General features: G+C 41.1%; 1 non-coding gene across 1 annotated transcript; it reads left to right on the top strand.

Annotated features, from left to right (window-relative positions):
* Positions 1 to 23,747: 23,747 nt before the first annotated feature.
* Positions 23,748 to 23,834, top strand: TRNASTOP-UCA (transfer RNA opal suppressor (anticodon UCA)). Its single transcript has one exon. It is a non-coding gene; the product is annotated as a tRNA-Sec (tRNA).
* Positions 23,835 to 72,089: the final 48,255 nt, after the last annotated feature.

Raw genomic sequence — 72,089 nt, forward strand, 5'->3', positions numbered from 1 at the left:
CTCTTAAGGCTATCTCAATGAGTCGCTCGTCCAGCAGAAATGACGTCATAAGTATGTAATTAATTACATTGGAACGAACATTTATTCTGGAATCAGAGCTAACTCATTGACCCCGACTTTGTAAGTGTCTGTTCAAATGCAATTATAGAAAATAATTCGTATTTTCTATTACCAATCTAAAACACGAGTGTCAAACGTTGCCCGCCGTAAGCGCAGTGCCCGTGCTAGAAATATCTGCGCAGGAGTGCGCAAGTCGCTTCCCTTCAGTCGGCTTGTACTACCCCACGTTGCTGACTCAGGCTGTGCACGCCCAGTGGTGATAGGTTCAAGTTATCTGTTTTGGTCTACAGTTGAAAAATGAAAATCGTGTTTCAGTCATTCGACCGGGTCAGGAATGGAATGAATGAAGCCCCAGCTACCGGCGAGGATAGGAACTGTGCCGGCTGCCGAAGCCTGTCGCATTTCTCTGATGCAATGATTAATGACAGATGAAATGAAGTAAAATTGGAGAGTGTCGCTGGAATGGAAGTTGACAGGGGGGAAAAAACGGAGTACCCGGACAAAAACCTGTCCCGCCTCCGCTTTCTCCAGCACAAATCTCACAGGGAGCGACCGCGATTTGAACCACGGAACCCAGCGGTGAGAGGCTGGCGCGCTGCCGCCTGAGCCACGGAGACTCCTCCGCTTTACAAGTAATGGTTGAATCATTCAGCTGCATAAGCTGTGGCATATTTCTTGTAATATTTTCTTTCCATGGAACTGCTTGTTGTACTTTCGTTGTTGTTATTGTGTAATTACATTTTACTTTACTTTATTATCACACTGCTGTAAGTGACCATTGCCACCGAAATATTTCCCAATTGCGTTATTTGTAAATAATAATAATAATCATAATAATAATAATAATAATAATAATAATAATAATAATAATAATAGAGACACTAGTCATGGGGAGGAAAGGGAAAATGGAGAAATTGGAAATCAAGGAGAGGAAAATATTGAGGAAGATCATGGGTCCCCAATTCCAAAATAACAAACAAGTTTTTATAGAAACGAATCCCTCTACGTAAAGTCGGAGAGACTCTCGCATACCATGAGGAAAAGTAGGATTGATTTCTATGGACACATATTCCCAATAAATCCTGATAGATTAACTAAACAGATCTTTGACTTCTTTTATTAAAAAAAAAAAACTAAACCCAATTGGTTTAAGGAAGTTGAAAAGGATCTGAGAGATCTTAAGATTACCGAACTCATGCTAAAGAATGGTACAGCCAAAACCGTGACCAAAGACTAAACTAAGAGATTCCAAGTTAAGAACAACACCAGAAAACCGATTCAGATATCAGAGGAGGAGATCAGTTAGAATGAAGAACTATTGGGAGAAGAAAAGAGCACAAGCATCTAAGAAGTGATTGATCTGACGTACCCCAAAGATGGGTGATTCGAAATGAAGAAGAAGAAGAAGAATGTCCGCCTCTGTGGTGTAGTGGTTAGTGTGATTAGCTGCCATCCCCGGAGGCCCGAGTTCGATTCCCGGCTCAGCCACGAAATTTGTAAAATGGTACGAGGGCTGGAACGGGGTCCACTGAGCCTCAGGAGGTCAACTGTGTAGAGGAGGGTTCGATTCCCACCTTAGCCATCCTCGAAGTGGTTTTCCGTGGTTTCCCAATTCTCCTCCAGGTAAACGTCGGGATGGTACCTAACTTAAGGCCACGGACGCTTCCTTCCCCGTTCCTTGCCCACCCCTTCCAATATTCCTATCCCCCACAAGGCCCCTATTCAGCATAGCAGGTGAGGCCGCCTGAGGGGGTACTGGTCCTCCTTCCCAGTTATATCCCCCGACCAAATGTCTCGCGCTCCAGGACACTACCCTTGAGACGTTAGAGGTGGGATCCCTCGCTGAGTCCGAGGGAAAAGCCAACCCTGGAGGGTAAACAGATTGAGAAAGAAAGAAAGAAAGAAAGAAAGAAAGAAAGAAAGAAAGAAAGAAATAATAATAATAATGATAATAATAATAATAATAATAATAATAATAATAATAATAATAATAATAATAATAATAATTGGCACAATAATTTTTTGTGTACTTCTGTATCAACATGGTTGCTTGAAGAGATGCTTCTTTCATCATTGCCTATTTTCTTTTGTTCCTTCCCACTCCTAGCCCTTTCCAGTCCCATCGTCGCCGTAAAACCTATCTGTGTCGGCGCGGTGTAAAGCAACTTGTAAAAGAAAAACACTGTGTTTACATCGGTCTGTTTTCAGACCAACTTTGATTTACGAAAGTGAAAGCTGGTTGAACACAATATATCTTATTCATAAGTTAGAAGTAACAGACATGAAAGTAGCGAGAATGATTGCGGGTATAAACTGGTGGGAACAAAGGCAGGAGGATACTCGGAATGAGGAGGTAAGGGCTAAATTAGGAATGAACTCGATGGATGAAGCTGTACGCATAAACCGGCTTCGGTGGTGGAGTCATGTGAGGCGAATGGAAGAGGATAGGTTACCTAGGAGAGTAATGGACTCTGTTATGGAGAGTAAGAGAAGTACTGTAGAGGGAGATCAAGACGACGATGATTGCACTCAGTTTCTAACGATTCAAAAGAGGTATAGAACTGAATGAGGCCACAGAACTAGTTGCAAATAGAGGATTGTGGCGACGTTTAGTAAATTGACAGAGGCTTGCAGACTGATCATTGAAAAGCATAACGGTCTATGATGACGATAGATGTATGTTATGATACTCTTCAGTCTCACTTGAGCAAGCGGTGAGAGTGGACGTGTTGTGTAGTACGTGCCGTGAAGCATGGTGGGAGTGGAACAGTACCGGGCCGCGATTGGGAGGTGGCAGGGGAAGAATTAAAAGAATGGTTTGGAGAATAAAGAAGAGCTGGGAAAGATGGGTGAGGCGGTACTGGTAGCAGCAGTGATAGCTGTGCTTCTGGTCTGTATTTGTATCATAGAAGAGGATATTTATTTCTATAGAAAGTACCTAAATTGGCTTTTCTTGCAAAGAAAAGATGAAATAAACAGGCCAACTGTGTTTTAGTTGCATCTTTTTGTACCTTTCCGCAATGTCTGCAACTCATCATCAACAGTCTTTTGCACTCCTTCCTTTTTTCTCTCGTTTACCACGTTTTATTTCAATATGAATCAAACAAGGAAAACGGAACGTGCGCGACCTTAGTCTACTTTCTTTCCTGTTAATTTTTTTTTACAAATGGACAAATATACTTTTTGAATGCCTATTAAAATGACTGCTTTCAGAGTGGAACCACATTGCTTTTGCTAAGTGTAGTTATGTTAGACGAAAGCTTTCAAAATAGTTTTCACCCCAGTCAACTCCCGTTAGGCAGAAAGTCCATAAATTAGTTTGGGATTCATCGCACAACACTTAGGTGAAAGCTTTGCAATAGGAAGAAAAATCCCTTCAGGCAAACAACCCAACGTTGAAAACATGGAATTTGGTTTGGTTTTATGAGAATTTATTTATTTATTTATTTATTTATTTATTTATTTATTTATTCCTAAAAATTGTAATCCTTTTCTTAATCATCGTTATCCGGTCGATTAGATTACCAGCTTGCCTTTTTCTACCACTACGAGCGCTAATGTGAGTCAATGCAAAGTTTCACTTAAGCTCTTCGGTGTGGACATTTTTCAAAAAATTACAGAAACTCCTGAGGATATTGAACCAAGGAACACATTACGGTATGTAAATAAGTTAATTTGGCTAGGATTTGAATCAAAAATAAAATGAGTAATAATAATAATAATAATAATAATAATGTTATTTTGCTGTACGTCCTACTAGCTACTCTCACGGTTTTCGGAGACGCCGAGGTGCCGAAATTTAGTCCCACATGAGTTCTTTTATGTGCCAGTAAATTTACCGATACGAAGCTGACGTATTTGAGCACCTTCAAATACCACCGGACTGGGCCATGATCGAACCTGCCAAGTTGGGGTCAGAAGGCCAGCGCCTCAACCGACTGAGCCACTCACACCAGCAAAAGAAAACCAGTAAAGAAACAAGTGATTTTAGGCTGTTTTCCCGGAACTGCACTTAGGCCAGGAGTGATTTTCGGAATTTTCTTTTTTAGTTCGATAGAGCTATCCTAGACTCACAATTTGAAACACATTCGGGCCCTAGCCCTTCAACTTCGGAACATTGTGGAAATGGCTTAATTTTACTTTTTTCGTAGTATGGAGACCCCTACTTTGTCTGCTAAGAAATGTTTACAACATTAAAAGAAGGAGGAAAAATCAAACTGAGCTATTAGCAATCCCGCCAATCACTATTGTTGATTACTGGAGTGGAGAGCAAATTTGAACCGTTGTCATATTTCAGTTCAGAGTATGCTTTGACTACTGCATGGTGTCTTTGGAATCCTCTTATTTTCTTTTAATGATAAAAGTGTCGGCAATAATGGAAGAGGTCCCGAAGGAAGTAGTGATAATAGAAATAATATAATATGGATATTATTCGGCTCCATGGCTAAATGGTTAGCTTGCTGGCCTTTGGTCACAGGGGCTTCGGGTTCGATTCCAGGCAGAGTCGGGAATTTTAACCATCATTGCTTAATTTCGCTGCCACGGGGGCTGGGTATGTGTTGTCTTCATCATCATTTCATTCTCATCACGACACGCAGGTCCCCTACGGGTGTCAAATCAAAAGACCTGCATCTGGTGAGCGGAAGTTGTTCTCGGATACTCCCGGCACTAAAAGCCATACACCATTTCATTTTTTTCGATATGGATATCAATCGCGCGGTTCAGGCTTTGTAAGGCGTACCCTTCCGATGAGGGAGGCTGGCGTCCGGTTTATACAGGAAACTGTGTTATGTGTGAGTTGTAATAACAAACCCCAGTCCCCAAGACAAACGAATTAACCGTACAGATCAAAATCCCATGACCCTGTAAAAATTCGAACCAGGACCCCGAGGCTGGAATGCAAGACAATGGCCATTCACCCTCGCTGTTGGACAAGAAGGGAGGCTTCGCAAAGCCTAATACCATCAGAGTACTTTCATATTTTCAAAATTGTAATAAATAATAATGTTATTGGTTCTAAGTCCCACTAACTACTTTTACGGTTTTCGGAGACGCCGATGTGCCGGAATTTAGTCCCGCTGGAGTTCTTTTGCGTGCCAGTAAATCTACCGACACGAGGCTGACGTATTTTAGCACCTTCAAATACCAGCGGACTGAGCAAGGATTGAACTTGCCAAGTTGGGGTCAGAAGGCTACGCCTCAACCGTCTGAGCCACTTATAGTAGCTCGTCTTTCAAACTAATCTTGTCTCCCGACCCCGATGTTACTAGGTTTCGGTGGCATAGAGAATCTAGTTTTCACTCACTTCGTGACCCCTTGTTTTCTTTTACCGATACCTGCATTTTTCGACGTGTTCGAACTTATTCTTACATTAGCGTTGGGTTGACCTAGTTATACTTCGCCTTTAAAAAGTAATCGCCACCATCAGAGTCGTTTCCTTTAAAGATCCAGGTTAATTACAAAATGGAGCACTGAAACGTGCACATAAAATTACTACTACTATTCCCCTTTCTTTCACTGGTTGTTAGTCAGGTTGTGCCCAGCCTGTGCAGTTGCTATAACATTTAAGCGTGGGCACAATAAAGCAGTAATTGGAATGTAGAAATGAATCTCCAACTTCGATATTCGATACAGAACTGTTTTTATTGCACATGTTCAAACGACCCTAATAATATGAGCAATAAATTGAAGCAGTGAAAGGAAATTGGAAAAGGATAAAAGCAAATAGAAAAAATACTCCGCACTGCTTGGCTGCTCCAGACAGTATGTTGCATCAGCATCACCAAACAAGAGCGTATTAAACTTCATTGGCAGCATATTTAAAAATGTTGGTTCGGCAAGGGATTTTTCCCCTTGGAGAGAAAAGGCTCTATATTTCTAGTCTAAAAGAAGCTGTTTATAAGCAAAATATTTAGACCTACACTAAACCGGACAAAAATTGGCCATCGAAGGAGATGACTTTCTTTCAAAGTTCTCCTTGTTTGAAATAAGAAGAGCATATTGTGCAGGTGGTAAGATTCGAAGTCTCATCTCTATGGCCACCGGCTGTCCACAGTTACGAACATCCTCGCGTTTCGAGAATAATAATAATAATAATAATAATAATAATAATAATAATAATAATAATAATAATAATAAATTTTGACAGTTTTCGGATGTGCCGAGGTGCCGGAACTTTGTCTCGCAGGAGTTCTCTTACGTGCCAGGAAATCTACCAACACGAGGCTGACGTATTCGAGCACCTTCAAATACCACCGGACTGAGCCAGGATCGAACTTGCCGAGTTGGTGTTAGAAGGCCAGCACCTCAACCGTCTGAGCCACTCAGCCCGACCGTTTCGAGAATGTTTAAATCAAAATTAAAATTAAATACTGTTTGTCTTTGCCGGCTAATTTCTGTCTGGTTGATAGTACATATACAGTAGCTAGGCCTACATGTATTTAAAAATAGTCCAGATACTGTATGTGCATGTACACATACGAGTATTTATATTTTCTTAAAATATAGTCAAATATGGAGAGAGAGAGAGAGAGAGTCCACTGCCCTAATACTACGAAAACCACAAAGGTTCAACTTACTGATTAATCCGTAAGGACAATAAGAAAATAAAACATATTTAATTTTCATCCGATGTTTAAAATATAGGTACAGCCAGCAATCACCGCCTTTATGTCCGACTCGTTAGCTGAACGGTCAGCGTACTGACCTTCGGTTAACCTTAACCTTAATTGGATAATTCCATACGCCATTTCCAATTCCAATGTGTTGTCTTCATCATCATTTCATCCTCATCACGACGCGCAGGTCGCCTACGGGAGTCATATAGAAAGACCTGCATCTGGCGAGCCGAACCCGTCCTGGGATATCCCGGCACTAAAAGCCATACGCCATTTCATACCGCCTTTATCTTACTTTTTAGTATCTACCAAACCAACCCCATGGCGCAACAATTCCGAAAGACCATGGCCTTCCAAGTGACCGCTGCTCAGTACGGTGGCCTGCAGATTACGAGGTGCATGGGGTCTGCATGACTAACTCTACCACCTTATTCTCGGCTTTCTAGACCAGATTTTAGTATCTACAGAAATGCATTAAAAACTAGTGAATCCATCATTTAACTAATTAATTAGTTATTATTCCTTTTTTTCATGAAACTTTCGCTTTCTCTCAAAGCCAAGGATGAGACTGAGAAGGGTCAATAAAAGTAACAAATTTGTACTAGCCCATATTAGAAGACTTAGCGCCCTGAATGAAATGAAATGAAATGAAATGGCGTATGGCTTTTAGTGCCGGAAGTGTCCGAGGACAAGTTCGGCTCGCCATGTGCAGGTCTTTTGATTTGACTCCCGTAGGCGACCTGCGCGTCGAGATGAGGATGAAATGATGATGAAGACGACACATACACCCAGTGTCAGCGGAATTGACCAATTATGGTTAAAATTCCCGACCCTGCTGGGAATCGAACCCAGGACCCCTTTGACCAAAGGCCAGCACGCTAACTATTTAGCCATGGAGCCGGACATAGCGCCCTTAAACACTAGGTCTCGCCAGCTAAGGCATTCTTGACGCAGCGTAGACCTAAATGTAGCTTTCACCGAAGTATCGGTCTCTTTTTATAGTTGTTCCATTATGGAGGTAGCTGAAGTATGGGTGGTACTGAGTAATGACATTCAGAGAGCGGCTAGTGAGTCCGGATATTATGGAACGATTCAACGAACCTCCTGGCTGATCGTTTAGATAGATAGATAGATAGATAGATAGATAGATAGATAGATAGATAGATAGATAGATAGATAGATAGATAGATAGATAGATAGATAGATAGATTTGGAGCGTATTCTATCTAGTGTTAAGTCCAGTTATGATAAAGTAATCGTCGTTTGCTTTGTTCTCCCAGTGTAAGGGATTGATGATGCTGAACGATAAAATTATTGCAACTTATTGCATTGTATTTCTTATTGTATCAATAAATACGGTACTTTGAAAACATCCATAAAGCCTTATTTTGAAAATAATTATGTAAACCAGCTTTAAACAGTTTGGAGACAAAAGTAGTTTATATTCATATTTGTATTTCAGATCTTTTCAGATTTTGGCTAACTTTTTTCATGCTTTTTTCACGTCTCTAAGACAAAGGGATAACGAGGGAACACAGCATCCTACCTCTACAGTCCTACAGCCCTACAGCACGTACGAATTTATCACAAGGTACCTGAACAGCCTTAATTTCTTATTCGAGCAGAACACAAAGCTGTTGAGATCGTTCTTTCGCAACAAACAATTTGAAATTGTTTAGTCGCATCCAGCGCAAAGAAATTGGCAACAATTTTTACACACTGAGGACTAACGAAATTGATTTTATCAAATATGGTATGATCAAGTATTTTGGTAAATATTAAAATCATACTTATTTTTTTTTTGCTAGGGGCTTTACGTCGCACCGACACAGATAGGTCTTATGGCGACGATGGGATAGGAAAGGCCTAGGAGTTGGAAGGAAGCAGCCGTGGCCTTAATTAAGGTACAGCCCCAGCATTTGCCTGGTGTGAAAATGGGAAACCACGGAAAACCATCTTCAGGGCTGCCGATAGTGGGATTCGAACCTACTATCTCCCGGATGCAAGCTCACAGCCGCGCGCCTCTACACGCACGGCCAACTCGCCCGGTACTTTAATTTTAAAGATTTGCAGCAATAGGCTAGAATATTAAAAAAAATCATATCTCTATGTGGCCTGATAATATTAACATTTAATTTAGAATGAAATGCCTTGGTCCGCCTCTGTGGTGTAGTGGTTAGCGTGATTAGCTGCCACCCCCGGAGGTCCGGGTTCGATTCCCGGCTCTGCCACGAAATTTGAAACGTGGTACGAGGGCTGGAACGGGGTCCACTCAGCCTCGGGAGGTCAACTGAGTAGAGGTGGGTTCGATTCCCACCTCAGCCATCCTGGAAGTGGTTTTCCGTGGTTTCCCACTTCTCCTCCAGGCAAATGCCTATTCCTTGCCTATCCCTTCCAATCTTCTCATCCCCCTACAAGGCCACTGTTCACCATAGCAGGTGAGGCCGCCTGGGCGAGGTACTGGTCATACTCCCCAGTTGTTTCCCCCGACCAAGAGTCTGAAGCTCCAGGACACTGCCCTTGAGGCGGTAGAGGTGGGATCCCTCGCTGAGTCCGAGGGAAAAGCCGAACCTGGAGGGTAAACAGATGATGATGATGATGATGAAATGCCTTGAAAGTATTTTAAATTCTCCACGTTTGCGGAGAGATTACGCAGAATCACTTTTATGTGAGTGCTAAATAATCGCTGAAACAGCTGACTTCAGTGGGTCAACAAGACATGAAATCTTCAACAAACGAAGTATCGATCAAGGATCAAGGTAAGTTTTCCTGTTTGTTTTGAATTTGCTTTACGTCGCACCGACACAGATAGGTCTTACGGCGATGATGGGATAGGAAAGACCTAGGAGTGGGAAGGAAGCGGCCGTGGCCTTAATTAAGGTACAGCCCCAGCAATTGCCTGGTGTGAAAATGGGAAACCACGGAAAACCATCTTCAGGGCTGCCGTCAGTGGGGTTCGAACCCACTATCTCTCGGATGCAAGCTGCTCACAGCTGCCGCCCCTAACCGCGCGGCCAACTCGCCCGGTGTCAAGGTAAGTAAGTCCAAACATTGAACGCAGCCAAATATCACACTCTGACTGTTTGTCCTTACAGAATGTCAATAGTCCTATAGTTCTTGTGTTTTTCGAAACTAAGCTTGCCATAAATGAAATCGACACCCATTGACAGCTGCCATTGATCATACAATTGCTACAACAGTATGGAAACCTCGTTCAAAATCAACGACCATAGTTTTTGAATCTCGAACCCCAACTTAACTTTCCAAAACCTGCTGCCACAACGTGCCAACTTAAGTTTCGCACTCTAGGACGATGAAATAGAGAAAGTATACACACTATAGATTTCTTCTCTTTTCGTAGAATCGTTATGAATGTTGTCTGTGCTCTACTAAAATGATATCGATGTAAGCTCAAATACATACTGTACGTATTTCTGAGCATTGCGCTCAGTTCACATCATCCCCAGCCTTACCATTTTTCTGCTTCATCCCGTCTGTTCCGCTGAGAATGAATTGTCGATCGCTGCAGCCGGAGTTCCAATAACGGAACCTGTTGGTAGGGAGTATTAGCCGAAGGCGACCTTGAACTTCTCGTCTGCCTTGTGTCTGAATTATCAACAGTAACTCGCTCCGCCGCATAGCACCACGGAGAGCTCGTACAGTGAAATGAAAAACTGGGGAAAGTAATATAGTATTTGAATATACATTAGATCAACCACTACATGTTACCCTAATATGCAAACTTAACTTCGTACTCCGCTTTTTTATCTGAGGACAGGATTCCTTGCAATTCTGATGAAGTAAACTTACTGCTTGGAGCCAAGAAAATGAATGCATGGAAAGTACGCTAGTATCTTACAGAAAATACGACCAGTAGCGGCGATTGGGAATTTGAAGTGGGAGACGGGGGAAAAAAATGTAGACAGCAAACACTACTCGGGTTTGTAGGATATAACGTGCGGCGTTGGGGGTATATAGGCCTATATCAGAACTGAAAGAAAAAAGGCTACAGAGTGGTCATTTTTTATGCTCCTTGAGTGAATTTCGACAGGGAGGTAAAGGTTGACAGTTTTCCCAACGTAACTGTGGTAATAATAGATTTTTGAGATTTTGATTCAATACTATACAATAAAACCTTCACCAAAGGAACAATATTACACATGTAATACAAATAATCATTCAGTATTTGACTACGCACTAAGACACTAAAGAGCCTGCATCAGTGACGAATGCGCGCGGCAAGCGGGTGGATTGTACCTCAGTGTCCACGATCTTGGCAAAAGAATATGCCCCTGATAAGTGTTGCCAACTTAACGGATTTTCCGATAAATTTGGCGGAATTAGAAGACTGCCGGCGGAGAAATATATCATTTAGCGGACAGCGGATTTTTTAGCGGAATTTAGTGTTTTATCCATTTTACGTTTTTTAAAAAATGTACTCCAGTCTGTCTCCAAGCTATTCCGTATTTTTTTATCAGGAGCTAGCAATCACATGAGGAAAACATGTTATTTGGATTTGATGTTATGAGATCATGTTGTCATAAATTTGTAATGCGTGGGGAAAGGGTACTTATCTCTTAGTTAACGAATTACGACAGATAATGAAACACTGAGAGAGTAGCATTTATATTTATGCTATGAAGGAAGACCGTCTAATGAACTGGCCTGTTTCGTGTGTGGCCCTTGAGGTAGGGGATTCACCTAGTTTGCACCCGGCACTAAGCCTACAAGTTTTAGCTCGCCGGCTCGCAGGCAGGGGGTTAATCCCAGTGAAACTCACAGATCAGGTGAGTGCAGACATTTATTATTATTATTAATAATAATAATGTTATTTGTTTTACATCCCACTAACTACTTTTTAAGGTCTTCGGAGACGCCGAGGTGCCGGAATTCAGTCCCGCAGGAGTTCTTTTACGTGCCAGTAAATCTACCGACACGGGGCTGTCGTATTTGAGCACCTTCAAATACCACCGGACTGAGCCAGGATCGAACCTGCCAAGTTGGGGTTAGAAGGCCAGCGCCTTAACCATCTGAGCCACTCAGCCCGGCTATTATTATTATTATTATTATTATTATTATTATTATTATTATTATTATTATTATTATTATTATTACCGGTATGTTTCTTGGCTCTACCGCAGCCATGAACATAAGATATTAGACTGCTACTTTTTTTTACAAGTTGCTTTATGTCGCACCGACATACATAATGTAGGTTCTATGGTGGCGATGGGATAGGAAAGGCCTAGGACTGGGAAGGAAGAGCCCGTGGCCTTAATTAAGGCACAGCCCCAGCATTTGCCTGGTGCGAAAATGGGGAAACCACGGAAAACCATCTTCAGAGCTATCGACAGTGCGGTTCGAACCCACCATTTCCCGAATGCAAGTTATACTTAGTAAGTGTTGCTAGTTTGGTAAATCTCTATTTTTAGGCTGTTCACAAAGCATATACCGGTAATACAGTATATGCGGTTCTACTAGGACCATAATTCATCTTTTATAATGTATAAATCAGCTGTGTAGCGCTGTTGGCTGGGCATCCGCCTTCTATGTTCAAGGTTGCAGCGTAGAATTCTGTCACGATTGATCGACATTTAAGTGAGCCTTTGGCAGCCGGTGTAGTTCAAGGGATAAGGCATTAGTGTCCTAACAGACGTAATCTGTCGTTATTAATTGAAGCATCCAATATGAAAAGGTGCCAACTTCATAGCACACACTTTTTATGAAGGAAGTATGTTTAGGAGTATAATGTGAACGATAGATGAAGGATGTAATGTAGGGGTACTTACCTTTGAAGGGCAGTGTACAGGACGCTACTTGTGGACATATTCACTTATTAGAGAAACCGGTACAGGATGTAAATGACTCAGGAGTTGAATTGTTTTGACAGGGGTTTTCATTTCAATAACTTCCCGGCTTCTTGGCCAAACGGTTAGCATGCCGGCCTTTGGTCCATTCCGGGTTCTATTCCCAGCCGGGTCGGGGGATTTTAACCTTCATTGGTTAATTCCTATGGATCGGCGGCTGGGTGTGTGTTCCGTCTTCAACATTAGAATTCTTCATCGGTAGTGCCCCATCCTCATAGACGCGCAGGTCGCCTATCAGGCGTCAACTCGAAAGACATGCACCAGGCCTCTCCGGAGGCCACACGCTATTATTTGTTTCAATAACTATTTGGCTTTCTCGAAACTCCTGCTTCATACGATACAAAATTAAAATCGTTGTCAAATAACTATAGCTAGCCCCTGTACTGAGTAGCTATGTACTAAATTTATTTCATTACGACAGATTTCACCTTTTTGTTCTATTACAGAACCTGCGGCAGCTTGGGACTCTACTGATAGATAGATAGATAGATAGATAGATAGATAGATAGATAGATAGATAGATAGATAGATAGATAGATAGATAGATAGATATAAAGTTTCTCCCAGAATCCTATAACCGAGATAACCTAGTAAATCTACTAATGCCTGGGGTAGTTTCTTTGTTAGCTGTTGCTGCCATCATGCTAGTAAGCTGACAAGATTAGGGGATATCTCATCAATCTCAGTGTTACAACTAAGGTACAGAACTGAGCCTTGGAGGTGGCCTCAAGATGTTAACTAGTGTGCTTGGTTTTGGTCTGCGAGAGATATTTTATTTCCCTCAGATTATTTGGACAAGTCCCGCGAGACGCTTATTATTATTATTATTATTATTATTATTATTATTATTATTATTATTATTATTATTATTATTATTTATACATCGAGTTGAGCCTCTATGGACTGCATGGTAACAACCAACTTCATTTTAGTGTCTAGGTCTTGTTCTTGTTCCGGCTTTGACTTCCTGCCATTATCTTCTGAGCCCAGCGACGAGTGCCTGTTTATGCTCTTCAAAGGTCCTTTCCGTCTTCTGGAAGTTGATGGCATTTTGAAACCTTGATACTTGTTCACCAATCTTCTGAATGAGTTCCTGTCATGAATTTCTTGGTCTGAAATACCAATCTGACTCGGATCTTTCTCGCATTCCTGGAACCATCTCGGCCTTGTCGCCTTAGATTGAATAAAATTCCATATTCTTTTCGTTAGTCGATTATCAGTCATCCTCAAGAGATGACCGTAAAATAGTAGCCGTCTCTTCTTGATTGACACTGTGAGAGGTTCTGTCTTGCTGTACAAATCCTCATTTGGTCTCATTCGCCACTGTCCACCAATCCACCTGTTACCTAGGATTTTTCTTAGTATCCTGCGCTCTCTTTTTTCCAGCCGGTCAGCTTGACCTTTACTACTTAAGGTCAAAGTTTCAGACGCATATTATTATTATTATTATTATTATTATTATTATTATTATTATTATTATTATTATTATTATTATTATTATTATTATTATTATTTGCGCATAGACTTTGTTGATTCACGCAGTGCTTTTATGATTCGTCCTTCATTTTTTCTTCGTGGGCTCCCTTCCTTTCTTCAGTCCACATGGTTCTTGGTCTCCTTGCAACTTCATTCTCTGGCTGTACTACCCATTCGTTTACTTTTTTACGGAACAGATTTCTGTCTAATATTTCTGGGCTTTCTCCAGATCCTTTTTGACTTCTTGGATCCATGTTAAACTCTTCAATTTTCTGCTGTATGTCATGATCTTGTGTGTAAGCCTTGTTGTTGGGAGTATTTGAACGTGTCCATAAAATTTCAATCTTCGTTTTCTAATATTTGCTGCAGGGTTGGTCAGTTTCTCTGTTGCTCTTCGGGATCCCAATCTGTATCCGTCTTCAGTTTTTTCTGGACCAAGAAGTTTCCTCATGACCTTTCGTTCTTCCTTCAAAATGTTGTCTAAATCCCTTTTTCTATTGAGTACCAACGTTTCGCTCGCGTATAGAACTTCAGGTTTGATAACAGTATTGTAGTACCTGATCATTGTGTGTGTGTGTGTGTGTGTGTGTGTGTGTGTGTGTGTGTGTGTGTGTGTGTGTGTGTGTGTGGACATGCAGTTTTGTTGTTGTTGTTGTTGTTGTTGTTGTTGTTGTTGTTGTTGTTGTTGTTGTTGTTGTTGTTGTTGTTGTTGTTGTAAATGTCGCATGTCCTCCAGTACACTCTCTTCCATAGGCGAACTTTCTGTGCTTTCGTTTCTAACCCTGTTGGTTCTACAATTTCACCAAGGTATTTGAAGTATGGAACTCGTTTTATCTTTCCGTATTATTATTATTATTATTATTATTATTATTATTATTATTATTATTATTATTATTATTATTATAGATTAAAACTTTCTTCAGCTGAGCAATTCATGCTCATATGTTGGTTTTGGCTGGAGTTTGAGGTTGGACAATTTGGCAATGAACCCAAATTCGACTGGGATTCAAACCTCAGCCTTCCGAATGGAAAGCGAGCAATTAATCCATTGAGGTAATCACGGATAGAAAATATTCATATGTTAATATTATTCTGTAAGTGAATATAAATATTACGTCTGAAGTTGGCAGGGCGGTATGTTCTCCACCACTTACCTACTCCATGGAAGTTTGAACTAAATTTCTAAATTGCTCTACATCGTTATATGATTATACTGACAACACCAATTCTAGTTTATATGGATTAAATAATGGTTTAAGCTTACAATGTGTAGTGTTAATAAATAAATAGGGCATTAAAAAAGATAGGGAAAGTTGTCAAGGGGATTTCTGAACCCCCTGGACATCCTATTCTAAATACGCCATTGTCCTCTGTCATATCATGATCGGAGACCTCAGATGTCTATAAGACCATCACTGAAATCTTCTTCGAGTTCTTGTGGCACCGCCTTATTCAGTAGCGGCGATTAGGGGGGTGTGATGATGATGATAATAATAATAATAATAATAATAATAATACCCACCTCTGTGGGGTAGTGGTTAGTGTGATTAGGTGCCACTCCCGGTGGCCCGGGTTCGATTCCCGGCTCTGCCAAGAAATTTGAAAAGTGGTACGAGGGCTGTAACGAGGTCCACTCAGCCTCGGGAGGTCAACCGAGTAGAGGGGGGATCGATTCCCACCTCCGCCATCCTCGAAGTGGTTCTCCGTGGTTTCCCACTTCTCCTCCAGGCAAATGCCGGGATGGTACATAACTTAAGGCCACGGCCGCTTCCTTCCCTCTTCCTTGTCTATCCCTTCCAATCTTCCCATCCGTTCACAAGGCCCCTGTTCAGCATAGCAGGTGAGGCCGCCTGGGCGAGGTAATGGCCATCCTCCCCAGTTGTATCCCCGACCCAAAGTCTCAAGTTCCAGGACACTGCCCTTGAGGCGGTAGAGGTGGGATCCCTCGCTGAGTCCGAGGGACAAACCAACCCTGGACTGTAAACAGATTAAGAACTAATAATAATGTTATTAGTTTTACATCTCACTGATTACTTTTACGCTTTTCCGAGACGCGGATGTGCCGATAACTTATCCCTCGGGAGTTCTTTTACGTGGCAGAACATGTACCGACACGAGGCTGGCGTATTTGAGCACCTTCAGATAGCACCGGACTGAGTCGGGATTGATTCCCCCGACCCCCAACTTGGTTTTAGAAGGCCAGTGCTTCTACCGCCTGAGTCACTTAGCCCGGCAGCCAAAAATCGAACCCGGACCAGCCAATCGGGAAGTTATTATTACATCCCTGAGACCAAGGAACTAAACGTAGTATTGGCAACAATACATACTCACTAGAGGAGTCTCAGATTAGACACGACAACCAAGAGACTGCCTAGAGTAGCTTAACGGTTGGACACTGACTTGGCTTCCTATCGGTCTGGGCAGGAGGTCACATGTTCAAGACCTGGAAATTTCAGGAATTCTCCTCATTCTTGGCAGGACTTAAGTTAACGGTCAGCCAGTGTTTGGAGATTACCTGTTCTTTCTTTGTTACAATGTTTCTGAAAGACAAATCGATCGTAATAAAGAAATGTATTTATTTCTCTTCAGTACTCAATCAATAAAATCCAGTCTTCTTCTTTTTCTTCAGCGTTTGTCCCTCCTGCAGGCGGGGTCCGCTAAAATCAATAAAATCCAATAATTATTCTAATTCGTGTCTTTTAGTTTTAAAATTCAAGTGGAGTGGTGTATCTAAGAGTTATACCTGTGATCAGTTGATTGAGAATTTACTGTATCATTATTCAGAGAGCAAAAGTAAGGCAGTTTCTCAAAGGACTGCGACTCCAGACCTACGCAACTGCACCGTTCGGATTTGACTTCCCTTTTTACACAAATTACATCTCAGGTATTCAGCGCGACTTCTATGTCAAGTTGGTGATGGAACATAAAATCAAGAAAATCAATCAAAATATAAAAGATAGTCGGTTGGTCAGTAAGGAGACAAAACATAAATACAAGAAGAAATTAGGTTCGAATTTCACCGTCAGATATGCTTCAATTTGTTTTCCATGCCCTCTCATTCCAACCCCAGAACAAAGATTATGTGATCTTATTGAAGAAATACCATTGATTATCACTAATGTTCGGATGTCAAGGAAAAGTCATATTTCATTCCTGATGTCATTTTGCCCCAAAACTTGAAAAATAACTGTGAATGATGGGTTCCTGACCCCGTTTAAAGCAAATATACAATATAAATGCATATTTCTATCATGTTTATTGCTTCGGTTTTGCTCATTTTAGTGATATAAGGTCATATTTGGTTATGTTTTGAGCATTTTAAGCATTACATTGACGCGTAGTCTGTAACGAGGCACATATTACCTGTGTCGATTTTCAAACACAGGATTTCAAAATACTGTAGTAGATGTATTTTTCTTTCTTTTCCCGAAAGAGGTCGGTAACAGGTTTAGAAGACATAATTCCGAGAAAGAGACGCAGTACGAACGTACGCCGATAGATACTTCAATTTATTTATTTATTTATTTATTTATTTATTTATTTATTTATTTTTACGAAAATAGAATGAGAACTGCACCTCAAGGCTGTGATACTGAATGAATATATAAAGTTTTAATGCACTTTCTTTTCTTTCTTTTTTTACAACTTGCTTTACGTCACGTCGACAGAGATAGATCTTATGGCGACGATGGGACAGGAGTGGGATGGAATAGGCCGTGGTCTTAATTAAGGTACATTCCCAGCATTTGGCTGGTGTGAAAATTGAATCGACGGAAAACCATCTTCAAGGCTGCCGACCGTGATGTTCGAACCCAATGTCTCCCGAATGCAAGCTGACAGCTGCGCGCCCCTAACCGCCCGGTCACGTGCTCGGTAACGTAGGTACTTATGGTAACGCCGTCAGGTTGCTTGATCAAATGTCTCTGCTGTATTATCGCTTATCACCTTTTGACAGATTGAATGTTAGTAAGACTTGCTACCTATTCCTGCAATGCGCAAGTCATATTTTACCTATTTTAGGTCATGTTTAGCTGGTTTTAAGGCATATTGGCTTACATATTTTGTACTTCTTTAGGTCATAAACTCTAATCGCCACTCTGCGCTAGAATGTTCATCTGGATTAAGATCCCCTTGTGGGTGGGGACGATAGGATACATCCACACTTAGAGCCTGGTTGTCGGAAAAGAAGACTATAAAGGGACCTAGAAACTTCATCTTGGGAGTTTGGGTTGGCGACCACAGGGCCTCTAGCTGAGTCTACCATTACTTTCACTTAACGTGTTTCAGGTTCCTCGCCTTCCTCTTTCTTATCCGACCTTACTTGGTCAACTCTTGTTATGGGAGTCTTTCATTTTCAAGCCCTTCGTAGCCCTTGGCTTAATTTTGCCAATACCTTTCATTTTTTGGGTGGTTGCCTAGTATTTCCTTTTGAAACAATAATCACCATCACCACACTGGAATGAGAAGGCACAATGTAGATCAGAAACGTATCGATCTCCGAAGACAAACCACACCGCAGTGCTGTAACTTCATGAAAGTTCCCAGGTGTTGCCAGCATGCGGTTTCTGGAAATTTGTGATGTCAAGTTTCTAGATTGTAAATGTAATATCTAGCGACAATACTAAACACTGTCAACTCGGCGATGAAATTCTCCATAAGCCGAGGAAATTGACTTGCCATGTTTATATTAAGATGTGCATGAGAAACAGGAAATAAAATAAATGAAAATTTTGAAGCAAAGCTACTTTAATTTTGTGAATGTTTTAAAATTGTTTGTATATGTGTGTGTGTGGGAACATACAGAGGTTTGCCACGTATATGTCTGAGGTTCTTTCCACATAGATGACTGAGGTTCAAATTCCTGTGGTTCTTAAAGTGGAAATTTCACCTGAAATATCACCTAGCACAGAAAGGGTATCTGGCTTTAAACCTCTCGGGTAAAACCTGTGCCAAAGTGGCCATATAATAACTACAAAAATAATTGTGATAAGCAGAGGAAAATATTGGATAAGGAAAGAAGTTAATTCCGCAGAACCACGAATATTTGCCAGATGAAGCTGTGTACCTGCTGTAGAGCCCAGGCAGAGAAGGAGATAAGAAGAAGAAGAAGGAGGAGGAGGAGGAAAACAGTCAATTCTGAACTTCCATATCTTACATCGTAGTACAAAGATTACCGTTCCCGATATTTGAATGGATTTTCTGTCTATGAGTGGACTTCTGCACGACGCGCGAACTAGTGGAGTTACCTCTTCGAGTGAACCTCTGTGAATATTGGTGGGTAGGAGCTGGGGAGTTAGATAACATTTTTTGTCTCTCTATCCTATTGGATTATACATATTCTGGTAACTGCTGGTGCTTGACAAACTGGTCTATCATAGTATTCGAACTATTCGATTCCAAGCTATGGAGGTGCTGATAATAATCGAGAGTTTACATATTGAACTGAACACTGTTCAGCAGTCTTCGCCAGTGTCTGTGGGCAAGTAATTCCTGCAATGCAACTTGGCATCGGTAGATCATAAGCGTTGAACTGTTCGCGAAAAGTGAGAATCTGTGCCGCTTTTCACTTGATCGAGCATTTCGTATCATAGCATTGTTTTGAAACACAACATTCAACCGCGAATGAAATAGACTTTCTCCATTTTATGTTGATCAGCTACATGGCCGACCTGTAGATCAGGTACGATAGCTAGCTTAACTGTGTTCTCATCGAGACGTTACAAATCTAGAATAATAAAAGGAAGTGTGTGTCTGTGTGTCTGTCTGTGCGCGATGCCCAGCAAAATCTACAGCACGCAGAGATCTCAAAATTTTGAACATAGGTAGATGGAAGGGGGTTCGAATGCACCTCGAAGCCGGAATTTCCATTTTCGCTTTCGTTGGTGAGTTATGAACGAACAACCACCGGAAAATGTGTATTGGAATATGACAATCCAACGTGCTATCACTGTCGCTAGGCAACGTTCATAAGGTAGGTAGAGACACAATTCAAGGAGCCATTTTACTCCATGGCGTAGGAAGTCGGTCTTAAATGATGTGAGGCCATATGACCCTGTCGGATAGGGACGTAAAGTATTGAGCTATTCGAGAGGAGTGGGCTATGTGCCGGCGCCGGGTTTCATCCCCTTCATTCTTACTATCATATATCATGTCATTCATTTAATCTCATTAACTCATCTGATTAGGTTGACGTCATGAAAGATATCCAGTCGTAAAAACTCGCTACGAAGATTAGAAAGAGAAAGGGGACAAGGTTTGGACATGTACACATTTAGAGGAAATATACAGGACACAAAATAGACGATCAGAATAAACAAGGAATAATACATATATCAGGTGGTGTGGTGATTATTGTTTTAAGAGGAAGTACAACTAGGCAACCATCCTCTATATAACACTAAACAGAGGGAAAAATGGAAGGGATCCGACACTTCGAAAAATGAAGATATCGGCCTAAGGAAGACAAGGGCAGCGAAGGGCGTGAAAACGAAAGACTCCCTAGCCCTCGTAAACCTAATAGCGTCGGGGTCGGAAAAGAACAAGAGTTGACCAAGAGAGGTCAGATAGGATAGATGAAAGTGAGGAGCCTGGCACAAGTAAGTTGAAGCAATGCCAGGACTCAGCTGAGGGCCCCGTGGTCGCCAACCCACGCTCCAAAGTTCAGAGCCCCTGGGGGCCCTTTTAGTCGCCTCTTACGACAGGCAGGGGATACCGTGGGTGTTATTCTACCGCCCCCACCCACAGGGGGAAATACATATATCAGTCAAGATGCCATTTTAAGTCCGTGGAATAGGAAGCCATTTTCCTTCGGTCCATGATGTCTGTCTGTCTGTCTGTCTGTCTGTCTGTCTGTCTGTCTGTCTGTCTGTCTGTCTGTCTGTCTGTCTGTCTGTCTGTGTGCGATGTCCAGCCAAATCTACGGCAAACAAAGATCTGATATATTTGTCATAGGTGGGCACAGGTTTTCACCTAAGACGCATGGCTGTGTCTGAGAGCAATTCCTGCACAGACATGAAGCTGTCAACGCCATCAACAAACAACTTTTACAAGAATTACCCGATATTCTACGAAGTTACAAGTCTACCGACTACACGGCAGAGCTTTTGAAAGACTTGGAGTCGCCTGGAGTGAATAAGTTTGATTGGTGTCTTTAAAAGTAGGAAAGATCACAATATGAAGATAAAGTTGGAATTCAAGAGGACAAATTAGGGCAAATATTCGTTATAGGAAGGGAGTTAGAGATTGGAATAACTTACCAAGGGGGATGTTCAATAAATTTCCAATTTCTTTGCAATCATTTAAGAAAACGACAGGGAATCTGCCACCTGGGCGACTGCCCTAAATGCAGATCAGGATTGATTGATTGATTGATTGATTGATTGATTGATTGATTGATTGATTGATTGATTGATTGATTGATTGATTGATTGATTGATTGATTGATTGATTGATTGACTCACTTTCTAACCGAATCCAGGCGGTTATCAAGTCCACAGGCTGAGTCAAACTTAATTAAATGATGCTTATAATGATTTTTTGTTCGGTGAGCTTATGATCAGTGTTAATGTCTGGTATGAAAGCAATGGTCAAAGCTTAAACGCCTTTCTGCCCATGTTGTTGATATTTTATTCTAAAAATATTCGATTATGACGACCAACAGACTAAGTATAGTACGCGAACCTTTTCTTGAGCCCCATTATTTTTTCGTGTTTTCTTTTGCTGCTCTGTTTTTTTTTTTTTTTTTTTTTTTTTTTTCGGAAAAGGCTGGAGAGACTTACATTTCTAATGGGACTGGATGGAATTTGCGATAACTGAGGTTACAGGCGGCCAGTTCATTCGTGACCGAAGAAGTTAATTTCTAAGATTAATGCCAGTAAGGTGTGTTGACCTTTGATTTACATAAAAGTACGGTAAAACTGTGAGGAGTAGACAGTTTGTATATAGGCCTACCACAAACCTTCTTCCTTGCATGTAAATGTTCTTGTATAACAGAAAATTACTTGCAGAGCTACTGCCAAAAGATAAAACGGTAGATTTAATTGTTGGTTGGGTGGTATCAACAAATAAGAGAGAGTTAAGTCAAAACTACGGTATTCCAGATTGATCTTCTTTGGGGCATTGTTCTTCCCCTTGTCCAGCCGCAATGAATAATAATACTCAACGATAAATTGCTCTATGACGTTCGCAGGACTTAAAATGTGCCAGTCAACACAACCACTACAACAATGCGAGAAATAATAATAATAATAATAATAATAATAATAATAATAATAATAATAATAATCTTTTTTCCTTTTTTAATCCGTTTACCGTCCAGGGTTGATTTTTCCCTCGGACTCAGCGAGGGATCCAACCTCTACTGCCGCAAGGGCAGTGTCCTGGATTGTGAGACATTTGGTTGGGGATACAACTGGGAAGAGAACTAGTACCTCGCCCAGGCGGCCTCACCTGCTGTGTTGAACAGGTTCCTTGTGGAGGATGGAAAGATTTGAAGGTATAGGCAAAGAAGAGGGAAGGAAGCTGCCGTGACCTTAATTTAGGTACCATCCCGGCATTTGCCTGGAGGAGAAGTGGGAAACCACGGAAAACCATTTCCGGGATGGCTGAGGTGGGAATCGAACCCACCTCTACTCAGTTGACCACCCGGGGCTGAGTGGGCCCCGTTCCAGTCCTCGTACCAATTTTGAAATTTCGTGGTTGAGCCGGGAATCGAATCCGCGCTTCCGAAGGTTGCAGTTAATCACACTAGCCACCACACTATAGAGGCGGACAATAATAATAATAATAATAATAATAATAATAATAATAATAATAATAATAATAATAATAATAATATTTTCACGTCCCACGAACTACTTTTGACGGTTTTCGTAGACGCCGAGGTGTCGGAATTTTGTCCCGTAGGAGTTATTTTACGTGCCGGTAAATCTACCGACACGAGGCTGACGTATTTGAGCACCTTCAAATACCACCGGTCTGAACCAGGATCGAACCTGCCAAGTTCGGATCAGAAGGCCAGCGCCTCAACCGTCTGAATACAACAGTTCGTGAAGGTAATAGTAAACATGGAGGGAAGTTCAGAAAATCAGCACTCGGGAGGAAATTTGAACCAATCAAAGAAGTTGCTGGTAAGCGAACCGGAGTTCAACAAATCAGAAGCTATTATTATTATTATTATTATTATTATTATTATTATTATTATTATTATTATTATTAGGGTCTATTATTATTATTATTATTATTATTTTTATTATTATTATTATTATTATTATTATTACAGCTCGACGTTACCATAGCTAAATATGTATCGATAAATAAAAAATATAATTTTTCATACAAAATACAGGATAGGAAATAATTGACTTTTTGAGGGAAATGATATAAGATGTCTACATTAATTTTCCAGGGTAGAAGTTTTAGACTGGTCGGCGTCATGCAAGGTGAAGAAAGACTGCGTTCTAACAACGGCTGCCTTGTATGAGAACGACCTTGCCGCTTACAGTCTTCCTGCACCATATAAATACGTTGAATAACAGAATTTAAAGAATCGAAATTCACAACATGAATCTGCGTTTGGTGTAAAAAATAACAATGCATCGAAAATTACTCAAATTAAGTGTATTAGGTTTAAATTAATAACAGAATCTCAGTTTAAATCTTAACACTCGTAAACGGTTTAAGTAGCGATCCCAGGATATATATACACAAGGCGACCAAGCTACCTAATGCCCAGCTGAACTTCGGTGGTCCGGGGTGCAGGCTTCAAACCTGTAGCTGGCTAGCGCCAGAGTGGTTCGATTCCACCTGTTGGGCGTAGATACAGGAGAATGTAAATGTAACTTCGCTGTGGAAACTGACTTCATTTTAATCGTATAAATGAGCTACTGTCAAATTGTCTCCGGTGAGATTTGGTGCGCAGTGTTATCTAAAGGACAGAGGGGATGGATATAATATGTGTGTGTGTTCTTAGTATGTCAATGAATGTGTCGCTCGTGGAATCGGTTGGCGTGTGTGTCGGTGGGCTTCACAGACTTACATAATAGAACCACCTCAGTTGCACCGAGGCTATTTTGACAGATAATGCTTGAACTGTTGCGTAACCAACCAGTAGTGGGACTGAGGAACATTACATTATCCGTGAATGCTTGGCTAAAGGTCCGTTCTACGAAAAGGTAGAAGGGAAAAGAGACTAAAGGATGAGGGGGATAGAGCTGTGATTCGATTCCATCCTGAAGGAATTTATGGGTTTATCTGCTGATAGCTTTTTTTTATTATCAGATTGTAAAACAGTAGTGGCCTTGTCCGGGCTGCGACTGTAGCGTGCAGACCTAAGCCCATGTGGTCGGGTTGGAAGGTGTTCAAATTCGCCAGTTTCATGTCGGCAGATTTCCCGGCATCTAAACGAACTCATGCGAGATAATGTTGGTCCTTCAATATTTACGAAAACCATAAAATAGTAGTTAGTGGGATTTAAAACAAATAGCATTATTAACAGCTTTCGGTAAAATGTGATAAGGTATTTATTTTAAACGAATCGCTCATAATCGTGATATCTATACCACATCTACATAGTTAGCAGATATTGTGTGTGACGAAATGTTCATTCATGAGGTGGCATGTTTCGCGGGCACAGATAGTAAGTACTGTATGTGCAAATGGCTGTTACCAGGATAGGTCGTGAGTTTTAGTGTGCATCATGTCTTCTGATGTACTGTATATGCCGAACGGATATTGCATTTTCAGGTTGTTGATCAGATGAGAAATCAGTTAGAAGAGTACGTTCAAATTATTGAAATCTCTTAATTAAAGATAAAGTACGGTATTACAGTAAATTGCAAGACTATCGAAACTTGTCATATTTTTCCTCTCACTCACACACACTCACACACGCTCTCTCTCTCTCTCTCTGATAAGGTCCTACTTCTGATAACCTTTGATCAGTCTGTCATTGGTAATCTTCTAGTTTGATGAAGGTAGAGATCTGATAGGTGAGTATAATGCCATCTTTTGGAAATAAAAAAAGAATACGGAATTCTTCTTCCCTGGCTTTATGATGGCCTGAGAGGGCACACGTATTTTTGTCTTTTCCTGCAATTTGTTTTACATCGCACCGACACAGACAGGTCTTATGGTGACGATGGGCTTAATTGAGGTACAGCCCCAGCATGTGCATGATGTGAAAATGGAAAACCACGGAAAATCGTAGATCCAAATTATGAACACCATAAACCATCAGAGATGCGTGCAATAACACGTGTTATCACATAGTTCCTACTCACACATATATTCACACCAGACTGAATAGATCAGGACTGGTTTCCTGAGCTCACGTGGACGGATTCGATACTGCTCAGTCCCGTGATATTAGAAGACGCTCAATATATCAGCTTCGTGCCAGTAGATTAACTCCTATGGAATAAAATTTTGGCTCCTCGGAGTTTCCGAAAACCATAAAAGTAGTTAGGCGTAAAACAAAACATAATTATTTGATTGCATTTATCCAGGGATGCCCTGGGGGCCTAAAGATGGATCAACAACAATAATAGAATTGTATGAATATCCTTAGAATCTATCCGCTGTTTCATGATCCGGTTTCTTTGAGGTTATCGGCCTAAGCCTCCTATCCTAGTGGCGGGGAGAGGGTGGGGTCGAGGGGCCTTCACCACTCCTAGGCTAGCAGGATTCAGTAGGGGGCTCTTTCCTCAGTTTTTAGGGATTCCTCCCTCACCCGCAAGGCAGTCAGTGGCTGCTGTGTTATTTACCCAGGAAAGCTAGGGTACATCCCGCCAGCTCCACTGTATTCAAGAGGCACTCTTTCCGACTTTTCTGCCTTTGAGGACTTCACCAGAGCCCCGTTGGCTGTCACTTTTCATGATTCCTGCAGGACCTTCACAGCTACAGTAGAGGTCCCGGGGTACACGAAGTCCTCGCGGTGCGATTGGCCAGACATAGTGTTCAATGAGGAACCCTGGCAAAGATAACATCAATTACCGATAGGCCGATATATGAAGAGAAGGCTATGACAGTAGACTGGGCATACATTGCGAAGATATGACAACATCGCCAAACTCATCAATGGAATCTGCAGAGACAGAGGAAAACAAGAACCAACTGGGTTGGAAAATAAGCCGTCTATATCAGATGGCGAAACCTGGTTTCGGTCCTTTGCTCCTCTGCAGGAGTTTAAGAAAATGCATGCCATGTCAATATCCTTAAACAGTATCTACAATTTTAATATACCTGTTGTGATTACACAGTTATTATGTGCAAGCACAAAGCAGCTGATCAAGCGGGAGGTCGTCTGGATCCCAGTGAATAACATTCGCAGAGCCAACAGTCAATGACTGAAAAAGGCTTATTCTTATCGGGCGGATACCTGGGTTGACACTAACGTCCGGTTCAACTCATAACCGGTTCTCATTCGCTTGACCGTAGACAGGAGTATCGAGAAATGACCGCCAAGCCAATCCACCCACGCCGTCAGACCCAGGGCTCGGAAGAAAAAAAAATCCAAAATGATGATACCGACAAAATACCTTCAGAAAACTGTGCAGTAATGGAATGCCGATCATTTTCAACTAGCTAAAATAATAATAATAATAATTATAATAATAATAATAATAATAATAATAATAATAATAATAATAATAATAATAATAATAATCTGGAGAAAAAAGAACGCAAAATTTTGAGAGGAATCTTGGGATCAAAGTACAGAAATGGAATCCATCAAAAGAGATCCAACGAAGAAGTCCACAGCAAAATAGGCTAGAGAAAATTACCGGCACAATCAGAAAAAGACGGGCACGATTTTGCGGTCATCTGAAAAGAATGGACGGAAGAAAGTTAACTAAAGAAATCTTTCACTTTTTTATTCAAACCCCAAAACCACAATTCCCTGGTTTAGAAGTACCAAAGAAGACCTGCAAATGCTACATATCTCAGCTGAAGACGCCCTTAACAGAGATCTCTTCCGCAAGAAAATGTTGACGAACGGGCTAAACCGAGACGAGCAACCGAAGAGAAGACCTGGTGCCCCTTGGACAGAGGAGCGTAAGCAGGCCCACTCACAAAGACTGAGGAAATTTGGGCTCTAAAGAAGGCCAAGTTCAGTGTCAAATGCAACAAGACTTAACGTGGTCCTTGATGGCCCCAGCGAATTATATATATACTCGTATTAAAAGAGTTTACCAAAAGTAGCTTTGTCTAATCCGTCCGTCCGTTCTACTGGACCAATTTGCTTCATTTTTGTTTTATTCTCTCCGAAATTACCTGCTGGTGGGTCATGAGACATTGATAGGTCTCTAATTTCATCCAACTTCGAGTAATCATAAAATCAAATCATTAAATAAATGATCACTCTAATAATTGCAGGCGAAGATTTACCCTAACCCGCAATACTTTCTGTACTTACCGGTTGCTAAGCGACTAACACTTTCATTAATATTCTGATGTATGTGATTTTCATCCGTAATAATGTCATTGCATGCAGCCATGTTTGATTACTTCCTGTCAACCCAAAGAGTGTACGCTTCCTCTGATCACAGAAGAATACTATTTCCTGCTAGATACTCTTTGATTCTCTAACCTTTCCCAAGTATATTCAACAGATGGCAGAGCGTTCCTAATAACCTACATGCTGCTAAGAGAAAAATATCTACGTACAAACAGACCCCAGCATGACAAACGCCGTAGACCAAAAACATTATCTGGGAACACCTATCGAAGGATAACCTAGCTACACTAGAAAGAGTGAAGGCCATGTATCTTTAAAACGTTCTCTGTCTGGCAAAAAAAACGCTCCTTCGAGACTAACCTATGAGCTCACAAGACAACCGTTCTATATGGAAGAACTACGGTTAAAAGTACCATTACATTCTACGACCCAATAACAAGAATTGCAGGATAAAAAAGCGAATATATGGCTAGATTTTTACCAAAGAGATGGCACAATGACGTCAGAATGGATGAATTCTGACTACTAACTGCGTCATACCATAAGGCGCTTCTTATTAAATGTTCATAAAACCATTGAATAGGGCAGGCAAAATAATATGGCCACGAGACACATATCAAGACGAGTTATCTGACCTATTTATAACAAATGCTCCGGAGTAGCACGGGTCCTCTAATAGTAATAATAATAATAATAATAATAATAATAATAATAATAATAATAATAATAATAATAATAATAATAATAATAATTGTACTGAAAGGTATAAAATATCTGGGAGGGAATGAGCTAGGAGGAAATGTATTAAGCAATGTGGCCTATATCATCGACTTGGTCTTAATGGCAGACTATGCTAAAAGTATGCAATCTAATATTGTGGAACTTGAGCAAAAGTGCCTCGATGTATGAAAATAGCATATCTTAACTAAAGTGATATCAGTTGGGAAGAAACCTAGAAGGACTGAATGCTAGGCCAGGAATGCAAAACTGGAACAGGTGGATCATTTCAAGTCTTTAGGGTGTGTATTCTCCCAGGATGGTAGTGTTACTAAGTGAAACAGTATCAAGGTATGGCAAAGCTAATGCACTGAGCTCGCTGTTGCGATCAATGGAATTCTCTCAGTAAGAAGTGAACACTCGGACGAAAACTCACGCTACATAGATCTGTTTTCAGACCGACTTTGCCGTACGGGAGTGAAAACAGGGTGGCCTCATGATGTCTTATTTGTAAGTTGGAAGTAACAGATATGAAAATAGTGAGAATGATTGCTGGTATAAACAGGTGGAATAATAGCAGGAGGGTACTCGGATTGATGATACAAAAGCTAAGTTAATAATTAACTCTATGATGAAGCTTTGCGTATAAGCCAGTTTTGGTGGTGGGGACATATGAGGCGAATGAAGGAGTTAGAACAATGGACTGAGATATGAAGGGTAAGAGGAGAAGAAGAGGTAGACCAAGATGACAATGATTGGACTCAGTTTAATGTTATTTATAAGTAAGAGGAGGGTAGATCGAATCACAGATGAAGAGATACTGAATCGAATTGATAAGAGGAGATCGATTTGGCTTATGGCAAAGCTAATGCACTGAGCTCGCTGTTGTGATCAATGGAATTCTCTTAGAAAGAAGTGAACACTCGGACGAAAACTCACTCTATATAGATCTGTTTTCAGACCGACTTTGCCGTACGGGAGTGAAAGCAGAGTGACCTCATGATGTCTTATTTGTAAGTTGGAAGTAACAGATATGAAAATAGCGAGAATGATTGCTGGTATAAACAGGTGGAATAATAGCAGGAGGGTACTCGGATTGATGAGACAAAAGCTAAGTTAATAATTAACTCTATGATGAAGCTGTGCGTATAAACCAGTTTTGGTGGTGGGGACATATGAGGCGAATGAAGGAGTTAGAACAATGGACTGAGATATGAAGGGTAAGAGGAGAAGAAGAGGTAGACCAAGATGACAATGACTGGACTCAGTTTAATGTTATTTATAAGTAAGAGGAGGGTAGATCGAATCACAAATGAAGAGATACTGAATCGAATTGATGAGAGGAGATCGATTTGGCTAAATTTGAGAAGAATAAGAAGAAGAAGAAGAGATAGAATGACAGGACACATTTTAAGACACTCAGGACTTGTTCAGCTGGTTTTTGAGGCAAGCGTAGGTGGAAAGACGGTAGGGGTAGACCACTGTATGATTACACAAACATATTAGAGCAGTTGTAGGATGTAGTAGTTACGTAGAAAATTAAAAGGTTAGCACAGGATAGGATGGCATGGGAAGCTGCATCAAACCAGTCTATGGACTGATGACTCAAAGAATAACAGGTAATAGATCTGGAACTAAACGAGGCCACAGATCATCAACACAAAATCTACTGACTCATCAGAAGGGCTGATTATCGTGTTGTTATGCCCCTTATAGCAACAATCACCATCAGCAGATGTTTCAGGTGATGAAGCCCCAGCTAATGTCGAAGTAAAAGAATCGTGTCTTGTGACAAGACGAAGAAACACATCTCCGGGGCGATGATAAGTGAATGCTATGGAATACTATTCGAATGAAAAGAGGCAGAAGGAATTGGAGATTCTCAAGAAAGAATTTTCTCCTTTGCTTTGTCTGACATGAATGCCATATATATTCACGGAGATTTGAACTCTAGGGGCACAGTGGTGAACAGCAGACACCTAACTACTTGAGCCACGGAAGTTACATGACTTTAACATTTACAGAAATATTTCGAGGTATAATATTAAGAAAGGAGGATTAGAACATGATTTAAATGTAGGTGGAGTGAAAGTTGCGGAAAGCAACAGAAGATAGTGGCAGGTATGACAGCAAGTACAAGTGATGTCCTCACATGCCACCCAAGGTCACGTAAGCACCTACATTTTATATGTGAGTACAGTAATTTCTCTGTCATGCTATAAAATTTAAACTTAACTTGATAACGAGAAAATCTCAGCATATTTAAATTGTAATGGTGTTCCCCCTTCATAAGGTAAAATACTGTACTTGAATTCTTGTACATGCAAGCACAGAAATGGTGTCCCGACGTAAACAATTAACACTGCCCCACTCCAGTACATTAAAGGAGGAGAGGGAATGAAGGGGTAGTGTCGAAGGCCACTCAAGTAGCGAAAAGGTGGGGAAGAGAGTGAACGGATAGTGCTGAAGGCACAGTGTGTGTATTGCTATACATCCACCACTGTGCCCCTTTCAATCACAGCAGTCTTGTAGCGGGCTGTCTACCTGCAACAATGCGTTAAGCGAGGAGGTGGCGGTATACGATGTTTTGTTTATACCGGGACACCATTTCTGTGCCCGCGTCTACACAGCCAAGAAAATATCCATTTGTTCTTACAGTATGTTCTGTATGCTAGAGAGTATAAATACAAGGAGCTTAATATGAAGCCTCCACTGTCCTAAAACATCGCCGACTGTATAGTGCTGTTGAAGGGAATCTTCTTTTCTGCTAAAAATACAGAAAGTAATTATACGTGACTGTCGGTATTGTGATCATAGCCACATGACCTACAATTTTACGTGGAATACGAATCATAAGGATCTGACTACTCATTTCAAAAAAGCCCATATGCATTGGCAGAGATCAAAACCACAGCCGCCTTGTTGAAAAACCAGACACCGCCACTCTGCTATCACGTCCCTTTTGCTAAAGTTCATGTCCCGTACCCAAAACACTCGTAAAATAAGTTTCCTTTTTAAGAATGAAATGCGAGGCACTTTTGCTAATGAGCTGGGATTGGGAAGGTAGTGGCCATGATCTTAATTAAGGTACAGCCCAGCATTTGCCTGGTTTGAAAGTAGGAAAGCACGGAAAACCATCTCCATGGTTGCCGTCGGTGGGATTCGAACCCACCATCTCCCGAATGTAAGCCCATAGCTACGCGAGCCTATGCGCACGACCAACTCGATCGGTGTTCTTGTTTTTTTTTACAAGCTGCTTTATGTCGCACCGACACAGGTAGGTGTTATGGCGACGATAGAATAGCAAGGGGTAGGAGTGGGAAGAAAGCGGCCGTACACCACAACCTTTCCTGCCCTACCGGCAAATATTCTGATGGTGAAAATGTTTTCGACCAACGGGACACGAACAGACTAAGCACGGTGTCAGACTTGACGCCTCAACGGTCATGGCCAACAGGCAGACTCATTTATAGAAGTTATGTATGAATATAAAGTTCTTTAAATTTGCAATACCAAGTGTAAGGGTTATGTAAAAGGATATAACACTCCATCAGCTATTCACCCAATAACGGTGTGTTTGTTTTTTATGAATAAGAGATACTAAATCCATTTAGTAGCCATTCACTCCTATTTCTTTCTTTCAATTTTGAAATAACATGTGTAAGAGATACGCATAAACCTTTAACAGGTATTCTCTCAACAAATTTTTGTTTGCATTTATTTAATAATTCACAAACTAACGCAATTAGTACTTGAATATTCACACTACCACCATTTTAACTATGATAACGCAATAACTAAAGATTGAATTCTTGCATAAAAGGCAAAGAAAAAAAAAGCAAGTTTGCATATTCACGTGACTATCTAAAATGGCCTGCTGTTGATGACTTAAATTTATGTTGAGAATGTACCAAGGATTTGACTTGAAGTATCACCCAGCCCAACTTCGTTCTATTCTTTCATTCACATGTCTGAACACGTAGACTGAACACCCTTTCTTTAGTACTGTAGTTGAGAGGCCTTAATATTAATGAGTCACGATGTGCGCGTCATGTTTTCAGCGTAATTTAAATATCCAATGGAATGGCGTTGCAAACATTCCTGGCATGCGAGCAATGTAGACCAACAAATAGTTTAATTAGAATTAGTCATGTTTTCATAAACGATAGTACATAAGCTATAAGGATAAAAAATATAAAAAGCTGCAGTACTATATACATGGCTTAACAGAAGCCGGTTTAACAGGAAAATTTTTTCTTCCTAGGAAGACTAAAATGGAGATAACTCAAGAGAAAATCAATAAAAAAAGAAATAAGTTGCAATACAAGATCACAGAACTGCACTATACGAGCTTGAGGCATGCATTAATGAGAAAATGATACTAGTCTTAACGGAACGGCATGTCCTCACTTTCAGAGTCAAATACGTCTTCCATAATGTATGAAGATACCTTTCGCAAGCGTGGAGGAAATGCCTCAGATGTTTAAGATGTTTGGCAAAGTATTTACAACCGTGTCTTTACGAAACGAAACAAAACAGCCCTCATGTCACTTGTACTTTTCAGCAAAAATTTCACAAAATGTTATTGTTATTAATTATTTAACAGCCGACGTCTAATAATCAGAGTTGAGAAGTAAGTCAGTAAAAGTAATCATATTACTTGTAACGATTACATTATTAGTAATTTTTACTTGTAATTTACTTCTTGAAATAAAATTGCCAGGCTGAGTGGCTCAGACGGTTGAGGCGCTGGCCTTCTGACCCCAACTTGGCAGGTTCGATCCTGGCTCAGTCCGGTGGTATTTGAATGTGCTCAAATACGTCAGCCTCGTGTCGGTAGATTTACTGGCACATAAAAGAACTCCTGCGGGACTAAATTTCGGCACCTCGGCGTCTCCGAAAACCGTAAAAGTAGTTAGTGGGACGTAAAGCCAATAACATTATTATTATGAAATAAAATTGTAATCGTTACAGTCTAGTAATAATTACACTAACATTCATCACACTGACGCAGAAACAGGTAAGAAAAAAAGGATGAAAAAGATATTTTTTTGTTCTAATACAGCAGAACCAGTAGTTGGACTAGTTCTAGATCAGGTACTTTCTTACCTTTCCAATGCTTCCGAATAAATCATACTTATCCCAACGATGTTCTTAAAATTAAACCTACGCATTCCTTCAAGTGATCTATAGGGCGTCTTTTCAATAAATACGTAGATGTATTCCCCAAAGAGATCGAGGTTAGCGATGAGAATTTTAAGAAATAATTATTTTACTTGTAAAGTAAATGACAATTATTTGAAATGCTACACGTCATTAAATAAAATAAAAATGACGGGAAAATATAATTTCGAAAGTTCCAATCTATCATGTTTAGTCTCATCTGTTAAAAAAATTATCCTCCCCTTGTAAACTTGGGTATTGTTACAGCCCTCATGTGAGAAATGGCAGTAATTTCCTTAAGACTAGCGTTCTATAAAGTAATTGTAATTTTATTGATTACTCGTTGAAAAACTTATCATTGTAATTTATTAAAATATTTCTCAGATGACTGTAATTCAATCCAGTTCTTTTTATTGTACTCTTCCCACCACTGCTAATAATGCATATAAAAAAGACATTCCGTATTATTCATAGCCATGATTTCATATTTCCAGGAGTGCAGCGAAAGACGAAGTAGGGCATGTCATCGATATTCATTTTCATTCTTCACAGTGTAGAATATGTTTTAAAAACTGATTAACGATACTTCCTTAGGTTTTTTATTGAGAACTACACAGAAATACTTGAATGTGTAAATAAGCAAAACAACACAGTAATAAAAATAAGGCAAACGAAAGGTAAAGGCTTCCACAATCCACTAATAACGGACGTTTCTGAAAATGCAGCTTACATTGTAATAATAATAATAATAATAATAATAATAATAATAATAATAATAATAATAATAATATAGTAATAACTGTTCTACGTTCCACTAACTACTTTTATGATTTTCGGGACGCCCAAGTGCCGGAATTTTTTCTCGCAGGATTTATTTTACGTGCCAGTAAATCTGCAGCCACGAGACTGGCGTATATGAGGACCTTCAAACTATGACTGCACCCACCAACTTGGGCTAAGGCCAGTCTGAGCCACTCAACTTGGGTCATCAACGTCGTTCGTCCCATGCAATATATATACTAATCGTCCTGCTCCAATGGTTAGCGTGCTGGCCTTTGGTCACAGGGGTCCCGAGTTAGATTACCGGCATGGTGAGGAATTTTAACCATCATTGGTTACTTTCACTGGCACGGGGGCTGGGTGTATGTGTTGTCTACATCATCATTTCATCCTCATCACGACGCGCAGGTCGCCTAAGGGAGTCAACTCGAAAGACCTGCACCTGGCGAGCCGAACATGTGCTCGGACACTCCCGGCACTAAAAGTCTTTCATTTTTTATATACTAATTCGTGATTAGTGATTAGTAATCACCCTTATTTTCAAAATCTCTTAAAAGCAACGTTAACGTATTATTATTATTATTATTATTATTATTATTATTATTATTATTATTATTATTATTATTATTCAGAATATATACTGAAATGAAATGGCGAATGGCTTTTGTCTCCATCCTTATGTATGAAAATGCAAATTTACTCTGCATTTCAACAAATCTAGTTCTTCTGCATTCATTAATCTTAATTCAGAAATTCGCTTGGAGCATACAGCTATACATGAGTCGTTCTAATATCTCAAAATGACGATTCTCGGTTGATACACCCAGCCTCCGTGTCAGCGAAATTAACCAATGATAGTTAAAATTCCCGGCCCTTCCGGGAATCGAACCAGGGGCCCCTGTGACCAAAGGCCAGCACGCTAACCATTTAGCCATGGAACCGGACAGAATATATACTATGATTTGTCAATGGATATGAGCTAAATCATTTCGAATGCCGTTCTTCAGTAAAGGTTCTTTGTTGAACTCCAAAAATAAGCTCCAGTCTTTAGCAGAAACAAAGAACTACTGAAAATTCAGACAGAATAAAAGAATGATACCATGCACACGATCGGTGATTGCAAGAGATGAATGTTGGAGCACTGCCCCGTTGTGCCAAGAACATGCGTGGGCCGAACCACGCTGCATGAGTGCTTGCCTGTCCATTAAGCAGGTCTGGGAATGGCAGAGGTGACTTCGACGGTCGATCAACCGAGAATCGTCATTTTGAGTTATTAGAACGACTCATGTATAGCCGTATGCTCCAAGTGAATTTCAGAATTAAGATTAAAGAATGCAGAAGAACTAGATTTGTTGAAATGCAGAGTAAATTTGCATTTGCATACATAAGGATGGAGACAAAATCGTGATAATCAGGATTTAACTTTCGAACATCCGTCAATGAACTTCAGAAGCACTCGGATGTCCCAGTTTAATTATAGTGGATAACTATAAATATATAAATATTGTCAGAATTTAACACACATCAGCGCTGATGGCGATCAATCATGCGCCCATGACTCAGTCAATTTAGACAAACTTCAGCATGAACAAAGGTCTGGAATATTACTTAAACTATGTATGCATAGCCTGTTTTATTAAACATGATTTTGTTAGTAAAACTTCAATACTGATTAATACTGTATAAAAACAAAAACAATTTTTGTAAGTTGCTTTACGTCGCACTGGCTCAGATATGTCTTATGGCGACGATGCAACAGGAAAGGGCTAAGAGTTGGAAGGAAGCGTCCGTGCCGTTAATCAATGTACAGCCCTAGCATTTGCCTGGTGTGAAAATGGGAAACCACGGAAAAACATCTTAACGGCTGCCGATAGTAGGGTTCGAACCCACTATCTACTGGATACTGGCCGCACTTAAGCGACTGCAGCTATAGAGCTCGGTACAAACACAAACAATACACACATATTATCAGTAAGGTTTCAACACGCATACATAGGAATACTGGAGAATGTTCTTAAGCAAAGCAAAAATACGTAAATAATCTTAACTATATTCTACTTAGTGTGATTCTAACCAAATGTGAGATCAGATGGTGATATCCCAGCTGGAGACAAGATATAGGAATATATCTGCTGGTTAGGCCTCATGCTCACGTCTGTTGTGATGGCACATTAATAACTATGGAATTTTACTGGAATGAAATCGACATGGCATATTGGACATCACAATTAAAACAAATCCTCCCTCCGCGTTGTCCATCAGAAAAGTCACATTTTCACCGCAGTTTTAACCCGAAATAGAGAGCCGAGCCACAGCCGGGCCAAAAAAAAAATATCTCCCTTTTAAGAGAAATGATTTACGGAAATTGTACTAAGACTTCAACTCACGCAAAACCTCTTGTATGTTTCATTGAATACAAAATCTGACGTAGACTGGTATGAATAAAACTAGGGTGCTAACTCGAAGTTTATACTCAGGAGCACAAGCTCTTTGTAGGAGTATGTTATCATCCTAACTAGTATGTACTCACTTTCGTTAGAAGAATAAGGTTCTCCCTCGATCTAGCAGATACTCACGTGCACCATCATGTGGTTTATTTGAAACTGAGTAGATGCTCACGTTGCGTGCGATCGTCAACCGATCACCTCTTCATATTTCAACACAGCTGAGTTCCAATTTTGATTCGTCCACTCGCGATTTAAGATCGTGTTCTGGTTCCATACGACAAGGGTTGGTTCATCGCAAGACAAGCACAAAAAAAAAAAACCTGTCAAAGTTTTGTTTCCACAATTTGAGACCCATGATTCCAAATTATTTCCCCGGCTCTTGTTTAGGTGCTCATCTGGGTCAATACAAGACTCTACACAAGATTTCTCGTGATTTTTCCCCAACATGAAGAAAGACGTACTGGAATATGTGAGGATTTGTGACGTCTGTCAAAGGTGTAAAACCAGCTTTAAACAGCCAAATTGGTTTCCATTCTGCTGACGTAGCCACATATCCAGGAAAGAAGTTGTTCATAGATTTGTTTGGTCCTTTTGTGAGGTCAAAACTCAAACACGTTGGAATCCTATCTGTTCTTGATGTCTTCTCTAAATTTGTTTGGTTGTTCCCTGTCAGGAATATTAATTATAGCTTGCCATATTAACTATTTCCTTCTTCTTTTAGAAATTTAAGTGTTGTTTTTCAGTTGCGTTGTGATCTAGGAGAACGAGTTCAACTTCGAACTGTTTTCTCGTTCACTCTGGTCGGGAGTCAGCGGGGCTCTGCATTTTTTTCTGTTTGTATGCTACAACTGCGCTCATATCTCAGCTGCATGCATAACTTGGCTACCACTGCGTGTATATATGCTGTTTCGGGCATTTATTTTTGTAAAGGATAACCGAGTATTACCGTGCGATGGGTGTGCTTCAATGGTATCTTGGTTCCGACCAGAGTATCTTACCGAAAAGAGCCGTTTCTGTAAGGTAAAGTTGAATTCGGTCGTAGGCATATTAGGTTTTCGTTTCTTTAGCCGTGTTGAAACACCGGATCCCGTGAGATCTCCGAAGTTAAGCAACATTGGGCGTGGTCAAGATTTGGATGGGTTGCTACGCGCTGTTAGTGGGGGTTAAGGGAATGGAGGAGCGGAAAGGAACTGGCCACCCTAGCGTACGTAAACTCCGGCTCAAGCACACCTCTGCGGAGGTTCGGACCTGCCTTCGGGCAGAATACACCCTTACCCCCCTTAGGCTGGGTATCTCCTTGTTGATTCTTTTATTTTTTTTGTGGAAAGAAATATTATTATTATTATTATTATTATTATTATTATTATTATTATTATTATTATTATTATTATTATTATTATTATTATTATTATTATTATTATTATTATTATTTAAAAGGGCAACTGCCTAATCATTAAGCGGCAGTAGTGCCAAGGGAGCAGGTATTTACCAAAAAGAGTAAGCTACCTTGAATTTGCATTACAGAATGACGTTATCTGATATTGCTTTTCTTCCTAGTGAATAATACAAAATACGAGACGTTCTTCTTCTAAAAGCATGTGCCCAAAATCAGTAACATACAAACATACTGCCTTGGTATGAGGTGGAGCAAATAAAACGTAGCTTCTGCCCTAAGCATGTCAAAACTCCTCAAGGGTCGAAGTTACTAAGTACAGTAGTTCGTCTTTTGAACCAAGGAGAAAGCACATTGTGTAATCAGCAAATGTAATGGCATTAGTCATAGTTTAAATAACAACAGTGAATGTGCACTTTCATGGAGAGACACAGAAAGTGAAATCAATGAACTTTAGTGTCACATAATAAGTTACGGTATGATGTCGAAGCGAAGACACACCACAACAAAGATGACAAAGTGTCAGGTGGTGAACAGCCTCATGAAATTGTACACCAGAGTTCATAAGCAGGGTTTAATACAGCATTCATTATCCTTTTGGTTACGTTATTCAGGGACACAAAACAGCGTAGTCTGGCTGCTACATCTTACTATTTAGCTACTACTACTACTACTACTACTAAAGGTTTTCATTACTCCCTTGAAGGGGGAGGCGGGCCTCTTAGACGGTGACGCCGTCTCTCAGGCCAGGAGATTTGTTACGGTGAAGGAGATTTACGGAGAAGGTGAGAGGGTTGGCGGCTATGGCCTAAACTAGGAACTGTCCCGTCATTCGCCTTAGTACAGGAGAATAGAAAACCACGGAAAACCATTCTCAGGACAGCCATGACGGGGACCAGCCCCTCTCCGTCTCCCGAATGCAGAGGCGTAGAGCCACGACAAAGCCGCGGCTACCCCTCCTCTGCTCGGTTGGTCGGTCGGTGGTATTTAATTGAGAATTGAGGAGAGGTTTTGGACTAGCGGGGGGAATTAACGTCATCAATTTAGCGTAGACAATTTTGCGTGGGCAGAAAACCGACACCGTGGTACCCAGGCAACCAGTGTTCGTCGTCTATCGATACTAAAGGCCGATTCATACATCTCTGGGACGTGACGGTACTTTCCATCTCCGTATCCGTCCTTTCTGACATGAAATGTTCACGTCTGTTCTCACTCTTCAGTTCCGTGCAAAAAAACTCTGTAGTAAAGTGTTCCATGACAAACTGTCAAGAATGAAAAGGAGAAAACAAAACGAAGAATCAGTGGGTTTAACCTACATAAAAACGGACAAACGTTAAAAAGAGAATTTTAAGGACTTGTGGATTACGAAATGAAATGAGCAGAAATGGAACGTTTAGTTGCAAAGGAGGACACTTTCTGGAGACCTTAATTGTACCCAAGAAATGAAAGATAGTATAGTATTTAAATTATTGATTAATTTGGCAGAGAGTCAAATACATTTTGTTTGAAGACAGCAAAGTGGGAAAACGAGGTGCTGAACATGCCCATGTGTTTCGTAGCCGTATGTGTGCCTAGATCTGGATATAAACAATCTTCTTCAGGCATATATGTTGTTTTTTTAAAATCGAAGATAGCTTTCCCTAGAAAGGATAAAAAGCTGACTTGTAATTTTGTCGCGTATATTAATTCTTTTCAAAAGCCGATGAAAAGCAGTTTTGAGATACGCAAGTTTTGTTTACACCAGCAAGGTATGAGTTTGTTTCAATGGAATTTCTTCATCTCATGGGTCAGAATGACATAATTCAATCGGTAATTTTGCTTTCGTTGCATGTGTCGTGACCTATTCATACGTTTCAATAGTAGACTATGACAAAACTACTTCTAGGACAGCCAAAAGTGGAGGCAGAGGCGCCATAGCCAAGTAGTATCATAATTGAAGATCGTGTTTGAATCCAGAGCAATGCATATAGGATTTTGAAAAGAAAATTGACGTTCTTTCAGTTCATATATAAAAATACATTTTCCCAGAGTCACAATATCAGCAGTCAAAACTACAAGCTTCCTTTACAGCCGAGAGTGGGATTGGTACCTACTTTTTTCTCAAATGACTTGAATGTTCCACATCCCAGACTCTCAACGCAGTCTTAATCCGTGGCAGATCCGGAGATTGAACCCTGGTCATGTGGATGTAAGGTTTGCCATAGATTACGGAAAACCAGGATTGTCCTGGATCCAAGGGTGTAAAAATTATACCGACCGGTTCAGTAAAATTCCTGCAAAAGTCTTAGATTTCTTACTTTTACCCTTTAGATGTGTAGTATGATACAACATTGAAATTCAAACTCTTGCCATCAAGCAGTCGTTTTCATGCCCATCTGTGTAGTGGCCTGTCTGCGGCCGGAACCCGGTCTTCTTGAGACTCTCTTCCCGTGGCCATTGTTCCTAACACCGATGCACTGTGGATGCGTCCCAGCCAAGTCTTTCTGCAGCATCACGGAAAGAACATCCACCTTCTCGTAGCCCTATTTCACGGCCCCGTTCAAACTCAGTACGATCCTGATACTGCATTGTCTCCCCACCTACCTCACAACTTCAACATAGTTTATGTTAGGCACGTAAATGAGGGAATGATGTGGGCAGATTTGTTAGTTGGAGAACGAAAATTGTCTCAATCTACGAGTATTGACTATGTGAGGGTGCAGATGAGGATGTGAAGTTGACAACTTCTACAAAGCACTGAATGACATCGTAGTCAGGGTCAACAGCAAGGATAGGATAGTGTTACTGGGCGATTTCAATGCGAGACTTGGAAATAGAACTGAATGATATAAATATGTGAGAGGTATGAAAAATGGCGTACCTATGGCTTTTAGTGCCGGGAGTGTCCGAGGAAAAGTTCGGCTCGCCAGATGCAGGTCTTCTGATTTGACTCCCGCAGGCGACCTGCGCGTCGGGATGAGGATGAAGTGATGATGAAGACGACACATACACCCAGCCCCCGTGCCAGCGAATTTAATCAATTAAGGTTAAAATTTCCGACCCTGGCGGGAATCGAAGCCGGGACCCCTATGACCAAAGGCCAGCACGCTAACCATTTAGCCATGGAGCCGGACTATGTGAGAGGTCAATTTGGGGAAGATATGCAGTAGAAGCTAATAGTAATGGGAAGCGTTTGCTGGATTTCTATGCTAGTATAGGATTAGCAGTTACGAATACATTCAACTGAGGATAATAGAAAACGACGGAAAACCGTTTTAGGGTAGCCCACCACCTATCGAATGCAAAGCTGCAAAGCCACGGTAAACCCGCGGTCACTGTTAAGCTGAAGGCTATTCTCATCGGTTCTCATATTTTAATTTGTTTTGCATTAACTAAATCTTCATCGTAAATCTTCTTCTTATTCTTCTTATTCTTCTACCGCCTTTCCAACACCTGTGGGGTCGCGGGTGCGAACTTTATCTCACATGTGTTTTGGCCGTGTTTTTCGGCCGGATGCCCTTCCTGACGCCAACCCCATATGGAGGGATGTAATCACTATAGCGTGTTACTGCTGTGGTTGGTAGTGTAGTGTGTTGTCTGAATATGAAGAGGAAAGTGTTGGGACAGACACAAACACCCAGTCCCCGAGCCAGAAGAATTAATCACACGCGATTAAAATCCCCGACCCGGCCGGGAATTGAACCCGGGACCCTCTGAACCGAAGGCCTCAACGCTGACCATTCAACCAATGAATCGGACAAATCTTCATCGTAAATACGGTAAAGATATTATTATTATTATTATTATTATTATTATTATTATTATTATTATTATTATTATTATTATTATTATTATTGTGCAGTCTCTTCGTAGAAGGTTGGGAAACATCATGGCGTAAGTTTTCCTATATTGTTTCACCTGTACTAGCGTTGCCGTATCATAGATGTCGAGCTACTACCAGCAGTTGCGTCCGGCTCCATGGCTAAATGGTTAGCGTGCCCGCCTTTGATCCAAAGGGTCCCGGGTTCGATTCCTAGACGGGTCGGAGATTTGAACCTTAAATGGTTAATTCCCTTGGCTCGGGGACAGGGTGTTTGTGCTGTCCCCAACATCCCTGCAACTCACACACCACACATTACACTATCCTCCACCACAATCACACGCAGTAACTTACACATGGCAAATGCCGCCCACCCTCATCGGTGGGTCTGTCTTACAAGGGCTGCACACGGCTAGAAATAGCCACACGAAATTCAAACCAGAAGTTGCGCGCCTAGGATAATCTACTCCGCCCAAGTCCATGTTTCCGTTCTGTCGTGCCTTCTATGATCATTCGTATAAAATTGTACTTTTAATTTTGGGAAATGTGACCAAAATAGGCTTCTTACTTCTGTTTTGCGAGGGTTAAAGTTTCACGTGATTTCCCGACTCGACGGAGTACATCCTCGTAGGTGAATGATGTCTACACCTTGGATCTTTAGCAATCTGCGAAACATTCACATTCCAAAGGGCTGTATTCATCCTTCAACACCGTAAAGCAACGCAAATAACACAGAACACTTCACGACACAACATCGAGTTTTGAACCAGATACTGGACCGCAATATAACATTTAGATATTTTAAAATGCCTTCAAAAGTCAAGAAATGCTGAAGTGCGTCTGTTGTTTTTACAAAACTAGACATGAGAATTTCATCAGTGGCCTTATGTGCCTCAGGCAGCAGCCCACCTGCCTCTTACCACTGGGTTCCATGGTTCAAATCCCGACCATTCCATGTGAGATTTGTGCTGGACAAAACGGAGGCGGTTACTCCGGCCTTCCCTGTCATCTTTCATTCCATCAACAGTTTCCAGTACCATTCCATTTCATCTGTCAGTCACTAATCATTGCCCCCGAGGAGTGCGACAGGCTTCGGCACAATTCCTATCCTCGTCGTTAGATGGAGGCTTCATTCATTCCATTCCTGACCTGGTCGAATGACTGGAAACAGGCTGTGGGTTTCCATTTTCACATGTGATGTTCTTCAATTTTCCTGTTCGCATGTACTTTTGAGAATAGCTGAGGTACTGATATATAACCCCATAAATGCTATTCATCAAGCTGAAAAGGTCTTAAATTCACAGGGGTTTTTTTTTTTCACCGACACAGCTAGGTCTTATGGCGACGATGGGTTAGGAAAGGCCTAGGAACTGGAAAGAAGCGGCCGTGGCTTTAATTAAGGTACAGCCCCGGCATCTGCCTGGTGTGAAAATGGGAAACCACGGAAAACCATCATCAGGGCTGCCGACAGTGGGGCTCGAACTCACTATCTCCCGATTACTGGATACTGGTCGCACTTAAGCGACTGCAGCTATCGAGCTCGGTAAATTCGCAGTTTTCACCGTGGAGGTGTTGACATCCACCGAATCTACTACTATTAGCTATATGTATAAGTCATTAGTTCTCCCAAGTCACTAATACACTTTCCACTTATCTTAAAAGCAACTTTCATATTTTAATATGTTTTACCTGTTAGCTCACCTGTCTGTCAGCGTTCTCATGCACAAAAATAACAAGTGTAGAAATTCTGTTTAAAAAAACACTGTTTCTAATTGGGTGAAAAAGGTAGCAATCCATTCATGGTAGCAGCTAATGGAAGAAGTTGAAATACAAGTAGTCAATGATCACACTGCAAGTCTGAGTGAAGATGTGGTCATTACGATTCGCTCCGCACAGCGGGGTTGTTATTGCCCACCTGCGTTGCAATTTCTTAATCGCCTTGCTTTTTATAAAAACATGTCAAGATCACTGACACCATCAGTTACAATGGAAAATTTTATACAATTAAAGAAGTATGCTCTGCCTTTGCTAGAGAGACCTAGTGTTCACAGTGAATTAGGTTTTCTGGCATGGAACAGAGCAAATTTGGTACTTTCACTGTCCTGTCCTAGTCTCTCCTCGGTTTTGACAATATGAAAGTGACCGAGATATGAGAGATGCAAATAACATTCTTTATGCCGTCAGCCCTGGTACGAAAGGTTAAAAAACGTCAATCATAGGGTCTGTTGGTGCGTGCTTTCCATTGTGATTCACATACAGATATGAAACAGCCCCATCTGGCTCGATGAGGAAAGCAACGGCGAACTATCTCACTCATTTCCCTATAAGATCATTCCATGTTGTTTTAATTTCGTGTGGCTATTTCTAGCCGTGTGCAGCTGTTGTAAGGCAGGCCCTCAGATGAGTGTGAGCGGCATCCGCCATTTGTAGGTAACTGCGTGTTATTGTGGTGGAGGATAGTGTTCCGTGTGGTGTGTGAGTTGAAGGGATGTTGGGGACAGCACAAACATCCAGCCCCGGGCTGTTGGAATTAACAAATGAAGTTTAAAATGCCCGGCCCGGCCGGGAATCGAACCCGGGACTCTCTGAACCGAAGGTCAGTACGCTGACCTTTCAGACAACGAGTCAGACATTCCATGTTAAGAAAAACAGTATTGCTCTTATGGTTGCCTTATCGAACGTCTCTGCTCAACAGCATCACGGGAAAACATTGGCACTTAAATGTGTGAAACTCAGTGTTTAAATTTAAGTTAAAAGGGGGAAGAAAATCAGCTGAAAATTATTTTTGTGAACTCAAGGCGACTGGGTGTTTACAGGGGTTCATTTTGGTTTTCACAGCATAACGAAAAACGGCGGCACATAAATTTGCGAAACTCGGTTTTTAAGTTCAAGATAAAAGGGGCGTCCACCTCTGTGGTGTAGTGGTTAGTGTGATTAGCTGCCACCACCCGGAGGCCCGGGTTCGATTCCCAGCTCTGCCACGAAATTTGAAAAGTGGTATGAGGGCTGGAACGGGGTCCACTCAGCCTCGGGAGGTCAACTGAATAGAGGTGGGTTCGATTCCCACCTCAGCCATCCTGGAAGTGGTTTTCCGTGGTTTCCCACTTCTCCTCCAGGCAAAATGCCGGGATGGTACCTAATTTAAGGCCACGGCCGCTTCCTTCCACCTTCCTTGTCTATCCCTTCCAATCTTCCCATTCCCACGCCATTGCGCTTCCTCCCTGCCAATGTATTTATAAAACAGAAAAGCTTCAGTAGTTGTTTTAATAACGCACGGGGAAAAACTGCCTCAACATTTTTTCTTCCTTTTATAATACAATATAAAATACATTATAATAATCCTTAATTGTGAGGAATTATGGGTGTCTAAGAGGGAGTGTGTTCACTTCCTGTAGATCCATAAGAGCAAATCTCTTTTCTAAACATGGAATGATCATAGCATGCCTCTTTAGCGAAACCTAAGCAATCTATGACAGCGAGTGGTGGAGCTGGTGAGGGTCAAACCTACCTTGGAGTTGAATACTTAACACACAGAAGTATGCAGAATATAAACTAACAAAAGAAAGAGGCAATGAACAAGATAATACCCCATAACACCATGCGTTTAATTATATACTAAAAGTAATGTGAAGCCTGGCAAATGCTGGGGCTGTAACTTAATTAAGGCCACTGTCGCTTCCTCCCCAGTTCCATCTCTGTCCCTATCCATCGTCGCCATAAGACCTGTTTGAGTTGGTGCGAACGTATGGTATTGTTTTGTTCCTCGCATTTAATATTTTATCACTCCGACTTAATTTTGATAATCATCAAAATATACAATTTTATTTTGCCCTTGCTGGAAAGACCTGGTGTTTACACTGCACTACGTCTTCTGATGTGGGCTAGAGCAATTTTGTTACTTTCATTTTCCTGTCTCAGTCTCATCCTTGGCTTTGACAATATGAAAGTGAGTGAAGTTCGAGCGATGCTTGTAATGCTATTTCCTTATGCAGCCAGTCCCTGTTTTGAAAATATCACTCATAGGCTTTACAGACTGATATGTAAAAGCAACGTCTGGCTCAATGAGGAAAGCAACGGGAAACTACCTCCTCACTCCTCATTTACCTTGTACGCCTCTTCAGTGACGCCTGGGTCACCTATGATGGCTGATGGCAGAGCTGTTGAGGTCCAAACCAGCCTCCAGGCTAAGCTCTCAACATACAACGTACATAACTTACGATTTGCTTTACGTCGTACCGACCCAGATAGGTGTTATGTCGACGATGGAATAGGAAAGGGCTAGGAGTGGAAAAAAAAAAGCGTCCGTGGCCTTAATTAAGGTACAGTCCCAGCATTTTTTCCGGTGTGAAAATGGGAAACCACAGAAAACCACCTTCATTGCTGCCGACAATGGGGTTCGAACCCACTATCTCCCCAACGCAAGTTGACAGCTTTATCAAAATATAATTTACCTCCACGTAGATACAAACCCTGTGGATACCCATAACAAACATTATATCTGTAGGTACAATTTGTTTCTGAGCAACGTGTACCTGCGAGGAACTTATATAACACCATGTGCGCATTCTCTTTTTTAGCGAATATATATACGAGCCAAATTTCAGCAAGACCCCTCAGGTAGCTGCACAGATATTGAATATTTTCCGAAATGTACATTACCTAGTGTATGAAACCCCTTAAAAGGAACGCTATACAGTAAACAGCACTTATACTTCCTGCATAGCAAAGTGCATTTGGGTAATGGACCTTGTCCAGAAGAGCAAACTAAAAGAAATGCAGAGTGGTTAGCTGACGATCTGGCGGTTAACAGGATGGAAAGGTTATTTCCCGTGATCTCCAGTATCTGTCTCTTCTTTGCGATGTCTTAACTCCCTTGTTTCTTAGGCCTTATTTCGTTTTCTAATAGCTTTAAGATATTAGCAAATAAAGGCGAGAACTTCAGGCAACGATCATTTGACGAGCAGGTACGACTGAGATATAATGAGGAACTATATAGCGATATAGAAACAATAAGATAATCGATAATATAAAGGAAAGCTTACTGTTCATCCAGCTTTCACTCCCGTAACAACAAAGGTGGTTTGAAAACAAAACAATGTAAAGGCAGTTTCGTCCGATATTTCGCCCGCCGTTGGTTTCTACCAAGCCAAAATCTGTGGCGTTTTTGTAACGTTTTATTTTAAATGTACTTTGGTATAATTATATTCCAAATTTACCAACGTGTAACGTGCAACAGTTCGAATTTCTATTTACTATTGCGTTTTAAAATGATAAACTAAAAATATATACTGGAACTCGAAAATTTCAATTTAATTTCTCCCGGACTTCTGAGAAGCTTTGGAGCTTTTAGCGCACGTGAAGTTGTCATTTTAAAAATCTGTTGTCAGTTAGAAAAGCTAATTTGCTAAGGAATTATTTTGGTGTAGAAAACCTCTACACAGGCATATGTACTTTCACCATACGCGGCAATCCTCAGACTGTCCATATGTCGGTCATTGCCTTCGTATAAATAAACTTACGTCATTGCTACGGTCACGAAACCACAGCATCCCGTTTGGGGTGGGGGAGATAGAATACACCCACGACATCCTATGCCTGTCGTAAAAGGCAACTAAAAGGGAACCCAATGGATTTCATCTTGTGGCCCCTGGTTCCCCTAGCCGAGTCTGGCATTGGTTCCACTTCTGCCAGACTCCTTGCTTTCATCTTTCCTATCTGACCTCACTTGGCTGATCTTTTCCGACTCCGACGGTATCATGTTTGCGAGGCCTGGGAAGTCCTTCATTTTCACGCCCTTCGTGGCCCTTGTCCTTTGGCCGATACCTTCACTGTCGAAGTATCGGACCCCTTCCATTTTTTCCCTCTGGTTAGTGTTAATAGAGGGGTAGTTGCCTAGCTGTACTACCTCTTAAACCAATAATCACCACCCCCACTCCCTTGGTCAACTCTTGTTCTTTTCCGACCCCGACGGTATTAGGTCTGCGAGAGCAAGGGAGTCTCATTTTCACACTTTCGTGACCTTTCTTATACCGATACATTCATTTTGTGGATCAGTGGCAGAGTTCGGCCTCCGGTTCCCAAAATAGCGGGTTCAAATCCGGCAGGGGTAGTCGGATTTTTGAAGGGCGGAAAAAAGTCCATTCGACACTCCATGTCGTACATCAAAAAATCTCTGGTGAAACATTTGGTGTTTACCTGACGAAATTCATTCAATCTCAGCCATAGACGCCCAAGAGAGTTTCAGTTTACTCGGTCTGCCATCTAGTAGGCCTTGAGTAAAACAAAACGTCAAAATTGACGAGCAGACAGCCAGGTGGCGTCAATTGAAATGTCTACACACGGTCACTGCCTTCGTGAAGTACAGGCCGTACTGTAGCAAGCGCGGGAAGGGAATCAGCTGATCGTTAGGGGGGAAGTTTAGCACGTGAGTTAGTTGAGTTACATGTGAATTCTTCGCTGTTGGCCGCATGTTTACTCAGATATAAATCAGACGGAGTCGTTATCGAATGCATTATTAAGTGAAAAGTCCTCAATTAGAGAAGAAAATTAGTGTTAGCGTGTATTCATGTGAAGCTATAGGTTAAGAATATCGCTCGGCAGTGTTTTAATTTAGTAATTTATATCCATAGTGTAAAATGAATTGTGCATTCAGCGTTTTATTATCAACCACGATGTGTATATAATTGAATTAAGACTATCAGTGAGAGAAATCACTATGCTGAGAGTTGCTGTGTGCCTGGCTGCAAAGCCAATTATAAACGAAGCGAGTATACTCCAGTATTTGTGTTTCCTTCTGATGAGGAAAGAGTTATGTTGGAAATAAGGCTATTCCTAGGGAGAAATGAATAGTTAATCACTACACAGTTGTGTGTAGCAACCACTTTCCTGAAGACTAAATCCTGAGGTAAATAAGAGTGTCTCATCCAGATAGTGAGTTAAAATTTCTTATTATGTCAAAAAATGGCTATCGATAGATATATTTTTATGTAATCAGACTTGCGGCTTATTTGAATTCGGTGTACTTGAAAATTTCAAGTCCAATTTAAGCATTTTACCATTTCAGGTAGAAATGTTTTGTGAAATAAGAGGAAATGGAACAGGATAATTCCATGAAAATTGAATATGAAAATAATTGTATAGGGGTTATTTGCTGTTTAAAAAATTTGGATTTTTGAAACAATAACTGAATTTTATGACAGTGACAGTAAATGTTTTGTTATTGTTGGAGGTTAGCTTACTCGTAATCTTTTTTGAAGGTACTGGTGGTACAGAAATAATTTACATTTGTAGTATATTGTATTGGTAATTGGTTGATTGTTTTCTATCAGTGTGTATGATGTGAATGTTCCAGTTGACTAGAAAATGGATAGAATCGTTAGAATATGTCTCTAAGTGTTAGCGTATACTCACGGAAACGAATGGCTGCACGCGAACGTTACGGGGAAGGATATGCATTGTATCTCAGAACTAACAAATATTTATGAATAGTTTTTGGTTTTATAAGGCTTCAGCAGATTCTTAAGCAATTTAAACGAGTCTGTTATTCAAGCGGAGCGGATGCGTATCGCCTCCAAGTCCCACCCAAAAGCGTGACGTCATCAGAGATACAGTACGGCCTGTATATCACGAAGGCAGTGACACGGTAGCTGAGGCCAGACGATTATTATTATTATTATTATTATTTATTAGTATTATTATTTTTATTATTATTATTATTATTATTATTATTATTATTATTATTATTCGAAGTGGTGGACTTCTTCCGTTTTCCTTCTGATTAGTGTTAATATGGGATGGTTGCTTTGTTGTACTTCCTCTTAAGATAATAATCATCAACATCACAATCGTAACCATGGTACCTGGTCTGGGAGTAAGCTATTATGCGATTTTTCGCAAATAATACTACATGTTTCAAGTCTATAGTCATGTAACAGGCGTGATTTCGTTTCGGGGAGTAGACAGACAGACGTCGGTGGGACAGGTTTTACTCCGGGTAATCCGGTTTTCCCTATCATCTGTCATTCCAGCAACACTCTCCAATATAATTTCATGTAATCTGTCAGTCATTAATCATTGATCCAGAGGAGTGCGACAGGCTTCGGCAGCCGGCACGATTCCTATCCTCACCGCTAGATGGGGGCTTCATTCATTCCATTCAAATGACTGGAAATAGGCTGTGAATTTTTATTTTCATTTATATAGATAATTTAAATTGTTAAAGATTTAGAGAGACTATTGGGTATCCACATATTTTGCACGTGAGTTCTTTAAGTACCAGAAACCAAAGGCACGAAGTTGTCACATTTGAACACTTTGAACAAATATCACCAACTAGGAATAGAAGCACAACGACTGAACGATTATGTCACTGAGATCAGGTAATATGTCTGATGAATAAATACATAACTGCAGTGAGGTATAATATTTCTGATTATTACAACACTGCTAAGAGAGCACTGATTAAATGGGTAAAAAAGGAAGAAAATGGGTCGTGTTGGCTGGAACACCCGGTGTCCATAGAATCAGTACACATGTGGGTGCGAGTCAATCAATTAACCATGCCCAGAAAAGTTGTCCGTGCGTTTCTCGATTACCTTCACTCAAATAATGCGATGGCGCTACCAAATCTAGCCACATTTAAGTTAATAAACATGCATCCTAAAGAAAACTACAGCATCTTCAGATAGGACTCGGAACACTTTTACGATCACAGTACCGGCAGCGAAGAGAACTTCTCTTGCTCAAGCTTGCATCATCAAGTTATAGAGCAGTCGATTGGCATTTAAGAATGCATAAATGTGCGATATAGTACGCGAAGCTTTTCTTAATTCCAAGTTCTCATTCAGCACTAGGAAGCTCAGGGATCAAGAAAAGGTTCGCGTACTATAACTTGCCGCATTAATCAACCACTTTTCGAAGTAATATTCCGCCATAGCGGTGTTCAGTAAAAACATATTGCAGATGAAGGGACATTAATGAGTGTATTATTATTATTATTATTATTATTATTATTATTATTATTATTATTATTATATAATATAAGAAGGAGGAGAAGAAGAAATTCAGATTGGAAACGAGGAAATAAAGAGGGGTCAGTAAATGGGATCATATGAGGCTGATGGCCCCAGTTCGTCTGAAACTGAGAGAAGAACGATGGCAGGAGAATAATTTTGACAAGAATCCATTATTATTATTATTATTATTATTATTATTATTATTATTATTCCTGGCCTTTTTCCAAGTACTTGGTGTCGGCACTAATGTGGATAACTCAATTTTGCGGCCGGAAAACCTTCTTGACACCAACTCCTTGTAAAGTATTCATTATTGCGTGTTTCTGCGATGGTCGATGGCGTGAATTGTTGCATGTTGATGAAGATCTGTATGAAGACGAACACAAACACTCCGTCCCCGATGCACAAGAATTAGCATAGGCTAAAATCCCCAGCGCGACCGGGAATCGAACATGGTGTCCTCTGAACCGAAAGCCACTGCGCTGACCGTTCAGCCAAAGATCCGCACAAGCTAAATTCAGTATTACAGAGTAGAGACAGTTACATGGTGCTGAGTATTTAGCGTCAGGGAGCAGAAACATGGACAGTAAACACAAGTGAACAAAATTAAGTCACAGAGATGGTCTTTTGGAGGTGAGCGCCTGGAAAGTCAAGACTGGATTTTAAAAAGAAAAACACTGAAATCGGAGAAATTGTAGATGGAGGAAAATGTACCGGATTGTAATATTGAAGCCACCATTGGATAAAGTAAGGAACACTAAAATGAGAGAACATGTTAGATATGAGTGAAGAAAGAAGTTTGGACACGTGAAGGGGATGACAGAATTGGAAAGGTGAGAGCAACAGCAAACGGGTAAAACCTACGGTTCGTCGCCATATGACCTATGTGTCGGTGCGACGTATAGCACTAGAAATAGAAAGAAAAAAAAAAACCCTACGGAACGGTGGACATATGGTGTACGAAGGAGCATGGCTAGAAGAGTAAATCATCTAGGAGTTATAGGAAAACTACTGCATTGCAAAAATGCCTAATAAAAAGAATTAACAGAGTTGTTGACCTCGATGCTTCACTACCACAAACATGAAACAACGAAAATGGAGAATAAGTCTCTACTACTACTACTACTACTACTACTACTACTACTTTTCGCACACGTGTGGGGTCAGGAGTACGAACTGTGTAGCGCATGTGGAATTGGCCCTGTTTTACGACCGGGATGCCCTTCCTGACGCCAACCCGATGTGAAGGGATGTAATCACTATTGCGTGTTTCTGTGATGGGTGGTGGTGTGGTATGAAGGGGAGAGTGTTGGGATGAACACAAACACACAGACCCCAAACGAGAAGCTATTAAAATCTCCAACCGGCTGGGAATCGAACCCGCGACCCTCTGAACGGATGGCATCAACGCTGACCATTCGGCCAAAGAGTCGGGCAAATTGGAAAATGAGAGTACCATGTGAAAAATAGCCTAGTCTACCTGATGAAAAATGGTGTATCAGGACACTAAAATGTTATCAGTGATTAGATCTCTGTCAGAACAAAAAGGCATACACAATATACTTATGTGAATAATATAAACACTTCCTTTACCTGTATTTAAGTGGGCACCATCGTGTAGCAAGACGACAAATCCTTTCCAGACTGCAAAGCACTATTATCACTAAGTTGCGGTGATGTTTTGAGTATCACATTTCAACACTACACAACAACGTCGCACAAAATCACTTGCAATCATTCAGAATTATACTGTAATCCAAATTAAACACCTTGCATTCACTAAGCACTCTGTTATCACACACAAAATTGTATAAGATCCGCAAATAACATCGTTCTAAGGGAAAGCAATTTTTTCTTGTCAAATGCCGAATCAAAAACTACGGGAATACCGCGAGGAACTTTCACACGCGTAAAACTGTATTTTCCGAAAAGCAAAATAATTTTAAAGCACTCACACACGCGCGCGCGCACGAGTAGATGGCTTTAACACTACAACTCAGAAATACAAGTAACACTAGGCATTTAACCAGCGGCAAATCAAAATCTTTTTGGATGTTAGCGGTACATCTCGCTAGAACACTGTCTCCACTAGCACCCGGCAGGGTGTGCCACGTGGTGCTGACCGCAGTCAGATGCTCACAGACGAACGGGATACCGCTAGCTTCTACACACGCTGCTACAAACCGGACTGGCAAAACGGATTGACTGACATTTGTTTATAACCCGGGAGGGGAGCTGGAGTGGGGAAACCACAACTGGAATTGATGATTCCGCGGCAACGATCAAACAATATCGTTATTTCCAAATAGGACTAGGTTATTAAAACGTATATTTGGTACCTTACGCTGTTGTTAGAACTGCGAGTTTTGGCAATAAGAGCCATAAAACATTGCTAAAACCAATTTCATCCAGTACTCCCACTCCCATTCGCAAGTGGCGGAGGACTCCATGTGGAAGTTTCGATTGGGCAAGAGATTACTAGAATTAGAGTAGCCCGTTCCCCTTCAGTTCCCAAATACGTCAGCAAGCTTGTAGTTTTGTATGACTGTTGATATCGTGATGATAGCGACGGGACCTCTAACGGTACATGGAATCCGAACCACAGGGATGTAACTTTTCTTTTCAGAAATCTCACGTGCATTTTCCGATAATCGAACCGTGGCCGCCTTAATTAAGGAACCACTAGACCATTCCTCCGCAAACATTTTATATCGCACCTCCCTTCTAGAGCACAAAATTTCTTGAGCCACCCGTTACTCTTCCTTCCTTCCTTCCTTCCTTCCTTCCTTCCTTCCTTCCTTCCTTCCTTCCTTCCTTCCTTCCTTCTCACTAGTCATTGGCTTTCACAAAAATCCAGCTCATAAGAAATAATAATAATAATAATAATAATAATAATAATAATAATAATAATAATAATAATAATAATAATAATAATAATAATAATAATAATAATAATTTCTCGGAAAGGAAGTCAAGGGAGCTTGGTTTACTGAGGTGGACAAAGATTTACAAGAGGTGGGAGAATTACAGACAACGATATCTGGGAACGTGCCCCCCTTAAACAGAAACTAACACGACACCGATGTTTCCAAGGAAAAACTAAGCTTCCCACAGGCAGGAAGTGGACTGAAGAAAGGAAACAACGGCATCGAGAACTAATGCGAAAGGACCGGGAGGATGTTAAAGCTCGATGCAGCAAGAAACAGTTAAAATGACGTGCTCCTTAGATGGCCGAATCGAAATAATAATAATAATAATAATAATAATAATAATAATAATAGTGTATTATTTATTCGCCGGCCCCGTGGTGTAGAGGTAGCGTGCCTGCCTCTCGCCCGGAGCCCTCGGGTTCGATTCCCAACCTGGTCAGGGATTTTTCTCTCGACCTGAGGGCTGGTTCGAGGTCCACTCAGCCTACGTGATTAGAACTGAGGAGCTATCTGACGGTCAGATGGCGGCCCCGGTCTCGAAAGCCCAGAATAACGGCTGAGAGGATGCGTCGTGCTAACCACACGACCCCTCGTAATCTGCAGGCCTTCGGGCTGAGCAGCGGTCGCTGGGTAGGCCAAGGCCCTTTCAAGGGCGTTAAGTGCCGTGGGGTTTTGGGGGGTATTATTTATTCAGTCCGAGTCCGTTTACCCTCCAGGTTGCCCCCCCCCCCCACCTCCCAGACTCAGCGAGCGATCCCACCGCCTCAAGGGCAGTGTCCTGCAGCGTGAGACATTCGGTCGTGGATACGACTGGAGAGAAGGACCAGTACCTTGTCCAGGCTGCCTCACCTCCTATGCTGAACAGGGGCCTTGTGGGGGATGAGAAGATTGAAAGGGATAAGCAAGGGAGAGGGATGGAAGCGGTCTTGGCCAGCATTTGCCTGGAGAAGAAGTGGGAAACCACTGAAAACCACTTCGAGGATGGCTGAGGTGGTAATCGAACCCCCTCTACTCAGTTGACCTCCCGAGACTGAGTAGACCCCGTTCCAGTCATCCTAGCATGTTTCAAATTTAGTGGCACAGCCGGGAATCGAACCCGGGCCTCCGGGGGTGGCAGCTAATCACACTAACCACTACACCATAAAGTCGTACAATAATAATATTAATAATAATAATAATAATAATAATAATAATAATAATAGCTGCAGACGCTTAAGTGCGGCCAGTGTCCAGTATTCGGGAGACAGTAGGTTCGAACCCCACTGTCGGCAGCCCTGAAAATGGTTTTCTGTGGTTTCCCATTTTCACACCAGGCAAATGCTGGGGCTGTACCTTAATTAAGGCCACGACCGCTTCCTTCCCGCTCCTAACCCTTTCTTGTCCCATCGTCGCCATAAGACCTATCTGTGTCGGTGCGACGTAAAGCAACTAGCAAATAATAATAATAATAATAATAATAATAATAATAATAATAATAATAATAATAATAATAATTGTACCGGAGGTACACCTCCTTCGGGTTGAACTGCGCGCCTTCTAGAAGGCCACCTGTGCTGTGAACCCTGAACTATGTATCTGAAGATACTTGGACCTTTAATGTTCAGATGTCTCTACTCTCGGCCTATGTGCCTCCTCTGGCGGGAGGACGGACAATTAAATTTTAATCGAATGTTCACTTTTCTAGGGTTGTAAACCTCAAGTGTTTGTAGATTGTTTTTTTTTTAATGTGCTGAGCTTCTCAGCACTACTACGACTTCTTTTTTCCTTAAATTATTAACCAATCAGAAATTTTTGTGTATATTTCTCTAGCCAATTAAAATTGGGGGTTGTACAGGCATTCTGCCTAGCTCAAGAGAGTTCTGGAACTTTCCCCTCTGAGTTGCTATAAGAGTTGGGCGCTTTAAGGCCTTATTGTCATCTTCATCGCTCCGATGTAAGTATGTGTACGGAGTAATAGAGGGCAGGGGAAGCCTTGCCATCGTCAGAATGCCCACCAACTCAAGGAAATGGCACACATCTCTTAAAATGTAATAACTCCAGGCAGTTAACTTGAGGGGAAGGTTTCAAACTTTTCTGTTCTTAATGTAAGGTTTCAAACTTCTTTCTTACTGTAAAATTCTAAATTTTAATATCACCTTTTAAATGTAAATTTTCAGGCAAGTCTGAAGACTTTGTTCAAATCCCTGTTGGGAACTATGTAACTTAGCGAATAAGGAGTGTTCACCCTCCATTAATTTCTATTCAACTTGGTACAGGGGTGACTATGATTTTCTAAAATTCTAAATTCATAACACTATTTTGAAATTTAATATTTCGCATCTAGTCATCCCTCAGTACTATAGCCTTAGTCTCTGCTACTTCGGGCCATACGCCCATGTAGAATTTTAAGTGTCTTTCAAAAGGAGTGTAAGTATTTCGCCTCCTATCATTTTGTTCTTAAACCTTTTCTTTGTACATTTAGGCCATTTAGAATGGACACTCATTCCCCTTGTTTAAATTGTAATTATTCATCGACTGTCGATCGGAAATGACAGCAAACACAGTTTTTTAAGTTTATATGGTGTAAATTTGGCAAGAAGCTTGTGCCTCTGAGAGGCTGGACTGTAGTAAACTTTGGAGTTCGGTCTCCTAGAGTGTGAGTGAATGGAGCAAATACGCTCTTGTGAAATAGTGTTCCTTTTGAACTACAAAACTCGGTTCTTGTAAACCATTGTGTCCATGATCTTCTACATTGTAACTAATTTTTGACCTTAAGGTATTGTCATGGTGGGAGCTGACGAGCCCATCTTTATATTAATATTATTAATTCAAATTTTCTAAATCCCTATCACATTTTAGAAACTTAAAAAAGAATAAAATTTCATAATTTATTTTTTTAACTTATGCTCTCATCTTTTCTCTGTCCACCTATTCACATCAGCACCTTCTTACACCTCTCTGGTCCACAAAATCCCCGGAAAAATAATAATACTATTAATGGATAATGCTTATCACGCAACGATGGACATATACAACAAAAGTCAGTATCCAGGTATTCTAAATAGAGACACTAAACAACTGAAATCCTTCTAGCAGCTTCATATGCAACAGAGTGTTTGAGTGCCTTCTCAGACAGAAGAACAAGCTAAAGAGAAAAGAGAATACTAAGGAAAATTTTGGGACCTATTCGGGAGAATGGCGTATACAAACTGATATCAGAACAAGATTTATATAAAGCAGTAGAAAAAATAGGCTATGCTTTCAGGAAAAGAAGGTTAAGATTCTTTGGTCACCTGTACTGAATGGACCAAGACAGATTAACAAAACAAATTTTTGAACATTTTGCAAATAAAAAACAGCATTTGTCCGCCTCTGTGGTGTAGTGGTTAGTGTGATTAGCTGCCACCCCTGGAGGCCCGGGTTCGATTCCCGGCTCTGCCACGAAATTTGAAAAGTGGTACGAGGGCTGGAACGGGGTCCACTCAGCCTCGGGAGGTCAACTGAGTAGAGGTGGGTTCGATTCCCACCTCAGCCATCCTGGAAGTGGTTTTCCGTGGTTTCCCACTTCTCCTCCAGGCAAATGCCGGGATGGTAACTAACTTAAGGCCACGGCCGCTTCCTTCCCTCTTCCTTGTCTATCCCTTCCAGTCTTCCCATCCCCCACCCAGGCCCCTGTTCAGTATAGCAGGTGAGGCCGCCTGGGCGAGGTACTGATCATTCTCCCCAGTTGTATCCCCCGATCCGATGTCTGAAGCTCCAGGACACTGCCCTTGAGGCGGTAGAGGTGGGATCCCTCGCTATGTCCGAGGGAAAAGCCAACCCTGGACAATAAACAGATTAAGAAAGAAAAAGAAAAACAGCATTTTTTAAAGAAGTCGAAGAACATTTGGAACTACTACTCAACATTAGAAAAGAAAAATTTCAAATAGAAAAGAATTTAGGAAAGCAATATTAGATGGTAAATTTCCAGGCAAAGAAGAAAGCAGCCAGTAAATGGACAGAAAAAAGAAAACAACACCGAGAAAGGATGAAAAATTTTGGGAAGACAAGAAAAAGAAAACTGTTTCATGTGCATGCTATTTGCTTTACGTCCCACTAACTACTTTTACGGTCTTCGGAGACGCCGAGGAGCCGGAATTTAGTCCCGCAGGAGTTCTTTTACGTGCCAGTAAATCTACCGACACGAGGCTGTCGTATTTGAGCACCTTCAAATACCACCGGACTGAGCCAGGATCGAACCTGCTATGTTGGAGTTAGAAGACCAGCGCCTTAACCGTCTGAGCCACTCAGTCCGGCATATTATTATTATTATTATTATTATTATTATTATTATTATTATTATTATTATACCAGAGGTACACCTTCCCCGGCTAGTTAAACTGCGCGCCTTCTATAAGGTCATCAAGAAACTTGAACTTGTCAACTACAAGAAACTTTGGTCTTCAACTGTTAGATGTCTCTACCATCGGTTCAATTGCTCCCTCTAGCGGGCTAAACTATAATTATTTCATAAATAAATGTGTACTTTTGATGTTTGTTAACCTGGTTCTTAGGATTTTTTTTATATGTACTGAAGTTGTCAATACTTAGCTGGTTCCTCCTCAATTGTAATCAATATATCAGATTCTTGGATATGTCTTCTTTAGCCAATTAAAACCGGGGATGTGTATTAGAATCCAGCCTAACAGTAAAGAGTTCTGGAAGCTTCCCTTTAAAGTACTATAAAAGCAGGGCGCTTTAGGGCCGCATTGTCTGAATTGCTCCAGTGATTGTGAGTGCGGCGTGTCCGAAGGGAGGCAGGGGCGCCGACTGCGTTAGGAAGACCCAGCGACTCAAGGTAATGGCAAAATGTTCTTAGACATATGATAGCTGCTGCGGATAGTTTGAGGGAAAGGTTTCAACCTCTTTTATTTAATGTAAATTTCTAAATCTAGTGGTTTAATTGTAGAATTTCGCCAAGTTTGAGGACGCTGTTCTATTCCCTACTGGGAAATAGGTGATGTAAGGGAACAAAGAGTGATGACCCTCCGTCGATTCCCATTCAACCTTGCATGGGGTGACTAAAGTTTTCAAACCGAGTTCGATAGCTGCAGTCGCTTAAGTGCGACCAGTATCCAGTATTCGGGAGATAGTATGTTCGAACCCCACTGTCGGCATCCCTGAAGGTGGTTTTCCGTGGTTTCCCAATGTCACACCAGGCAAATGCTGGGGCTGTACCTTAATTAAGGCCACGGCCGCTTCCTTCCCAGTCCTAGTCCTTTCCTGTCCCATCATCGCCATAAGGCCTATCTGTGTCGGTGCGACGTAAAGCCAATAGCAAAAAATAAAATAAATAAAAGTATAAAGTTTTCAAAACCTCTAAATTTCTTAAAACTTGTTTGGTATTAATGTTTCTCATGTAGTCACCACGGTGTGGTATATGATTAGCCTCTGTATCTTTGGGCCATAAGCCCGGTTAGGGTTTTAACTATTTCTATAAGGAGTGTAAGTGTTTCGCTTCCTAGCCTTTTGTTTATGGCCGGTCATGCGCAACCTTTTCTTTTTACATTAAGGCCACTTAGTATGGGCAATTACGTCCCTGTACATTTAATTCTGTGGGTAATGTTTTTCTGCTGTTAGTTCCCTTCGGGAACAGTGAACTCTATAACAGTTGAGTAATAGATAAGCCCACAACGCGGCAAATGTGTGTAAATACGTAGATTGTCAGGTGGAACTTCAGTGAACCATAAGAAATGGATGCATCCGCGAGGCTGATCTATGGTACTTTTGGAGCACAGACTCCCATTCAATGTAAATGATCGGAGCAAATAGTGACCTTGTAAGTACTGTACCTGTCAAGAGCAATAACGCTCTTTTCTATGTAAACCAACCAAAAGTTTTGGAAAGTTTTGTACCTGATTTTCGGACTTCTAAGTCCCCGTTATTGTTAGAGCTGCCGAGCTCATCAATATTGCTGTTACTCATTCAGATTTTTATTTCTCAATTTTAAACTATATAAAAAAGGAAAGAAATAAAATATCAAAATTTGCTCTATTCAGTTATGCTCTAGTTAATGGCTTGTCCAGCCATTCAGCCCACACGCTTCTTATAATACCTCTGTGAGCCACAGTATCCCCGGAATAATAATAATAATAATAATAATAATAATAATAATAATAATAATAATAATAATAATAATAATAATAATAATAATAATAATAATAATACGCAGAAATCTATATGTAAAGCACACTTTACTGTTCACTCATTGTCTTTGCACTGACTGACAACGAATTTCAAGCTGAGAAAGATTAATGTTCTCGTAGCGTACGGAGGTAGCGATAGAAATTACAGTGGTCTGTGACAGCATACGATACATAGGATTTTTTATTGCTTTCTTAAGAAATGTAAGCATGTTGTTTTTCGACGAATTTGACAGATGATTTCAATTGGTGCTCGTGGCGCTTTAAATATTTCCATAGGTGCATTCATTTGCTCTGGATACTTTATCTAGAAGTTTGTTGTAAGTTTAGGTTTCAAACTATCGTTCGCTACAATATACAAGCAACAAACACACTGTGCCCATACTTGGTTATTCACAAGAGTGTTAGTGAAACCTAGTTTTAGTAATCGAATAATTAACCATACAAGTGGTACTGCTGATTATTATTTTAAGAGGAAGTACAACTGGGCTACCATCCTCTATGGATACAATGAGAAAGAAAAGATGGAAGGGAACCGAAAATTCGAAAATCGGCCAAAGAAATACAAGGACCACGAACGGCGTGAAAATTAAAGATTCCCTAGACCGCAAATGCTTTAATACCGCCGGGATCGGAAAAGAACTAGCATTGACCAAAGGAAGTCGGATAGGATTGATGAAAGTAAGGAGCCTGGCAGAAATTTGCAGACGGGACGCTGAGAGGTATAACAGTCTACGCGTATAACGAAGATGCATGTATAATAATAATAATAATAATAATAATAATAATAATAATAATAATAATAATAATAATAATAATAATAATAATAAATGCGATCTGTGTCGCACATGTGGACTCGGTCCAGTTTTACAGTCGGATACCCTTCCTTTTATTACAAATGCTTTACATTGTTGCACCGAAACAGACATGTCTTATGGCGACGATGGGATAGAAAGGGGTTAGAAGTGGGAAGGAAGTGACCGTGGCCTTAAAATGAAGGTACAGTCTCAGCATTTGTCTGGTGTAAAATGGGAAACTACGGAAATCAACCATCTTCAGGGCTGTCGACAGTGAGGTTCGAACCTACTACTTCCGGAATGCAAGCTATAAGCTACGTGAACCAAACCGCATCGCCATTTGCTCGGTGATGTCATCGCTGACGCTAACCGTATGAAGGGGGATGCATTGACTTACTACATATTTCTGTGGTGGTTGGTAGAAAAGTGTGTTTAAATGAAGACAAATTAACCAGACATAGGTAAAATCCCCAGCCGATCGGTAATCGAATTCAAGACCCTCAGAACCGAAGGACTCTACCCTGACCAATCAAGCAAGGAGCTGGACAGAAAACTAAGCGTATCCACAACCTTCTGTTTACGGCACTGTTCTCGTCTAGTTCTACACCAGTAATCCTGGAATAATTAAAAAATTAAGTTGGTGTCCTTCCTTCCGCTTCGCTTAGGCTGCATGGCTGAGTGGCTCAGACCATCTCAGTCTTGTGGTATTTAGAGATGCTCAAGTACGTCAGCCTACAGTCCATACATTTGGCACGAATAAAGAACTGAGGAACAAAATTCCGCCACCTCGTTGTCTGCGAAACCTGTAAAAGTAGTTAGCGAAACGCAAAACCAAATTATTATTATTATTATTATTATTATTATTATTATTATTATTATTATTATTATTATTATTATTATTATTATTAATGTAACCTATCCTCTTCCGTTGACAATTATTTAAAACAAACAAAATGGTCCTGTGACTATGCTATCCCCACTAATCAGATGAGAAAATGGAAGCTTTCCGACCTTTCGAAGATTGAAGGTATCGGTAAAGAAAAGGGAAGGCCCACAAAGGCCGTGCTACATGAAGCAGTGTCTGTAATTTACATACAGAACATCTCTAATTTAAGTCCAGAGCCACCCAACCTGGTAAGGTTATCTGTAGTTTTTCAGCCTGTTTTAAGAAACCCAATATTTCAGTTTCTATGTTTAACACAGTGGTGGTGGTGGGGTGGTGGTGGTGGTGGTGGTTATTGTTGTTTTAAGATGAAGTACAACTCAGTAACCATCCTCTCTTAACACTAATCAGAGGGAAACAATGGAAGGTGTCCGATACCTCGAAAAATGAAGGTATCGACCAAAGAAAGACGAGGACTACGAACTGCGTGAAAATGATAGATTCCCTGGGCCTCCACACGTAATACCATCGGGGTCTAAAAAAGAACAAGAGTTCACCAAGGGAGGTCAGATAGGATAGATGAAAGTGAGGAGCCTGACGCGAGTAAGTGAAAACAATGCCAGGACTCATGCAAAGGCCCCGTGGTCACCAACCAACGCTCCCAAGTTGAAAGATCCTGGGGCCCCTTTCAGTCGCCTCTTATGACAGGCAAGGTTTAGCGTGGGTGTTATTCTGCCTTCCCCACCCACAGGGTGTTTTATATAATAAACCGTACTCCCTGGCCACTCCTTTGTTTTCTCCTTTTTTGTGGAAATGTTGCCTTAATTAGAGTTTATAACAGAACTAGTACGTAAGCCTGTCTTCGACAGTCGGAACAACTGTCTATAAAGTAATTGGACTTTTTTTTTTTTTTTTTTGCTAGTGGCTTTTCGTCGCACCGACACTGGTAGGTCTTATGGCGACGATGGGATAGGAAATAGCCAGGAGTTGGAAGGAAGCGGCCGTGGCCTTAATTAAGGTACAACCCATGCATTTGGCTGGTGTGAAAATGGGAAACCACGGAAAAACATCTTCAGGGCTGCCGACAGTGAGATTCGAACCCACTATCTCCCGGATGCAAGCGCACAGCTGTGCACTCCTAACCGCACAGTCAACTCGCCCGGTAATTGGACATTCTAAACGGACTATTAACATTTTATTACTAAAAGTTACAATTTCCAGATTTTAGGTCTATACGGCATTGGAGTGGAATCAAAACAGGTATTATAGTATTTTCTTACAAACTCTGTTCAGTACAGTTGTAGCTTGGAGTTGTACTTTGTCGTCTGTGGATCTCAGTACTCTTGAGAACACTGGATTAGGGAGTTTCAACCAAACTTTAATGTTTGTCCTGGTGGCTTATTCATTGTGACATAGAAGGTTACATTTAGTGGAAAGTGTCCAATTTAAGAACGAATGGTGTACCCAGATTCGCAGGTGCTAGATGTATTCTTGGAATAAAACACTTTATTTCTGAAGCTGAGCCCATCTGAATTTCTGCGTGAACGTTATTTTTGCCTTGCTTGCATAGATTCAACCTCGTTTCATACCACAAACCAGCTTTATTAACCTCATTAACATCATCGCACACTATGGAGTCAATGTACGTTATTTAGTCACCTTTCAAACTATTCAGAACCTATTGGTTGATAATGATAATGTGTTTATTTCTCGGGCAATAAATTGCTACTTTGGAAAACATTGCTCTCTCACCTGAATGAAAAGAAGAACCGAGAGAATCTTGTAGAATATTCTTTGAAATCTGGTTTTATTGAATCTCGATACCGCCATTTGGCTTAGTTCTCCGTTTCCAAGTTTTAGAAGCCCTTCAGTGCAGTAAAATCTTAATTTTGAGCCATAAGGTACAATATTTAGAACTTGATTGAATAACAGCCTTTCTGTAAAAGTGAGGAATTACTGCCAGACACTGTCGGAAGTCTGTACCAAGCAAGATCACTTTTCTAGCGAAAGGTAATTTGTGATTAGATATAAGTATAAGAGCGTATGAGGAGCAATGGTTGCCTCGTCCCATATGATTAACTTCGCCTCCTATTTTATTTACTCCACGTCTTCTGACATTTTTATGTTAGGTCTCCCAATTTAAACTCTTCCTGTGGCTTAACTTGACTCAATTCATGTTTCTCTAAACGTATCATTTTAGCTTCTGTTGTTTGTCTCTGTAACTGCATATTTTTTATCTTTGCCACTTTGGCTTTGTATTTTTTTTGTCTTTCTCGTGAATTTTTGCTACGTTGGATGGTCGACTCGTTTGAAATATGTTGATTTAACACTCGAAATTCATATAACATTTGAAGATCGAAAATTATTTTTAGAACTGGAGAACATTGTACTCTAACTTGGGTGGAAAGAAAAACCAAGTGAATCTCATAGAATATTTTTTTGAAATCCGGTTTTGTTGAATCTCGCTAGTGTAATTTGGCCTAGTTCTCCGTTTCCGAGTGTTTAGAAGCCCTTCAATGAAGTTAAATATTAATTTTGAACCATAAGGTACAATATTTACAACTTTACTGGATAGCAGCTGCTCTGTAACAGCGAGGAATACATTTCATGGACGTCATGTTCTCCCGACGGATTTCTGTGGACGTGTAGCCGGTTGAACTAAGTCCAAAGCTCCAAGCTTCAGTGAAACAAAAAAAGCATATTGTGGCCTAAAATATGTTACTGTGGAGACAATATCACAAAACAAATAATTAACATAATTTCCTGTTAAATAATACTCTCCAGATCCTAATTCACTCATTAAATCTGCCATTTAGGTAGTGCAAGTGGATATGGTGTCTACTACCTAGACATTTAAATGCAAAGAACGCAAATATATCGAATAGTGAATAATTGTTATTTGCTCTGTAACGCTAACACATCAAAACAGGCAGCAGGACTTGGTTCAGTCTTATGCCATCATATGGTGTTAAAGTTGCTACTTGCTCCAAAATGACAACCTCACTGTCTGTTACCGCAATAAATACGCGAAAACATCAAACCAGAGGGTAGAACTTGGTTCAGTCTTATGCCGATAAGCGACGTTAATGTTATTATTATTATTATTATTATTATTATTATTATTATTATTATTATTATTATGATTATTATTATTATTATTATTATTATTTAATAATCAGTTTACTGTCCAGGGTTGGATTTTCCCTTGGACTCAGCGAGGGATTCCACCTCTACCGCCTCAAGGGCAGTGTCCTGGAACGTGAGACTTTGAGTCGGAGATACAACTGGGGAGAAGGAACAGTTCCTCACCCAGGCAGCCTCCTCTGCTGTGTTGAACAGGGGCCTTGTGGGGATATGTGAAGATCGGAAGGGATAGACAAAGAAGGAGTAATGAAGCGGCCGTGGCCTTAAGTTAGGTCTCATCCCAGCATTTTCCTGGAGGAGAAGTGGGGAAAACACAGAAAACCACTTCGAGGATGGCCGAGGTGGCAATCGAACCCTCCCTCTACTTAGTTGACCTCCCGAGGCTGAGTGAACCCCCTTCCAGTCCTTATACCACTTTTCACATTTCATGGCAGAGCCGGGAATCGAACCCGCGGCTGCGGGGGTGGCAGCTAATCACACTAACCACTGGACCACAGAGGCAGATAGCATATTTCACTCAGGTTTAAATTCTTAAGGACGACTATAATTTGTTGTCTTGGTAGTTAACTAGATCTTCTCCTCAAGTAAAACAGTTTTAAGAATCTCCAACAAGTCAACTTGAAATAACTGTTACATTTTTCTCTTCGTGTGTCGTGACTAGCATAGATGCTTTCTATGCCCTCGGAATTTAGACGCGGCAAGTTTAAGTTGTAAATGACCTTCACTAAAACGCTGCAGTCCATATTACAGTAGCCTACTTTCACCAGCATGTGTCAGAATATCTGCCGCACATCTTCGACTCAGATCCTCCTATTTCATTTTTTCATTTCCAGCCTTTCCTTTCTTTAAAAAAAAAATTTGTAGTTGTTTAACGCCGTATTAACCAAGATACGTTTTCGGTGATGATGCGATGGAAAAGAGAGGGAGGGATGTTGGGACAGTGATCTTGGCACTTAATTCCTAACCTGAATATCTAGTGTTCGAATCCCGCTGACTCCCGGTGAGTATTTTCGGTAGAAACAGTGCGTGGTACAAGGAAAAGCATCAGGTTTTTAAACGCCCAGTTGCAGCCCAGAGTGAAGAGGTTGTGGGGAAAGTAGTTTTACAATTGGCTTTAAGTCGCACCGACACAGATAGGTCTTATGGCGACGATGGGACCGAAAAAAGCTAGGAGTGGAAGGAAAGCGGCCGTGGCCTTAATTAAGGAGCAGCGCCAGCACTTTCCTAGTGTGGAAATGGGAAACCACGGAAAACCAGGGCTGCATTAGTGGGGCTCGAACCCACTACCTCCCGGATGCAAACTCATGGCTGCGCGACCTTAACCGCACTGCCGACTCACCCAGTGGGAAAAATAGTAGTAGTAGTAATAGTAGTAGTAGTAGTAGTAGTAGTAGGTGAGAGCAGTAGAACACATCCACGGTATCTGCTGTCTGTCGTAAGAGGCGATTAAAAGGAAGCCCTTCAGGGGCTCTCGACTTAGCAATAGAGGATGGTTGACCAGTTGTATTTCTTCTTAAAACAGAGATCACCACCACCACTCCCACACGATGTGCTACCACGGCGCAGTCCACAGCTACACTCATTGTAAGCCGTGCGCCTTGGCGATTTTAGTACCTGAAGATGGCGGTATTAATGCATTATCCGATGACGTCAACCTGATATTAGACTCTTGTCGCTAGGTACGCGTAGATCTATCCTCTTTACAATGAAATATAGAGCGCTGTTGTCACGCGTGTAGTCTGTTCTTTAAAAATCACGGTTTTGTAACGCTTACAGGATCAAATTCGTTTCCGAAGCTATTACGTCTCAAGAGTAAAGTGAATCTGTAAAATTCAGTAGTTACGCAGAGATAAAGTGGTTATACAGGGTAGACAAGCTTGGAGAGCGACATCAAACCAGTCTATGTATTGGTGAAAAATGAAAATCCACAGCCTGTTTTCAGTCATTCGACCGGGTCTGGAATGGAATGATGAAACCCCCATCTAGTGGTCAGCCTGTCGCACTCCTCTGGGACAATGATTAATGACTGACAGATGAAATGAAATGATATTGGAGAGTGTTGCTGGAATGAAAGATGATAGGGAAAACCGAGTACCCGGAAAAAAACCTGTCCCACTTCCGCTTTGTCCAGCACAAATATCACATGGAGTGACCGGCATTTCAACCACGGAACTTAGCGGAGAGAGGCCGGCGCGCTGCCGCCTGAGCCACTGAGGCATGTATTGATGACCTAAGTTGCACTAATTTGTATTTTTTGTGGATACTTCTGAGTTACAAAGAGCCGTCCTTAACATGTTAGTTTCCTTTTGTATCAATTTGATACATTTCTAATGCACAGTGTGGGGCCATGCGTATAATTTTGATACGCGTTCAGTAAATTCAATGGTAGGCCCTATTTATCGTATAGCTTTTAGTGCAGTGAGTGTCCGAGGGCAAGGTTCGCCTGGTGCAGATCTTTCTATTTGACACACAAGGGAGACTTACGTATCTGGATGTGGGGGATGATGATGAGGTAGAGAGAGGCTGAAATCCAGTGTCGGTTCATAGCCTACTGCTGTCAAATAACACGGAGGGGTCTACTCAAGGCTTAACATCACCATCCGACGGACGAATCACTATCACACTGAATAACCAGGTAAGGCCGTGTGGTTAGGGGCGCGTATGAGCTTGCATTCGGGAGATAATGGGTTCGAACCCCACTGTCGGCAGCCCTTAATTTGGTTTTCCGTGGTTTCCCCATTTTCACACCAGGCAAGGGTCTGTAACTTAACTAAGGTCGCGATCGCCTCCTTCCCACTCCTAGCCCTTTCCTATCGCATCGTCGCCATCTATCTGTATATCTGTGCGACGTAAAGCCAGTTGTAAAATAATAATAATAATAATAATAATAATCAATATTCTAAAGGCTAATGCGTTGTCGATACAACCATTCACTTCTTTCATTGGCATAATAATACTGGGCGAGTTGGTCGTGCGGTTAGGGGCGCGCGTCTGTGAGCTTGCATCTGGGAGATAGTGGGTTCGAATCCCACTGTCGGCAGGCCTAAGGATGGTTTTCCGTGGTTTCCCATGTTTACACCAGGCAAATGCTGGGGCTGTACCCTAATTAAGGCCACGGCCACTTCCTTCCAACTCCTAGGCCTTTCCTATCCCATCGTCGCCATAAGACCTATCTGTGTCGGTGCGACTGCATAAGAAATGGAATATATGCCAATAAACAGGGAAACAATGGTATAAATGTTGTTTGGAGGAACAGACGCAGCAAAATAGGATCATCACTTGTATGAGGACTCCATGAAAGGTCGTTATCGATCACAAAGTATCCAAGTACTGCTGCTGAGTCAGAAAACTATATGCAGTACTATTCCAAGACTAACGTATGGTCATTGGATGGAAGAAATACAAAATCAAAATAAATTAATTCTGGAATGGGTACACCTGAAATATAATTCTTATTGGGGCAGAAGTAAAGCCACAAGCAATAATAATAATAATAATAATAATAATAATAATAATAATAATAATAATAATAATAATACAACTCTCACTAATCCACCATAAACAACTACCCCTCTAGTTATGTTATATAATAAAAAAATCTTCTAAATGGTTAGATTACCTCAAACTAAATTATTAAACATTTTCAATAAGAAAAATATTTTTAAAAATATGGTTAGGTTATCTAAAACATCCCTATGTACCAATTAATGTTAATACTACAAGAACAAAAATTACATGTGAGACTGTTTTGAAAATTGTGTCTGTTTGTATCTCACGTCAACACTAATTTCTTGTTCGCAATCTGGACAGGATATATTTAGTTGTTCGGAATCTGGACGGTTTTTGCCTTGTTCGCAATCTGGACTGGTCGCAATCAAGACACAACCCCTTTTTTGGTCAATAACTTAATTTTTCGAATTGTGGGACCACTTCATTTTTTCTCTGAGTGGTGTTAATAGACGATGGCTGCCTAGTTGTACTCGCTCTTATACCAATCAGAGCAGCTATCAACAACTGACAATAGCAATGGCCCTATCATATACACTCCACTTCATTCTGTACAATCATTACCCTATAGACTGCAAAAATATTCCATGTACGCTTGTTTTGATGGTTACTCAAATTGTATACAAATCCCATAATTCATGCAATCATTCTTACCACTAGTGTATTTGGAGAAATATTTCAGATACCCTGTCTCTCCTTCTGAAGAGGGTAGCGCCACACAAACCTCCTTATTTCTTTTATCATTCACCACATGTTTATGGGGGACACGAGAGAAGCCTCCACGTAGGGTGCATTTTGAAGCTGTATTGCCGCATCCGGGTATCCCCCTGGGAATGGACTAGAACTGTCCCTAGACGGCTGATTCTCTCACAACCGAAGCGCAACATCCTAAAGATAGAATGCAACCGTAAACGGCCCTTCTCAGGGCCAACCATGACAATAATTTTTGTGAACATTTAGGGCAATTTAGGACAATTCAACCCCCAAAGAACAACTATTGCATAAACTATGCCAGGAAAAGAAATGTGACATCTTATGCATTCAAGAAACGCACAGGAATGAACATAAAAGTCGTCCGAGGCCCGGGAATGATCTTACCTGCAGAACGACAACATGCACAGTATGGAAGTGCTATTTTTAAACCAGGTCTCAAGGTCAGCAGTGTCCATCACACAGAAAAAAATAATGTTGAGATTATATCTGTGAAACTTAGCAACATCACAGGCAGCTCAGTGTATAAGCCACCTAATGAAGAGTTCTATTTCGTTCCATCTGAGAACTTCATCAGTCATAGAAGTGTCTTATAATTTTCGACTTCCACAGCCATAACCACATTTGGGTCTATACCCGAGAGGATAAATGGAGAAGCTGTTCCTTTCTAACAAGTAAGATCTCTGAGACCCACCATCTAGAAGAACTCTCACAATTTTTCTTTTATTAGGATGACATAGTTCAACGTGCAAAGTTTGCAGTAAGACCTACTGTACATTACCTAGCGCATTCAATTTAACCCTGTAGCGTGTGTCTCTTCAACCCTTGGAACCAGTGGCGTAGATAAGGGGGAAAATGGAGATATACACTGAGTGGCCAAAAGTCACGGGAAGGGGTGTCCCATTGGAAAATGTGCCGTGTATGACCCTTGAGCGCTGAGGCTAGCTGCGGCGTTGCTGAGCTATCTTTCACAGACACCAGTGTCATGAAGATGGCAACACGTCGCGAGTTAACCGACTTTGAACGTGGGATTATCATCGACGCAGGGCGCATGGGTCATAGCATTGCGAAGATTACACGCGAATTCGGGTTTCCGGGGTCAATAATGTCGAGGGTGAATTTTCAATATCGCAGTGAGAATGATAGCACCCGTGTAAACCACCGCACGGGAAGACCACAGATGTTTAACGAACGGGCATCAGATCGCCTCCATAGAACCATACTGGGCGCTCGACGGGCTACTGTGAGTCAAATCACCGCCCAGTTGAATGTTGGGAGTCACGAACCCATTTCTACCAGGACTGTAATCATGCAACTCCATCGCATAGGCTTCACCAGCCGTCGACCAACTCGTGAACCTTATTGACACCTCGATACAGGGCTCAACGAGGTGTGTGGGCCCGCGAACATCGGCAATGGACCATGGAACCGTGGTGGCGTGTGGTATGGTCTGATGAATCCTGGTTCCAGTTGTATCGATCTGATGGATGCGTGAAAGTGAGACGCTTGCCCTATGAAGTTATGGATCCTGCGTGTCAATATGGTTAAGTCCAGGCGGGAGATGGCTCAGTGCTACTCTGGGCGGCATTCCCATGGTCGCAATTAGGCCCCATTGTCCGGTTGCAGGGAGCGCTGACAGGTGCACGTTTTGAGGACTTTCTTTCAGACCATCTGCATCCCTTTTTGGCCCTAAAGTACCCTGATGGAGATACCACGGTTCAAGAGGACAATGCGCCATGTCACCGCTCTGTGGTGGCACACCGGTGATTGAAGGAGCACTCCAGTGAAGTTACGAGCATGGATTGGCCCTCCAGATCCCCCGATCTTAATCCAGTCGAGGATTTATGGGATGCGGTCGATGCTGATGTACGCTGTATGAATCCCGCACTAACTAATAATAAAACATCCATTTGAAATATGTTTTACTATTCATATTGTGTTATGACTATTCATATCTTCCGGTAAGAGCCTCCGTGGCTCAAGTGGCAGAGCGCCGGTCTCTCACTGCTGGGTTCCGTGGTTCAAATCCCGGTCACTCCATGTGAGATATATTCTGGAAAAAGCGGAAACGAGACAGGTTTTTCTCCGGGTAATCCGGTTTTTCCTGTCATCTTTCATTCCAGCAAAACTCTCAACTATCATTTCATTTCATCTGTCAATCATTAATCATTGCACCTGAGGAGTGCGACAGGCTTCGGCGGTCGGCACAATTCCTAATCCTCGCCGCTAGATGGGAGCTTCATTCATTCCATTCCTGACCCGGGTGGAACTGTAAACTGACTGCAGATTTTCATTTTTCATCCCCACCCCCGTAAATTGCATTTAAATGGATCATTGCGCATTGAAAATGTGTATTATTATTATTATTATTATTATTATTATTATTATTATTATTATTATTATTATTATTATTATTATTATTATTATTATTATTACCATCATCTTCTAGGGGCTGTCTGGCCGAGGCGGTAAAGGCGTGCTCGTTTAGTCCGGAAGGACGTGGGTTCGAATCCCCGTCAGGAAGTCGTAAAATTTAAGAAACGAGATTTCCACTTCCGAGGTGCATATGGTCCTGAGGTTCACCCAGCCTACACCAAAAATGAGTACCAGGTTAATTCCTGGGGGCAAAGGTGGCTGGGCGTAGAGCTAACCACTCTACCCCATCACGTACCGAGGTTAACAATGGTGGAAGCCTTTACCTTCCACTCTTCCAAGGGCCTTCATGACCTGTACGGAGGTGACTTTGCTTTTCTTTTGCCATCATCTTCTACTATTCATATCCCCCAAAGGAAAGTATCTACGCCACTGCTTATAACTCTATTTTTCTTTTATTTGTTTTCAAAGTTGGACACAATATTTTCATGCCTCTCACTGCAAAACAGACAACGAATATTTACCTTGTAATTATTCGTTGTGTGACCAACTTCAAGTCACGAGAAAACACTTCTCTTCAGCCAAACTTTCATTCTTTCCTTCTAGGTTTATACGCAACACCCAAAAAATGGTGTATAATTATTGTGTAATTATCTATTTAATCAAAGTGAAGCACTTCAACCATTTTTTTAAGACGGGACATGTTATTGGCGTTGCTTTGCGAGCAAACAATGAAGTGTTGATTGTTTATTGCACTAGCCTCCATTGTTTTTTCCCGCGTAGCCTGGAAAACA

Source organism: Anabrus simplex, chromosome 6 (assembly GCF_040414725.1).
Source record: "Anabrus simplex isolate iqAnaSimp1 chromosome 6, ASM4041472v1, whole genome shotgun sequence".
Lineage (NCBI taxonomy): Eukaryota > Metazoa > Arthropoda > Insecta > Orthoptera > Tettigoniidae > Anabrus > Anabrus simplex.